Genomic DNA, 72,089 nt, shown 5'->3' on the forward strand with positions numbered 1-72,089 from the left:
AGGAGAAAGCTTGGAAGGAATTCAAACACTTGGAAGCTCAAGACCGTCCTGCTCAAGTATGTCTGGATCAACCAGGAAATCAAAGAACTCAAAAAATTCATGGAAACCAATAAGAATGAGGACACATTAGTCCAATACCTATGAGATGTGGCAAAGATGGTCCTAAGAGGGCCATCCATCCTCACTTTGAAAAATTGAAAAAATCCCCAATATACCAACTCTCTTTATACCTTAAAGAGCTGGAAAATCAACAACAAATTAAGCCAACCCCATGGACAAGAGGGGAAATAAGAGCATACATCAATGAGTTAGAAACTAGACATACAGCAGAACACATCAATGAAACTAGAAGCTGATTCTTTGAAAGAATTAATAAGATCGAAAAACCACTGGTCAAACTAATCCAAAAGAAAAGAAAGAGAGCCCAAATTAATAAAGTTATGAATGAAAAGGGAGAGATCATCACTAACACCAAGGAAAAAGAAATAACCATCAGAAATTTTTATCAGCAGTTATATGCCAATAAGTTAAGCAACCTAGAAGAAATGGATGCATTCCTGGAAACCTATAAATTTCCAAGACTGAAACAGGAAGAAATTGACAAACTGAATAGACCAATATCTAGTAATGAGATTGAAGCAGTGATCAAAAACCTCCCAAAACACAAGAGTCCAGGACCTGATGGATTCCCTGGGGGATTCTACCAAACATTCAAAGAAGAAATAATACCTATTCTCCTGAAGCTGTTTCACTAAATAGAAACAGAATGAAAACTTACAGATTCTTTCTATGAAGCCAGAATTACCTTGATCCCCAAACCAGGCAAAGACCCATCAAAAAGGAGAATTTCAGAACAATATCCCTGATGCACGTGGATGCCAAGAATTTCAACAAGATCATAGCTAATAGGATCCAACAGTACATGAAAAAGATTTTTTCACTACATCTGTATCTCTGGGGTAAATACCCAGTAGTACAATTGCAGGGTCATAGGGTAGCTCTATTTTTTAATTTCTTATGGAATCTCCACACTGATTTCCAAAGTGGCTGCACCAACTTGCATTTTCACCAACAGTGTAAGAGGGTTCCCCTTTCTCCACATCCTCTCCAACACTTGTTTACTGTCTTTTTGGTTTTGGCCATTCTAACTGGTGTGAGGTGGCATCTTAATGTGATTTTGATTTGATTTGAATCTCCCTGATGGCTAATCATGATGAACATTTTCTTCAGGTGTCTATTAGCCACTCATATGTCTTCTTTAGAGAAGTGTCTGTTCATGTCTTCTGCCCATTTTTTGACATGATTATCTGTTTTTTGGGTGTTGAGTTTGAGGAATTCTTTATAGATCTTGGCTATCATTCCTTTGTCTGTAGTGTCATTTGTGAATATCTTCTCCCATTCTGTGGGTTGCCTCTTTGTTTTGTTGACTGTTTCCTTTGTTGTGCAGAAGCTTTTGATCTTGATGAAGTCCCAAAAGTTCACTTTTGCTTTTGTTTCCTTTGCCTTTGGGGATATGCCTTGAAAGAAGTTGCTTTGGCCCATATTGAAGAGGTTACTGCTTATGTTCTCCTCTAGGATTTTGATAGATTCCTGCCGCATGTTGAGGTCTTTTATCCATTTTGAGATTATCTTTGTGTATAATGTAAGAGAATGGTTAAGTTTCATTCTCCTTTACATAGCTGTCCAATTTTCCCAGCACCATTTACTGAAGAGACTATTTTTTTTTCCACAGTATATTTTTTCCTGCTTTGTCAAAGATTATTTGACCATAGAGTTGAGGGTCTGTATCAGGGGACATCTGTAACCCCAATGTTCATAACAACAATGTCCACATTTGCCAAGTTGTGGAAATAACCAAGATGTACTTCAATAGATGAATGGATAAGGGAGATATGGTCCATATATACAATGGAGTATTATGCCTCTTCTGAAAGGATGAATACCCAACTTTTGTATCAACCTGGATGGTACTGGAAGAGATTATGCTTAGTGAAATAAGTCAAGCAAATAGAGTCAATTATCATATGGTTTCACTTACTTATGGAGTATAAGGAATAACATGGAGGACATTGGGAGATGGAGAGAAAAAGTGAGTCAGGGGAAATCAGAGGGGGTGACAAACCATGAGAGACTGTGGACTCTGAGAAACCACCTGAGAGTTTTGAAGGGGAGGGGGGTTTGGGTGAGCCTGGTGGTGGGTATCAGTGAGGACACATATTGCATGGAGCACTCAGTGTGGTACATAAACAATGAATTTTGGAACAATTAAAATAAATTAAATTAAATTTAAAAAAAGGATTATCCACCATGATGAGGTGGGATTTATCCATAGGATGCAAAGGTGGTTCAATATTTGCAAATCAATCAATGTGATAGAACAAATCAACAAGAGAAGAGAGAAGAACCGTATGATTCTCTCAATCGATGTGGAAAATGCAATTAATGCATTTGACAGAATACAGCATCCATTCATGATCAAAATTCTTCAAAGGATAGAGTGAACATTCCCCAATTTCATAAAATCTATCTGTGAAAAAACCCACAGAAAATATCATTCTCAATGCAAAAAACTGATAGCCTTCCTACTGAGATCAGGATCAGGACAAGGATGAGCATTCTCACCACTGCTGTTCAACATAGTACTAGAAATCCTGCAATAGCAATCAGACAACAAAGAAATAAAAGGTATTCAAACTGATAAAGAAGAAGTCAAACTCTCTCTTCACAGATGACATGATACTTTATACGGTAAACCCAAAAGAGTCCATCCCCAAACTACTAGAACTCATACAACAATTCAGTAATGTGGGAGGATACAAAATCAATACACAGAAATCAGTTGCTTTCTGATACACTAACAATGAAAATATAGAAAGGGAAATTAGAGAATTGATTCCATAACCATAAGATACCTTGGAATAGGGCACCTGGGTGGCTCAGTGGGTAAAGCCTCTGCCTTTGGCTCAGGTCAAGATCTTGGGGTCCTGGGATTGAACCCTGCATCAGGCTCTCTGCTTAACAAGGAGCCTGCTCCCCTGCCACCTGCTCTCTCTGCCCTCTTGTAATCTCTGTCAAATAAATAAATAAAATCTTAAAAAAAAAAGTCACCTTAGAATAAACCTAACCAAAGAGGCAAAGGATTTGTACTCAAGGAACTACAGAACACTCATGAAAGAAATTGAGGAAGACACAAAAAGATGGAAAATAATTCCATACTCATGGATCAGAAGAATAAACATTGTCATATGTCTATATTGCCTAGAGCAATCTATACTTTCAATTCCATCTCAATCAAAATTCCACCAGCATTTTTCAAATTGCTGGAACAAACAATCCTAAAATTTGTTTGAAACCAGAAAAGAACCCTAAATACTAAGGAAGTGTTGAAAAAGAAAAACAAAACTAGGGGCATTATGCTGCCTGATTTCAAGCTTTATTACAAAGGTTTGATCACCAAGACAGCATGGTGCTGGCACAAAAACGGACACTTAGACCAGTGGAACAGAGTCCAGATATGGAGCCTCAACTCTATGGTCAAATAATCTTTGACAAGGCAGGAAAAAATATACTGTGAAAAAAAGGTAGTCTCTTCAGTAGATGGTGCTGTAAAATAGGATAGCTATGTATAGAAGAATGAAACTCGATCATTCTCTTACACTATACACAGATAAACTTGGAATGGATAAAAGACTTCAGAGTGAGGCAGAAATCTATCAAAATCCTAGAGGAGAACATAGGCAGTAATCTCTACAACATGGGCCACAGCAACTTCTTTCGAGACATATCCCCAAAGGCAAAGGAAACAAAAGCAAAAGTGAACTTTTGGGACTTCATCAAGATCAAAAGCTTCTGCACAACAGAGGAAAGAGTCAACAAAACAAAGAGGTAACCCACAGAATGGGAGAAGATATTCACAAATGACACTACAGACAAAGGGATGATATCAAATCTATAAAGAACTCCTCAAACTCAACATTCAAAAAAGATCATCACATCAAAAAAGAAGACATGAACAGACATTTCTCTAAAGAATACATACAAGTGGCTGAGAGTCACCTGAAATAATGTTCATCATGATTAGCCATCAGGGAGATTCAATTCAAAATCACATTGAGAAGCTCTTACAACAGTTAGGATGGCCAAAATCAACAAGACAGTAAACAACAAGTGTTGGAGAGGATGTGGAAAAAGAGGGACCCTCTTACACTGTTGGTGGGAATGTAAGTTGGTGCAGCCACTTTGGAAATCAGTGTGGAGATTCCTCAAGAAATTAAAAATAGAGATAACCTATGACCCTGCAATTGCACTACTGGGTATTTATCCCAAAGATACAGAGACAATGAAAAGAAGGGCCATCTATACTACAAAGTTCATAGCAGCAATGGCCACAATTGCCAAACTGTGGGAAGAGCCAAGATGCCCTTCAGCAGATGAATGGATAAAGAAGATATGGTCCATATATACAATGGAGTATTATGCCTCTATCAGAAAGGATGAATAACCAACTTTTGTATCAACATGGACAGGACTGGAGGATATTATGCTAAGTGAAATAAGTCAAGCAGGGAAAGTCAATTATTATATGGTTTCACTTACTTGTGGAGCATAAGGAATAAAATAGAAGACATTAGGGGAAGAAAAGGAAAAGTGAATTGAGGGAAATCGGTGGGGGAGATGAAGCATAAGAGTCTATGGACTCTGAGTAATAAACTGAGGGTTTTGGAAGGGAGAGGGGTGGGGGGATGGAAGAGCCTGGTGGTGGATATGAAGGAGGGCACATATTGCATGGAGCACTGGTTGTTGTACATAAAAAGTTAATCTTAGAACACTGAAAAAAATAAAATTAAATTTAAATAAATAAATCTGGATTCAGGGCCTCTGGGCATTTCAGTTGGTTAAGTATCTGACTTCACCTCAAGTCATGATCTCAGGGTTCTGGAACTAATCCCTATACTGTGTTTCCTGCCCAGCAGATAGTCTGCTTTTTCCACTCCCTATCCTCCTCTCCTCTGCTCCCCGCCACCCCAACTCATGCTCACTCTCTCTCAAATAAATAAATAAATAAATACTAAATAAATCTAGATTTATTTTTTGTTTGTTTGTTTGTTTTGTTTTTCCCCAAGTTTTATTTAAATTTTAGTTAGCTAACATACAGTGTAATATTAGTTTCAGCTATAGAATTTAGTGATTCAGTACTTATATCCAACACCTGTGTTCATCATGAACCGTGCCCTCCTTAATCCCCATCACCTATTTAATCTTTCCCTCCATCCCCACCTCTCTGGTAACCATCAGTTTGTTCTCTATAGTTAAGAGCCTGTTTCTTGGTTTGCCTCTCTTTTCTCCCCACCATGTTCATTTGTTTTGTTTCTTAAATTGTACATATGAGTAAAATCATATGGTATTTGTCTTTTTGTTTGCTTGTTTCAAGTTTTTATTCAAATTCCAATTAATATATAGCATGGTATTAGTTTCAGGAGTAGAATTTAGTGATTCATCATGTAAAAATAACACCTGATACTCCTCACAAGTACTTTCCCTAATAGGTATCATCCAGTTAACCCTTTCCCTCCCCCCACCTCCCCTCCAACAACCTTCAGTTTGTTCTCTCTAGTTAAGAGGCTGTTTTATGGTTTGCCTCTCTCTCCCCAAACATGTCTATCTGTGTTGTTTCTGAAATGCTGCATATGAGTGAAATTATATGGTATTAATCTTTCTCTGACTGACTTATTTTGCTTACTACTTTAGCTTCATCCACATTATTGTAAATGGCAAGATTTCACTCCTTTCTATGGCTGTGTAATATTCCTGTGTGTGTGTGTGTGTGTGTGTACAAATCTCTCTCTCCTCTCTCTCTCTCTCTCTATATATATATATATATGCTACATATATATATATAATCTCATCTCTCTATATATATCATCTCTTCCATAGTGTGTGTGTATGTATGTATATATGTGTGTGTGTGTATATATATGTGTGTGCATGTATGTAGGGGTGTGTGTGTGTATATATATGTGTGTGCATGTATGTAGGGGTGTGTGTGTGTGTGTGTGTGTGTGTGTGTATATATATATATAATCACCTCTTCCTTATCCCTTCATTAGTCAGTAGATATTTGGGCTCCTTCCATTAGTTGGCTATTATTGATAATGCTGCTGTAAACATCAGGGTGCATGTATCCCTTTGAATCAGTATTTTTGTATCCTTTGGGTTGGTACCTAGTAGTGCAATTGCTGGATCATAGAGTAGTTCTATGTTTAACTTTTTGAGGAAACTCCATACTGTTTTTCAGAGTGGTTGCATCAGTTTGCATTCCCACCAATAGTGTGAGAGGGTTTCCCTTTCTTCCATCCATGCCAAAACATATTGTAGTTAGAACTGTATTTTATATAAAGGTCATGATCTGAATCAAGATTCTTTTTTTTTTTTTTTTTGCAGGGGCTGAGGAGAGCTACAGATGTTATGTTGTTCTAGCACTGTTTGTTGAAAAGGGTAACATTTTTCGATCGAATTGCTTTTTCTTCTTTATCAAAAATCAGTTGAGCATATTTATGTGCCTCTATTTCAGGATTCCCTGTTTTTTTGGAACAATCCAAGTGTCTTTCCCTCTACCACAATATCCTTCTACCACACTTACCTTGTTTCAGTGCCGATGTAACAGGCCTCATACGAGGTAGAGGGCTACTCCACCATTTATTCTTCAATATTTTAAATCTATTCTAGAGTCTATGTCTTTCTATATCAGTTTTAGAATAAGTTTGTCTATGTCAACAAAAAAAGCCTTACTAGAATTTTATATGGATTACATAAGGCTTTAAATCATTTTAGGGAGAAGTGACATCTGTACTAGGTTGAGTCTTCTAATATTTCTCTCCATTTATTTTGCTCTTCTTTTATTTCTTTCATCGCCATTTAAAAAGACTCATTGTACAGATTCTATACAAGTTTTGTTAGGTATATAAGTATTTTATGTTTTTCAGCATGATTATAAATAGTATTATGTTTTGAATTTTGGTTTCCACATGTTAATTATTTCTATGCAGGAATGTGATAGATCCATCTGTGTCCTTGCATCCTACAAAATTGCTGAACTAACTTATAAGTCCAGGAGATTTTTTGGGTAGATTTGTTGGGATTTTCTATATAAGCAATCATCTAAAATTATGGACTGTTTCATATCCTTCTTTCCACTCTGTATCCCTTCTATTTTTTTCTTATCATATTGGTTAGAACTTCTGATGCTAGGCTGGATAAGAGTGGTGAGAACAAATATCCTTGACTTATTCCAGATCGTAAAAGGAACACATTCAGTCTTTCACTATTATGAAGTTAGGTATAAGTTTTCTGTAGATGCTCTTTATCAAGCTGACATAGTTCCTCTCATTCTTAACTCAGTAAGAGTTTTTAACCTTAATGATTATTGGATTATGTCAAATATTTATTCTGTACCCACTAATATGATTATATTTTTAATTAGCCTGTTAATTATATTGATTAATTTTTAAATATTGAGCCAGCTTTTTAAACTTGAAATAAATCTCACTTGGTCATGATATATAATTACTTATGTAATAATGAATTTGATTTGCTAATACATTGTTGAGGACTTTTGTATCTATGTTTATTAGAGATGTCACTCTATTCTCTCTTTTTTTGAGATGTCAATCTATTCTTTTTTTTTTTTTTTTGTACTGTTTATATGGTTTTGTATCAAGTACTATTGTCAAAAAATCAGTTAGGAAGTATTCTCTCTCTCTTTTTCTCAGAGATCTTATAAAATTGGTTTTAATTCTTTAAAATATTTGTGTCTATAGGGTGCATGGTTGGCTTAGTCAGCTAAGTGTCTGCCTTCAGCTCAGGTCATGATCTCAGGGCCCTGGGTTCTGATTGTGCTGGGGTCCCTGCTCAGTGGCAGCCTGCTTCTCCCTCTGCACGCCCCCACCTATGCTCTCTTTCTATCTCAAGTAAGTAAATAAAATCTTGAAAAAATAAAATGTTTGTGTATATTAAAACAAATTAATCAATTCCATCTTTGTTTTTTTTTTTTTTTGCTTAGTATGTACTATTTGAGATTTTTTAAAAAAATAAATATTTTCCAATCTCTGATTCAAAAAGATATACTGCAAAACTTTACTTTTCAGTCTTAAGCAATAAGACTGATTCTGAGTTTATATGTTGTATTAGGAAATATTTCATTTTTTATAGTGTGAGCTAGTTTACATAACTCTATTTACTATTCTTTTTTTTCAATATTTTCTTTAAATTCTAGTTAGTTAACATATAGTATAATATTGATTTCAGAAGTAAAGTTTAGTGATTCATCACTTACATATAACACCTAATTCTAAATACAACAAGTATACTTCTTAATACCCATCACCCAATTAGCCCATCCTCCCTTTCATTATTAATTTGCCATTCAATGTTAATGTTGTCAAGTTTCCATATAAATCTGGACATATTCCATTGGTATATCTATGTTTCTATTATAGTGTTTTATGACTTATTATAATAGCATTTACATCTTCATAAATAATAGATCAATTACAGCTTCTCTGATATTTATCTACGTTTTAGAAATCCATCTATTGTTAGCCTTTCCTTTAAATTTTAAGATGCAGAGTTTTTCAAAATGTCCAAGTGAAAATTTTGTTGCCTTTTTATTAATATTGAAATAATTGGTAATATTGTCCCATCCCTCAGTATGTTATGCATTTCTATTTATTAAAATCTACTATGTTCTTTAAGAAAGGTTTAAATTTATCTCTAAAAATTTATCTGTAATGGAGATTTGTCCTTTCTCTCCTATTTATTTATTCAGTAATTAATTTATACACATTTTTTCCCAAAAAATATAAGTGGGCAAATGTTGGTTGTTTTTAAAAAGTTACACATTCAAGCTTTAAGATATTATTGATGATTTTTTTCTCTTTTACTGAAATTGAGTTGGATAAAACTTGCTTATTACTTTTATAAAATTACTTCTAGAACTTTTCTAAAAAGGAAAGTGGGGGGATGGGAAATGACCAAGAGAAGAAAGTATGGAGGTTAATTTAACACAAAGATAATTGTTAACTGGTATTTCTATGATATATTGCTTGATACAATTGGCTCAACTTACATATGTCACAGGGATTTCCACTCCATTTAACCTAAAAAGCCATTTAACCTGAGCTATTATTTCTCTTCATTTCAGGCTAAACTCAGAAATAACTTTGATTTGTCCTCCCTCCCATAATTGTTATATGAAGACCTCAATGCTTATTTTAAAAATCAATTAAGGTAGTTAGTTATGTGGAAGAAATGTGAAATGTGAAGAAATTTGGCTTTAAACTGATGGTGTATAACCAGTGTTAATGCTGCTTTTGCTATGACTCACATGGATTACAGTTGCCAGGCCAGTATCTACAAGTCTCTATATCATCTGACTCTTCTTATTTATATGACCTCTTATTTTGTTTCTCATAACCCTTACATCTTGTTACATCAATCTTGGAGTTACTTGAACACTCCAAGTTTGCACCTGTTTTAGAATTTTTGCACTTACTCTCTCCCCTTTTGTAATGGTTGTTCCTAGATAATGTTATTCACTATCTCTTTCTCCCTTCTGTTTATATTCTAAGGTAATTTCTCAGTGAGTTCTTCCTTTATTACCTTAGATTATAATAACTATCCACTTTATTAACAGTTTCTAAATTCTTCCCTACTTTATATCTCATCATATAATTTATTACCATGTAACAGACTATATGTTTGTCAACTATTTCTGCATGAGGGCATGAATTAGTCTTCGTTTCTTCACCTGTGTTTCTATAACACCTAGAGTAGCTCTGGATACTTAGAAGACACTCAGTAAATGTTAGCCATTTTTTAAAGATTTATAATCAAATATTTAAATGGCTCTTCTAGATTTATATTATTGTGCAACAAAATTTATATATATGTATATATATATTATAGTATCATAAATTTACATATAATTTTGCACACTAATAAGAGGTAAATTGAATTGGATATATACCCTTTATATTTCCTAAGGGTGTGCGTGTGTGTGTGTGTGCGCTCGTAGTTATAATAGATCAAACTAGCAATGGTTACTTATTTTTACACTGGTAAATTCCCATTAGAGATAAAGGTAGTGTAAGCTATGAACCTTTTTGGGGTACCTGAATGGCTTAGTTAAGTGTCCGACTCTTTGTTTTGACTCAGGTCATGATCTCAGGGTAGTGAGATTGATCCCCATGTCCAGCCCCATGTCAGGCTCCGTGCTGGGAGTGGAGACTGCTTGAGATTCTCTCTCTTTCACTGCCCATTCCTCCAATCAGCCTCGCTCTATCATATTCTGTCTTTCTAGAAAAAGAATAAATTAAAATAAGCTATGAACCTTTCAGCATAAAGATGAGCTCTGAAAAAAAAAAAATCTCTGCAGAAATTATCATCCTTTCTCTCTTCCAGTTTTCTTTCACCTGAAACTAATGACCATAATTTTTAGTAAAAAAAAATTCTGTGATAGTTCACCTCCTAAAAAAAGAAAGAAGTGTAGAAGACATGTTCATAGGTTATAACTAAATATGACTGCCTTTCTAGGTTCTAATTTTAATACAAACATCAAATATATTTTGTATAAATCTAGATAAGATTTCAAGGAATTGTGGGGGAATAAATAGTAGGTTTATGTTGTATCTAACAGAAGTTTGCTCTTTATAAACATAAGTAAGCACAAGATACTCTCCCAGGGACCATAAACATACATTGTACACAGCTGCTGAGAAATCGAACTCTTGTGTTCTTCTGATAGTGAGATTACAAAGTTGTCCTTTTCTTTAACTCATTTGGCCATCTTTTATCATAGACATGACCTTTCTACTTTGTATATGTGAATTGGAGGACAGGCAGGTATGAATATTATTTTTTTTTAAGTTTTGCTAATTTTTTTTTTCTTTTCCTTTGGTGAGGTTCAAATTCATTATATCTTTCAAAAGAACTTAGTTGAGAATAACACTCAGCAACTTCTTTGGATATTCTTCAAATTTCAGCATATTATGTCCTCTTTAAGCTTTAGAGCAGTTCAGCAAAACTTGTGGTTTCAATTTGATTTCACAATTTTAAAATTCACTTCCAAAATATTGCCATCATTAGTGTTCAGTTTTGCAAGTTATTAAGCTAGTTTTCTTCACTTGTAACCCATCATTCTACACAATGATTTGTGATATGGGGGCTAGAACTCTGCAAACTACAGCTCTGCTTTGTAAACTTATTTTCTGTTAGGCTCTACCAGCAGAGGGAAGATTGGGAGCCTGGAAGAGAAAGAAATAGTTTCTTTCTCTTTGCTTCTTTAGACTTCCTATTCCCATTAATGGCACACAGCCTTGGTTCTTCATGTCAGCAGTAGCAGGTTCATTACAGTTGCAACCTTTGGGAATTTTTCCAATACTTGCACTTGTGACCTTTTCATTACACTGGCATGAAGTGGCCAGTGTCCCTCCTCATCCTTAAAGCCCCTCTTCTAAGCTCCGAGATATAGCACCAGACAAATAGCACCCCTGGAACATTGAAGTTCAGCTTAGGAAGACCCTTTTTCAAACTTGGAAGGTTTTAGTAATCCCAATCCCTTCCCCTTGTTGTCCTATTTCAAGAGGTGATATCTGTTTCTTATTGTTTCCAAAATAATACCTTAGTTTCTCTTTGTCCTAATTTTTCAATGGGTATTTAACCGTTCTTTATATAAAGTTCTCTCTGTTAAAATAACTGGGAATGGTAATAATTTGGTATGGTGACAGATGATAACTAGAATTATTGTGGGGATCACTTTGTAATGTATAAACATGTTGACTCTATATGCTGTGCAACAGAAAATCATAGTATATTTTAGATCAGTCATCCTTCATTAAAAACAAAAGAACTCTGATTTAAGTCTCTTGACCACTATCACTGATATGAGTGTCCTTTAGGATCTCCCTCTCCATCTCTTTTTGGATATTACTGAATGTCTCTTTAAGATATTACAGTAAACATATCAATGATTTCTTTTTCCCTTCTTGCTTTCTTTTTATTATTTATTTATTTATTTATTTATTTTCAGTGTAACAGTATTCATTGTTTTTGCACCACACCCAGTGCTCCTTGCAATCTGTGCCCTCTCTAATACCCACCACCTGGTTCCCCCAACCTCCCACCCCCCACCCCTTCAAACCCCTCAGATTGTTTTTCAGAGTTCATAGTCTCTCATGGTTCACCTCCCCTTCCAATTTCCCTCAACTCCCTTCTCCTCTCTAACTCCCCTTGTCCTCTATGCTATTTGTTATGCTCCACAAATAAATGAAACCATATTTGACTCTCTCTGCTTGACTTATTTCACTCAGCATAATCTCTTCCAGTTCCGTCCATGTTGCTACAAAAGTTGAGTATTCATCTTTTCTGATGGAGGCATAATACTCCATAGTGTATATGGACCACATCTTCCTTATCCATTCGTCTGTTGAAGGGTATCTTGGTTCTTTCCACAGTTTGGTGACCGTGACCATTGCTGCTATAAACACCGGGGTACAGATGGCCCTTCTTTTCACTACATCTGTATCTTTGGGGTAAATACCCAGTAGTGCAATGGCAGGGTCATAGGGAAGTTCTATTTTTAATTTCTTGAGGAATCTCCACACTGATTTCCAAAGTGGCTGCACCAACTTGCATTCCCAGCAACAGTGTAAGAGGGTTCCCCTTTCTCCACATCCCCTCCAACACATGTTGTTTCCTATCTTGCTAATTTTGGCCATTCTAAGTGGTGTAAGGTGGTATCTCAATGTGGTTTTAATTTGAATCTCCCTGATGGCTAGTGACGATGAACATTTTTTCATGTGTCTGATAGCCATTTGTATATCTTCATTGGAGAAGTGTCTGTTCATATCTTCTGCCCATTTTTTTATATGATTGTTTTGTGTGTGTTGAGTTTGAGGAGTTCTTTATAGATCCTGGATATCCACCTTTTGTCTGTACTGTCATTTGCAAATATCTTCTCCATTTCCGTGGCTTGCCTCTTTCTTTTGTTGACTGTTTCCTTTGCTGTGCAGAAACTTTTGATCTTGATGAAGTCCCAAAAGTTCATCTTCGCTTTTGTTTCCTTTGCCTTTGGAGACATATCTTGAAAGAAGTTGCCGTGGCTGATATCGAAGAGATTACTGCCTATGTTCTCCTCTAGGATTCTGATGGATTCCTGTCTCACGTTGAGGTCTTCTTTTCATTTTGAGTTTATCTTTGTGTACGGTGTAAGAGAATGGTCGAGTTTCATTCTTCTACATATAGCTGTCCAGTTTTCCCAGCACAATTTATTGAAGAGACTGTCTTTTTCCCACTGTATATTTTTTTCCTGTTTTGTCGAAGATTATTTGACCATAGAGTTGAGGGTCCATATCTGGTCTCTCTACTCTGTTCAGCTGGTCTATGTGTCTGTTTTTATGCCAGTACCATGCTGTCTTGGTGACCACAGCTTTGTAGTAAAGCTTGAAATCAGGTAACATGATGCCCCCAGTTTTATTTTTGTTTTTCAACATTTCCTTAGTGATTTGGGGTCTCTTCTGATTCCATACAAATTTTTGGATTATTTGCCCCAACTCTTTGAAAAATAGCAGTGGAATTTTGATCGCAATGGCATTAAAAGTATAGATTGCTCTAGGCAGTATAGACATTTTAACAATGTTTATTCCTCCAATCCAAGAGCATGGAATGGTCTTCCATCTTTTTGTGTCTTCTTCAATTTCTTTCATGATTGTTCTGTAGTTCCTCGAGTACAGATCCTTTACCTCTTTGGTTAGGTTTATTCCCAGGTATCTTATGGTTCTTGGTGCTATAGAAAATGGAATCGATTCTCTAATTTCCCTTTCTGTATTTTCATTGTTAGTGTATAAGAAAGCCACTGATTTCTGTACATTGACTTTGTAACCTGCCACGTTACTCAATTGTTGTATGAGTTCTAGTAGTTTAGGGGTGGAGTCTTTTGGGTTTTCCATATAAAGAATCATGTCATCTGCGAAGAGAGAGAGTTTGACTTCTTCATGCCAATTTGGATACCTTTTATTTCTCTTTGTTGTCTGATTGCTGTTGCTAGGACTTCTAATATGATGTTGAACAAGAGTGGCGAGAGTGGGCATCCTTGTCATGTTCCTGATCTCAATGGGAAGGCTGAAAGCTTTTTCCCATTGAGGATGATATTTGCTGTGGGTCTTTGATAGATAGATTTTATGACATTCAGGAATGTTCCCTCTATCCCTATACTTTGAAACGTTTTAATCAGGAATGGATGCTGGATTTTGTCAAATTTTTTTTCTGCATCAATTGAGAGGACCATGTGGTTCTTCTCTCTTCTCTTATTAATTTGTTCATTCACGTTGATTGATTTGCGAATGTTGAACCATCCTTGTAGCCCAGGAATGAATCCCACCTGGTCATGGTGGATAATCTTTTTAATGTGCTGTTGGATCCTGTTTGCTAGGATCTTGTTGAGAACCTTAGCATCCATATTCATCAGTGATATTGGTCTGAAATTCTCCTGTTTGGTAGGGTCTTTGCCTGGTTTGGGGATCAGGGTAATGCTGGCTTCATAGAAAGAGTCTAGAAGTTTTCCTTCTGCTTTAATTTTTTGAAACAGCTTCAGGAGAATAGGTGTTATTCTTCTTTGAAAGTTTGGTAGAATTCCCCAGGGAATCCGTCAGGTCCTGGGCTCTTGTTTTTTGGGAGGTTTTTGATCACTGCTTCAATCTCATTACTAGATATCGGTCTATTCAGGTTGTCAATTTCTTCCTGGTTCAATTTTGGGAGTTTATAGTTTTCCAGGAATGCATCCATTTCATCTACGTTGCTTAGCTTATTGGCATATAACTGTTGATAATAACTTTTGATGATTGTTTCTACTTCCTTGGTGTTAGTTGTGATCCCTCCCTTTTCATTCATAATTTTATTAATTTGGGCTTTCTCTTTTTTCTTTTGGATTAGTGTGGCCAGTGGTTTATCGATCTTATTGATTCTTTCAAAAAACCAGCTTCTAGTTTCATTGATACATTCTACTGTATCTCTGGTTTCTACCTCATTGATCTCAGCTCTAATCTTGATTATTTCCCTTCTTATGGGTGGATTTGGTTTGATTTGTTGTTGATTCTCCAGTTCTTTAAGGTGTAGAGACAGCTGGTGTGTTCTGGATTGTTCAATTTTTTTTGAGGGAGGCTTGGATGGCTATGTATTTCCCCCTTAGGACTGCCTTTGCTGTATCCCATAGGTTTTGGACTGAAGTGTCTTCATTCTCATTGGTTTCCATGAATTTTTTCATTTCTTCTTTGATCTCCTGGTTGATCCAAGAATTCTTAAGCAAGGTGGTCTTTAGCTTCCAGGTGTTTGAGTTCCTTCTGAACTTTTCCTTGTGATTGAGCTCCAGTTTCATAGCATTGTGATCTGAGAATATGCAGGGAATAATCTCAGTCTTTTGGTATTGGTTGAGTCCTGATTTGTGACCCAGTATGTGGTCTATTCTTGAGAAGGTTTTATGTGCACTTGAGAAGAATGAGTATTCTGTTGTTTTAGGGCGGAATGTCTGTATATATCTATGAGGTCCATCTGGTCCAATGTGTCATTCAATGCTCTTGTTTCTTTATTGATTTTCTGCTTTGATTATCTGTCTATTTCTTAGAGAGATGTGTTAAGATCTCCTACTATTAATGTATTTCATATCAATATGACTCTTTATCTTGATTAACAGTATTCTTATTTAATTGGCTGCTCCCATATTGGGGGCATAGATATTTACAATTGTTAGATCATCTTGGTGGATAGTCCCTTTAAGAATTATGTAGTGTCCTTCTGTATCTCTGACTACAGTCTTTAGTTTAAAATCTAATTTGTCTGATATGAGAATCACTACCCTGGCCTTCTTTTGAGGCCCATTGGCATGAAAGATGCTTCTCCATCCCTTCACTTTCAGTCTGGGTGTATCTTTAGGTTCAAAATGGGTCTCTTGTAGACAACATATGGATGGGTCCTGTCATTTTATCCAATCTGCAACCCTGTGCCATTTTATGGGCACATTTAGGCCATTCACATTGAGAGTGATTATTGATAGATACGTTTTTATTGACATTGTGTTACCTTTGAAGTCTTTCTTTCTGTAGATTGTCTCTATATTACTGTTCAATGCTATTCTTAGGATTTTTCCTCTTTTATAGAAGTCCCCTTAGTATTTCTTGCAGTGTTGGCTTGGTGGTTGCATAGTCTTTTAAGCCTTGCCGATCTTAGAAACTCTATCTCTCCATCCATTTTGAATGTCAGTCTTGCTGACATTCTTGGGTAAAGTATTCTTGGCTGCATGTTCTTCTCATTTAGCACCCTGAATATATCTTGCCAGCCCTTTCTGGCTTGCCAGGTCTCTGTGGACAGGTCTGATGTTATTCTGATGGGCTTTCCTCTGTAACTAAGGAGCCTCTTTGTCCTAGAGGCTTTCAAGAGATTATATCTACAATTATGATCCCTCAATTTGATTATCAGGTGCCTTGATGTTTTTCTGGAATCTATAATTTTGGGTGGAGACTGTTCGGCCTCTAGTACATGAATGCTGGTTCCATTCATGAGATTGGGAAAATTTTCATGAAGAACTTGTTCCACTATATCTTCTAGACTTCTTTCTTTCTCTTCCCTTTTAGGGATTCCAATAATTCTGACGTTGGAACATTTCATGGCATCATTTATTTTCCTGATTCTGTTTTCATGGCTTCTAAGCTGTTTGTTCCAGGCTTCCTCCTGATCCTTTCTCTCTGTTTGTCCTCTAGATCACTAATTCTATCGTCTGTCTCAGTTACCCTAGCTTTGAGAGAATTTAGATTAGATTGGAACTCATCGAGAGCATTGTGAACCTCATCCCTGGTAGCTTTCAGCTCTGCCCTAACATTGTGAACATCATCTCTTGTCGTTTTCAGTTCAGCCCTAATCAATTCCGTTTGGTCATCCATGGCTTCTCCAACCTAGCTATTGCCTGGATAATTGTTAGCCTGAATTCTCTTTCTGACATATTGTCTATGTTGATAGCCGTTAGCTCTGTTGCATAGGTCCATCCTCTGTATTTTTCTTCTGTTGGGCATTCCTTCTCCTAGTCATTTTGGTGAGAGATGACTGAATGGATGTAGCTGGATGTGTTGACCGTGGTGCAGTCAAGGTTCACCCTGGAACGCTTCTGAGCAATCAGGATTCCCCACCCAAATGAGAGAAAAAAATAAAAGAAAAAGAAAAAAAGAGAGAGAGAGAGACAGGAAAGAAAGGTATGATGAAAGAGAAGTTTCAGCCCAAATGGGCCCCAAGGCAAGGTTTATGAAGTATACAAACAAAAACAGACAAACAAAACGACTGATAGAAGTATATGACAAGAGAAAGAAAATATATCTATATCTATATCTATATCTATATCTATATCTATATCTATATAGTCAAATAAAGGAAGAACCTCGTCAAAAAGAACCGCAAGTGTAAGATTTATATACTATCAGGACAAACACAAAAACACAGAAACACTGGTGGAAGAAAAAGATGGGAGAGTGGTTATAAATTCTCAGTGTGGGCAAGGAAGGTTATTTTGATTCTTCCTGGATGTATCTTGATATCTTTGTTAAAGGACTCAACTTTCCTAAGATAAAGGGGGATTAAAAATTGGTTTACCTATAGGGGTAGTATTGATTGGGGAAAGGGGATTACCTTGAAGTTTAACTCTATATGAATATTAGAAAATAAAAATAAAAATAAAAAAGGAATAAACTAGACTAAACCAAACTAAAATTTTAAAAAAAGAAATTTCAGAAATAGAAATGCAAAAGAAAAACACAGGTGTATGTATCAAAAAGTTCAGGTGAGAAGGTTATTATGGAATTTGATGTACTGGACATCTTACTGTGATGGTAAATAGATTAAAAAATTATCTATATATTAAAAAAAATGAGCCAGAATAGTGGGAATGAATTAAAAATAAAAGTTGTCCTATGAAGTAGTGGTGGTTGTTCTCTTGTAGTCTTTTTTTTTTTTTTTTTTTTTTCCTGGTTGGTTTTGTGGAGGAGGGGCCTGCCATATGGGTTTTCAGTTAATGGTGTTCCCTGAGTTCTTTCCTCCTGCCCCCCTCAAGGGGGTGGGTTCTGAGGAAACCGGTTTTTTCAGGCTTTTGTTCTCTGGAGGTTTTTGTGTTTGTTCACTTTTTTTTTTTTTTTTTTTTCTCTCGCCTTGACAGCTTTTGATGGTTTTTGTAGGTTTAGAGGAAAGCAAACTGCACCCTGACCTCCTTCTCAGAGAGAAGCCTCAGTATGCTCTCCTTTGGGTGCTGCAGAGCCCACAAAAATCCCCCCTATGACCTTGGCAGAGCAGGATCCGAGTTGCCATCCCTGGGGATGCAGGATCTTCTGCTTGTACCCAAAACCACCACAGCGGCGGCTGTCTAGGCAGCTCCAGACTGCCAGAGAGGTTCCAAGCAGCGATTGCATACTGAGATTTTCCCGCTGTCCCAGGCTGGGAGTGCCTAGTCTTTCTGGGTCTAAGAGCGCTGGGCTTGCACGCACCTCTCTCAGGGGAGGCTGGGATTGTGCACACGTCTCAGGCTCTGAGAGCAGGGCACGGTTCCGAGAGCACCAGGCTGGGCCTTTGCGCACCCCTCTCAGGGGAGAGTTTGGGGTGCGCGCACTCCTCAGGCTCTGAAACAATGGCGCAGGTCTAAGAGCGCCGGGTGGGCCTTCGCGCACCTCTCTCAGGAGCGGGTGAGGGGCGTGCATGTCCCAGGCTCTGTAGCATGGCTTGGCATTCTGCCGTCTGGCGAGGCTCTGAGCACCTCACCGGAGCCGGACCCGACGTGTTCTTGGGCGGCTCAGGGACCAAGACCTGCACTCTCTCTGGCTCAGCACCAGGGGAGGCTGTCCTGGGTCCAGGGACTTAAGACCCTGTTCCTAGCCACCCTGATTCCCACAATTTCCCCCCCACGATCCTTTGCTCTTTATGACAGTCTCCAAGTTAATGCTGGTCCCCAGATGCAGGGCACTCTCGTATTAGGGGTATTACTTTCCTATTGGTCACCTCTGGTGGCTCCCTCCCCCTTTTGTTTATCTTCCGATATCAGTCCTACGTTCTCACTCTGCTTTACCTGCCCGCTGGTGTCTTCTGCCCCTGTAGAGATCCAGACGTGTATAATTCTGATCTCAGGCTGATTTCATGGGTGATCGGAGTTCTTTGGTAGGTAATCAGCTCACTTTAGGGTACAGGTTGAAAAGGCGCCTCCTCCTTCTTCCCCGCCATCTTTACTTCCCCATATCAATGATTTTTTAAAAGAATACACAAACTAAAGAACAGAAGGGCATTCTTTTCTGGTTTCTTGGTCAATGAGATTTTATGAAACCTTTATTGTATTTTAGTCTACATAGATTTTATCTATTTTAAGATTTTGAGCTATTATAAACATCTCCTTTTCAACTTATTGCATTTGTTCTAAATTGATAATAATTATAATGAAATATTATATCTTCTCTCAGTAGATAATGGAATTAAGTGGTATTTATTATTTTACTCTCATAGTATAAACATACTATATGCCAATACCATTCTACCACTACATACTGAAATATAACCACTAGGTCATTTCTGAATGTCTACTCTCAAGGAAAAATATGTAGTTTAATAGAAGGAAAGTGGCATATTAGTATCTCCAGATGAATTGCCTTTGGAACTAACTGGTTTTAATAAAGAAATAAACTTCAAAATTAGCTTATGCTTTTTCCGAGGTTGAACTACATGAGAACAAATTCTCCAGTGTTGATCTAAAGGACTTAATTGAAGTCAGAAACACACCAACTTTTTTTTTTTTTCACATGAGAGTCAGTAATCAAACAATTAACATATTTAAAAGATTCTGAAAACTCATTCTGGGCCAGCCAAAATAATAAAAAAAAAAAAAAAATATGGCACAAAACAATGAAATTCAAAATGTTCCCAACTTTCTCTATTAGAGAGTCTTCAGCTGTTTCAAGAGCATTTATGTTCAATTACATAGCTCTGGGTTAATGCATCAGTAATTTTTAGTAAGTAAGCATCTATAGTCAGAGGATATCCTCCAATGAGCAATGATAGTTCATCTGCCTATAAAGAATACCTTTAATACACTATAAAATCAAGTAGTTCTAAAAGTGTCTTTATATATGACTTGTTCTTTACCACTTATGTTTGAAAAATACTCATGTTTAGGAAAACTTATATCAACATCAAGTTGTAAATGGAATATGTGAATTAACCTCATTTATTCTTATGACAGTTCATTAAGAAACCATTAAGAAAAATGAAACTACTGTATCATTTTAAAGACTTTCCTTTTTTAATATAATTGCCTGAAAATAAACATATATAGAGTTTATATCAGTTATATATCTCAAATATACAATAAAGAACACAATGAAAAATTATTCTTTAAAGACAATAACTACGAAAAATTATTTTGACAATTCAGTTATTGACTAATGATTAAAAGAAATGAGGTTTCACTGGGTTTGAATCAAGTGTGCACAAAGTACATTCTCTTTAGAGCAAGATCTTTCTCTTTCCATGCTATACTTTTAATTTTATCTCTTGAGAACATCTTTCTTTTTTTTCTTTTTTAAGATTTTATTTATTTATTTATTTGACAGACAGAGATCACAAGTAGGCAGAGAAGCAGGCAGAGAGAGAGGAGGAAGCAGGGTCCCCGCAGAGCAGAGAGCCTGATGCAGGACTCGATCCCAGGACCCTGGGACCACGACCTGACCTGAAGGCAGAGGCTTTAACCCACTGAGCCACCCAGGCATGCCAAGAACATCTTTCAATTAATATAGAGTGGAAATAAGACACAAACAAAATAAGTTGCAAATCAAATTAGAAATTAAGAAGTCTCTTTCAAACCATTTTATAAGATATAATATTTGAACCTCCAGTCAAGTTATACAGCATTTGAAGATTTTAGGGGAGAAGGCTTAGTTAAGATTACAGATTTAACAGCTTGACATATTTGAAATATACTGAAAATATAAGGAGCAGACAAAATGGCTCAGAGAGAAAGCATAGAGACAAGTAGAGGGCAAAACACAAAACTTCAGGAAATACAAATATTTATAAGATTAGAAGAGGAAGGAAATCAACAGACAATGAATGGGAAAGGGCAGTCAAGAAGGTAGAAGAATTGTACATAAAGTGGTAAGAGAGTTGTAAGAAGGAATTACAAAATGTTATGTATTATAAGGAGGCAAGTTTCCAAGAAAACTGAGAATTGCTCATTTAATGATTTAAAAGCTTTATCAGTAGCCTTTACTAAAATTATATTAGGAAATGTTGTGTGGCACATGGTATAATTTAATAATTTAAGTGGAACAAATTAAGATAAAATAAAATAAATATTTCAAGAAAAAGAATGTAGCTCTTAGAGAGGAACACATGTAGATAATCCAGAAGCATTGTGTTCAAAATGATTTAAATTGAGTGCATGTTGAATGCTTTTCTCAAGATTTTTTCCTCAAATAAATATATCCCAAATTTGAACTTTGAGTCATGGGGAAATCTTGAATAGAATGGAATTATCTCTAGTTTCAGTACTTTGGAGACTCTTATTCACCTCTGTTTGTTGTTTTAATGGCTAGAAGCTGGTAGAATTTTAACAAATGATGGAGAGACTTTGAGGGTGATGCTTTTTAGTTTGTACGTGTCATATCTCAGAGCACTGCAATGTTGTTTATTGTAAAGTTTCTGGCATTTTCTTCTTGGGATTGGTTATAGAGATGGATGATATCAATCAATTGATATCAATCTTCTTGGGATTGGATATAGAGATATCAATGGATGAAGGCATACTAAAAGAACTCTGATAATCTTTAATTTTTATCTCCCACAGAAATATTAAAAAGGACTTGGTAGAAAAACATACCAAAGATAATGCTTGCTAATATGGCAATAAGGCCTTGCCTGGCATCCAAACCCATGATGAAATTCAACAAATATGCTTGAGGGCTAACCTCATTTTAAACAATATTTTTTCTTCCCTACAGGAGGAATATATAAAATGTAATCATCTTTTCATTATGACATTGCAAGTTGTATGTCTTACGAATCAATCCTAGTGTAAGTATTCTAGAGCCTTATATATCGAAGAATATTAATTACAATATTTTTCTCCTGATATCTTGCTCTCTCTTCCTTAATATGATTTCAGTAATGGTAGTACGAATTCTCTTTTACCAGTCTTTAAAAGAATGGCTGTTTTAGCATGAGTGGTCACTTTAAAAAGAACATCAAATTATTAAATCTATTTTATTATATCTCAAGTTTTAATTTTGAAAATTTTTTTCAAAGATATTTAGGCTTGTTCTACATTCAAATCTACTCGCTTTTTGGTGGTACTACATGAGGACTGTGAGTATTCCTTTACAGCTTTTATCACACTTCTTAGAGTTTTTCTTTGTTTTTCACTCCACAAGACTAAGCAGTTAGGCAAAAAGGCTGTGATTATTCATAAGTGTATCTTCATGAGCTACCATAATCTCAGTATATGTTGGAGAAAAAGTAAATGTAGAAATAAATTGTGGAATGTGATGGAGCTCTAATATTTGCTTTTTAACAAAACACAGTTTTAATAAAATGAAGTTTTACAATTTCTATGAATGATTAAAAAATAAACATACACAATGTGTTTATAATTTTCCTTAGAGAAGTACAACTACTTCATTTGCATTCTTGTTGGAAAGGCAGTTCTTTTGCTGGAAAGACCAGTCTCATTAATTAAACACTCTAGAAAGCAACTAGAAGGGAATAATATAATCAACTAGTCAGTCTGATCAACTAAATAAACCTTGGTAATAAGCAAGATGATGAATGTAGCAACAAATAAAGACTGTTGACTAGATAATATTTCAAACTACTGTAAAACACCCACAGTATCAAAATACAGATTATGTGGTATTGGTGAATAAATCCAACTCTCTGGCCAGCCCAAATTCTCAAAAAGGGGCAAGGTGAGTAAAAGCTGATTTCTTCTTAATGGTGATGGGGGCAGTAGAAGGAAATGTTAGATAGTTGTCTGGTGATCATTTTGGTCTTCCTTAGTTCAGTGTAGGATGTATACATTGTAACATCAGTCCTTTTTCCTGCTTGGCCTAATAAATAAAACAAATAAATGACAAGATTTTCTCTATTTTTTTTTTAACCATGTAGTAAGTGGAAGGGCAACTAAAAAATGATTGGTTTTTGTTACCTTGCAATACCGTGACCCCACATTTTGTACAGTCGAATTTTGGGACATTACTTATTGAGTTATGGCAGAGTTTCATCGTTTATACAATTTAAAATAAATTCCAATCATGCCGAGATTATTTCATGGGTAAACTGTATTTTAACTTGCAATATATCTTTGTAAATTATAAAAATTTCATACTGTCCTCAGTGTCTTAGAAGTAAACAATACTGTGATTGAAACAACCTTTAACAAATTGAAACTTAAACAAGTATTTCCCCCAGAAACAAACGTTAGTCTGATTGAATGTACCCAAATATAATTTTGGCTTACTTAAATAAATATTTTAATTTGAAAATTTTTTCCAGGGCACATGTGGTCATATACTAATTAACATATAACGCTGTTCCTCATAACAAAGACTTCTTTTCAATAAATATTATGTTACTAAAAGAGAAGAATTAGAAAATTTAATTTTATATGGGGATTTTTAAAAAGTAAATTTTGAGAGTATAAAATCCACATATCAACAGTGAAAGAATAAAATATGTTAACTTTAGTTATATCCTTGAAGATATTCATTAAAGGAAAACAAACCAATGAACAGTAAGCACTATACAGGTAAGGTTTTTTTTCTTAAATGGCCAAAGTAATTTTTCATTATTTTTTTATCATAAGTTAGGTTCACATTTAAAGTTATTGACCCAAATGTAGACTACTATTCAATTGTCAGTATAACTAAGACAATACTAATCGACAATACTAATTTTATATTGTGATAAAACTGCATTACAAAATTTGCCCAAGGGCTGAATGGGCAATTATTTAATATGTTTACCACAAAGCTTAATTTCTTTTAATGTGTCTCAAGTGGGTTTCATGTTAATTATCACTTTTATGTAAGAAAACTTTAAAATAATTCATTATTTAAACTTCATCTAAATATATCTACAAGTTTTGTTTTGATATTTGGTTTTACATAGACAGTTAACACAACAGGAAATCACAAAAGAAAAACCTAAGCTATCATTAGTTTTTTGTTATGCTATTACAAAACAATTCCCTCATAAGCAAGACAGCCTATAAAATTAGCTACTGACCAAGCAGTAACTTATGCAGTGAACACAGCTTTTGTGTATTTAGGAGAATACATTTTGACTGGATTTGGAATGTTTTTCTGGGCAATCATTACAGTTAAGCACATTAAGCTCTTTCTCCTTTATGTCAAAGTTAATTTATAGTTCACTTGCCGAAGGATCTTTATATTTAAATATAACTTTGTGAAAGCTGATGACTATTGCTTAGTCATTTGTTTTTATAGATATCTCATGTTGTATTTCAGCAAAATTGCATTATTCAAAAATCAACTGTATTCCTTTTTAATCAAGGGAGAGGGATTTTTTCATTGTAACAGGAAAAAAATCAGATTGAATGATTTAGAAACATCTTTATCTCTATCTTCCAAACCTGAAACATCTTCATTTGGCTCCCTGTTTTGTTCTCTGTCATTTCCCTGGAAAGTTTTTTAGTCTCCTTTCTGGATCTTCCTCCTCATTCCAGCATCTAAATATCAGATTAACTCTTAAGTGTTGGTTTTATCCTTGGCTTTCTTGTTTTGTCTTAACCCTCACTCCTGTTGATCATATGACAGTGAAGATGTCCAAATTTACATTTCTTTCTCCAATCTCCTCACTAACCTCATACATCTAAGTCTATACTTGACATACACATGAGGCGTTTAATGCATAGCTCAGACTAAACTCACTCCAACAAAACTTTCATTTTTCTACCTTCCAAATCAACCCCTCTTTTATTTTGGAAAAATAGTTGACTTTTCATGAATTAACTCTGGGAAAAAAAAAATCCCTCTCCCTTGATTAAAAAGGAATACAGTTGATTTTTGAATAGTGCAGTGTTGCTGAAATACAACATGAGATCATTATTAAAAAAAAAAAAAGTCTAATCTAGGACTCTTCCTGACAACTACTTTTCTTATTACACACATTTAATCCATTGAGAAAATTTTCCAGCCCGACCTCCATACTGTATCCAAAATCTGACCACTTCTCATACTCCATATTGTTACCTAGCACCCTTGTGATAGAAGTGTCAATTTACTGCCGAAATCTCAATTCTAGGGAGGAGTTTTTAGGGAATGGCAAAGAGAATAATAGCAAAGAGGATAGTCAGCCGACACCCTCTACTCATCAGCAACCTCAGGATCTGTCTCAGCTGCAGTGAGCCAACTCCTAAGGACACTCCCTTCCCAGGGAAGCTGACTTCATCAGATGGCTGAGTGAATGGGAAGTATAAAGCCTAATGGTTAGGCCTTATCATTTAAATGCAGGATGTTCTGCTATATAGAACCCAGAGCATTTTAATGAGACTCTATACTGAATAATGAATAATAAAATGTAAAGTGCTCACTGTTATGTTCTTTGAATTATCCAAATTTTAATGATATTTATGTCTGTATGTATAATGTATAATTCCTGAGAATTATGTCCCTCAGTAAGACTATAACAAGATGCTGCTATTATTTCAGTGATGTTTTAACTTCTATTACTTAGAAAATCATGTTAGTTATCACCAGTAGTAGAAATATCATTGCCGCTACCATCTCTAGAAGCTTTATTTTTGTGCAATTTTGAAAGATGCATTGGTACAAAACAATAAAAAGATATGGTAGGATAGTTTTATAATATCATTAGTTTGAAAAATAATTATTCTAACTAAGTTCACTTGCATTACTTCTTTGGGGTTGTTCCTAAAATTATAAAACATTTGGATCATCTCATTTGTTTATTAAATCTCAGTTCCTTAAAAAATATTGTAACTAAAAGCTTAATAGGGTTAGACTTATAGGAATAAACTGTCAAATTAAATAATTAACTATTTTTATCTTCTTTGAAAATCTAAAACTTTTATTCCCCGAAGCCACCATGTCATGCCAGAGGGGAAACCTAACTACACCTAAAACAGAATATGAAAAAAAAATATATATATATATATTATATATACATATATATACATATGGCTTGAGGTATAAGCATTTCCTAAATCTAAGTTTAAACAACTTAAAGGAACAGATAAAAACAGAATTATAATCACTTGTGAGTTTTTAAAAAAAATGTCTTAAATATCTCCTTATTTAAGTAATAACTTTCTTTTATAACTGTGGGAAAATATAAACTATTTACCAGAAGTTCATTATCAAGTAAATGTTGTGTTTATCATATTGTTTCAGTCAGTTGACCAGATGAGCAATATATAATTGCAATTATAAGTTTTCAGATAATAAAAATATTTTTATAATCAGTGTTCTTATAATTATATGCTCTGTGATGAATTGCTTTATGGAGTATATATACCAGCTTCATTTTTTTCTGTAATTAATGTTTAAGTCTATTTAATAACATTTTTACCTCTTGAGTTCAATACAGATTGTTGGAGGCTGATGAGAAGAAGTAAATGAAGGGGGAGATAACTTCCCTTACTTTTATAGATTTTGTTTTGTATCTCTAAGATTTTGATTAGCTCATTCACAATTACTTAAAAGCATCTATTGGAAACTCTCCTGTATGCTTCAAGGCAAAAAGTATCCCATGTACTTCCCTGGCAAAAACATCCTGCAAGTATACCCAGGAATTTAGATAGATAAATCAATCAATCAATCAATCAATCCAGAAATTTAGAAAACATAGATTGGAGAATATCAGAATTTTTATTTAGGGACAGCCTCTTTCTGTAATAGCTATGAGATCTTCTTGCAACCCCCACCCCTAAATGAGGAAGAACATTTTTTCTGTCTTCTCTCTTCCCCAGTCTGTGTCCCAGACTGATGGATTCCCTCTTCAAGGAGATTCCCCCTCCCAGGGGAAAAATTAAGTGCAAAATATGTACCTCCAGTGGTGCCCCAGTAACATATTTGTCTTATCATAAAATTTTAAATTGCTTATTTCTATTCAGAGCTTAGTTGTTCAGATGTTTGGGTTTCCAGAAAAGCAGTTTTCTTTATTAATGACTCTAGTTTCTTTTGTTAACTAGATACTTTGTCATTTATAAAATGATATCTTGGAAACTTCTACAGTGAAAGAATAGTTTACTCTTTATATATACAAGACATAACTCAGAACTAATGATTGTTTTAAACCACTTAAGGACATGTATCACAAAATGAAGAAAAAAATGCCCAGTTTCAAATATTATACAGTTAAAAAATGTGCTCTTTGCTTCCATTGGAGTAGTAGGAAAAGGGAGTTTTAAAACAATACCATTAAATCCAATCAATTTATGGCACTTTGACTGAGTTGTTTAAATGAAAAATATATAGAAAACATGCAATCTACCTAAGCAATTCTGTGGCTGGTGATATTCATATAGGGATCCTCTCCTTCACTCTGCAGGATTGTATTAACATGGAATTTAAGAAATTTAAAATGCCTTAGCATTTATCTTTATATGTAATACTTCCAGATGATGATACCTCATCCCAGTGATGTATAGGCATGCCTTGTTTTATTGACTTTCACTTTATTGCACTTTGTAGATACCGTGTTTTTATAAATTAAAGTTTTGTGGCAACCCTGCATTAAGCAGGTCTTTTGACACCATTTTTTCCAACATTTGCTTCCTTTACCACAGCATGGTAATATTCATACTATTTATAACTTTCTCATTATTATATTTGTTATGATCTGTGATCAGTGATTTGAGTTGTTATTATTGTAATATTTTGGGAGTACCATGAATGATATCCATATCAGACTGTGGACCTTATGTTTTATGTGTCCTGACTATTCTACCAACTGGTTATTCCCCCATTTTTCTCCTTCTCTTTAGGCCTCCCTATTCCCTGAGACATAACAATTTTGATATTAGGCCAGCTAATAATCCTACAATGGCTTCTAAAGTATTCAAGCAAAAGAAAAATTTTTTACCCCACTCACTTTAAATCAAAAGCTAAAAATGATTAAGCTTACTGAGGAAAACATGTTGAAAGCCAAGACAGGCTGAAAGCTAGGGCTCTTGCACCAAATAGACAAGTTGTGAATGCAAAGAGAAAGTTCCTGAAGGAAATTAAAAGTGCTACTCCAGTGAACACAAGAATAATAAAAAAAGCAAAACAGCCTTATGATGATATGGAGATAGTTTTAGTGGTTTGGATAGAAGATCAAACCAGCCACAACATTTCCTTAAGCCAAACCTAATCCAGAAAACTCTCTTCATTTCTATGAAGGCCAAGAGAAGTGAGGAAGCTACAGAAGTAAAGTATGAAGCTAATAGAAGAAAGGAAATGAAAAAAGCAAAAAAGCTGTCTGTATAGCAAAAAAATACCCTTCTTATCACACTACATTATGTGTTAATTTTAAACATTTCAAATTCTATAAATGTCTAGTCATCTTTCCATTGTGTATTTAATCATAAAGATTTTTTTGCAACAAAAACTTTGGCAGATGATTATGAGACAGATATATGAAACAAGGTAGATAAATGAACATTGTACAGCTGAGCAATGAGGGTGGGGCAGAGAAAGCATTGAAAGTGGGACTTGATTAGTAAAGATGTGCCAGTTGTTTTCCAAATCATGTAAAAATGCTTGAGTTATCCACATAGCAGTTTTTTAAAAAGTGCATCAGTTCTGGGATTGCAGAGTTAATGATCTTAACTAGATCCCCTAGGTAAAAGCTGCAGCAAGTTATCTAGGGGATCTAGTTAAGATCATTAATGAAGATGGCTACACTAAACAATAGATTTTCAATGTCGTGTAACCTTCCATTGGAAGAAGATACCACCTACGGCTGTCCTAGCTTGAGAGGAGAAGCCAATGCCTGGATTCAAAGATTCAAAGGAGGGCTGACTCTTCTCTTAGGGACAAATGCAGCTGATGACAAGAAGTTGAAGCCAGGGCTCACCTACCATGCTGCAAATCCTAAGGCCCTTAAGAATTGTGCTAAATCTTGGGGCGCCTGGGTGGCTCAGTGGGCTAAAACCTCTGCCTTCAGCTCAGGTCATGATCCCAGAATCCTGGGATCAAGCCCCTCTTTGGGCTGTCTGCTCAGCAGGGAGCCTGCTTCCCCCTCTCTCTCTGCCTGCCTCTCTGCCTACTTGTGATTTCTGTCAAATAAATAAATAAAATCTTAAAAAAAAAAAGAATTGTGCTAAATCTACTCTGGCCTGTGCTCTATAAATGGAAAAACAAAACCTGGAGGATAGCACATCTCTTTACAGCATGGTTTACAGAATTGGCTAAACTCACTGTTGAGGCCTACTGCTCAGAAAAGAAAAGAAAACAAACAAACAAAAAAACTTACGAAAATATAATTGTTCATTGAATGCACATAGTCACTCAAGAGCTTTAGAGAAGATGTACAATGAGATTAATGTTTTCATGCCTGTGAAAACAACCTCCATTCTGTAGCCCATGGACCAAAGGGTAATTTAGACTTTCATTCTTAATATTGAAGAGACACATTTTATTAAGACTATAGCTGCCATAGAATGATTCTCTGATGGATCTGGGAAAAAATAAATTGAAAATCTTCTGGAAAGGAGTTGTCATTCCAGATACCATTAAGAACATTTGTGAGTTGGGAAGAGGCCAAAATATCAATAGTCATAGGCGTTTGGAAGAAGTTGATTCCAACCTCATGGATGACTTTGAGGGGTTCAAGACCTAAGTGAAGAAAGTAAGAGCAGACGTGGTAGAAACACCAAGAGAACTAGAATTAGAAATGAAACGTGAAAATGTGACTGACTTGCTGAAATCTCATGATGAAACTTGAATAGATGAGTTCACTTCTGACCGATAAGCAAAGAAAGGAGTTTCTTGAGATGGAGTCTACTCCTGGTGCTTAGGCAGAGAAGACTGTTGAAATGACAACAAAGGATTTAGTCACACTGTAAAAATACTGGGCCTTCCTTAGAGGCCTGGCCTTTAGGTTTGCTCTCAGTTGTGTGTGGTTCAGTGCATCCTTGGACTGACCACCAGGTCTTTTTCTTCTATATCAAGTCTGCCTTTCATCTCAGCTTGTTGTAGTCTTGTGATTTTCCATCTTTTGTACTTAATTAATATCTCAGTTCTTCTGTTTTGCTTTTGATTACCTGTCCATATTTTATATATTCAAGAATATTCTCTATAAACTCTTCAGTAGCAAAACACAGAATCTCTAGCTCCCTGTGAACCTTTCCTCAGGAAAAATTTCTAGATACCACCTTCTTGTCCTGTTACTTAAATGTCTCATCAGCCAGTGCCTTTTCTCACAAAGTGGCCATTTCAATCCATTATTTGGTTCCTAAAATCATGTCACCTAGAATTCCATTTCCATTTTTTCCGTTTCTCTACCTATAATAGGCAAAGACAAATCCCAAAGCTCCTAACTGTGGGAATCCAGAATCTAGGCCACACTTGGAAAGAAGCCAGAGCATTTTGTGTGGTTAGAAGGGAGTTTGATCACCAGAAATCATGTTAACATGTTCACTGTAATCAGAATGCATTAATGAAAGACAAACTGGCTTCATCCTCTTTTTTTTTTTAATCATGAGAATTTGCATTTTTGCTTGGTTATTGTTATTGATTTTTAAAAAATCTAAAATGATTATTTGAGGCCCTGAAGAAGTGGGGCTAGACTAACGAAGACTGTAGGGAAAAAAAAAAAATCACCATCAAGTGAATCTTTGAAACTTTTTAATTTCGCTGGGCCTTATGGTTATCTATAAAAATCTCAAAGCAGAGGGATGAAAGAATCAATAATAATTTACTCTTATAGCAGAATCTGGCCCACTTAAAAATAATATTTTCTCTTATCTTTTATCTTAGTAATCACACGCATTAATAGGAATCGCAGTTTCTAGCTTATTTCAAAACACTTGCAGATAGTTTACAAAGTAAGCCAACAGAAATATCATGCAGAGATGTGCATAAGATACCCCACAAATGAAAAATAAACAGAGGCTGCTAAAAAAGAATGATAGAGTAAATGAAACTTGAAGTTGTAGAACACCAGAGTTCTTTAGATAAAGAGACAAACAGTATATTTTTTTATTATATCTTACCTGTGAAGTTATTTAGAAACTTTATTCATAACAAGTATATAGCCCAAATGGGGATATTTGACCCATCCCTGATGTAATCCAAAGCACGTTTTCTTTCAACCTACACTTACTATTTTAGTTAAAATATATATATTTTTTAATTTAGTTATATTATTATTCAAAGAATAAAGCTAATACCTAATGCATCTGCTAATCAATTTAGAAAACATAGTAAAGCTCTTTTGCAACTGGAATTAAGATTGTGTTTTAAACAAGTAAAACTGTCAACAAGAGTGGTCCTAACTATTTAAATCATTCTAGCTACCCCACTAGCTTTCATTTATCAGATGGTCAGATCTTTGTGTGAGATTCTGAAATTGGAGTATGACATAGGTGTTCTATGTCAGACCACATAATATATAGCCTGTTCTACTTCATGGAGTGCTTGCTTTTTAGAATGCCAAGAAAGGTACTGAATGTATCCTACAGTGTATTACACGTTAATATTATGGCTAAAACTATAAATTAAATCTAGTTCTGATCTATAGTTTCTTGGCTGAAACTTGAAAGTAGCAAACTGTATTGTCTCATAGAGCATTTTAAGAGATTATTTTTTCTGCCCTGTTCATTGTGTTTGGAAAGGGCTTATTCCTTCAGTATATTTAAGATTCATGTGCAATTTCTCTCTTTCTTTAATTATCAATCTTTTATCTAATGAGTTAATTGTTTATAGTTGGTAATTTTAAAAGCTACTGTTGTGTTCTTTATTTACTGGTTTAAAACACACTGTGTGGGTGGGCAAAACAATATTGCAGAGCCGCCACCATGCCAGCTGACCACCTCGGTGTCTCATGGTGGGTGTTCAGCTTTGTTCAATTGCCATATGACATGAAACAGGGCTTTGACCCTTACAGCACTTCTGCTTGTAAAAGTGAGCTAAGCTATAAAAATCATGATGATTTCATCAACAGTAGGTCCTCCAATGATACATTCCATGCTTTTGATTATTTACTGTACACGGTCAGCAGAGTAATGCCTTGTCAAATTTAGCAGTTTGAGAAATGTTTAAAAAGTCTGGAAGTCGATGGTGGTTGCTAAAGATTTTCTTTAGACAATACAACCAGAAAGTTATAATTAGTTGTCACATTTTGTAACATGTATTACACCAATTCAATATCAGCTTCATTGTGTGGGGTTTCATATCTAAGCTCATTTCAGAGTCTATAGTTATTAGAATATACAATGTCAGGATAAAATTTTATAGTCTGGATTTTGGTTTTATTCTTCTTTGACTATTTGAACCTATTTCCATACAATGCTAATTCAAATTATGTATCCCAAATGCAGAGCTCTTTTAAAGACAAATGTATCCATACATGATAATTGGAGTACTGATTGATTCTTCTCTTTGGTTTTTAAGGATTTATATGTGCAAACTTATAAAGAGCAGACAAAAAGCAGTGCAAGAATGTGATAATACTAGCTTATTCGACAAAGACTAGAAGACATTTGGTTTGTTCCACCAGGACAAAGGAGACCCTAATGACCTTCTGATGAACTTAAAATAAATACAGAATGTTCCATTATATTAGTAAGGAGCAAAATCATTATATCACAAAACCTGTTTGAAACTTGAAAACATTATTATGGTTTAGATGTGAGAAGAATGAGGTAAGGAAAGGGCACAAATGCACTGAGAAAATAGTGTAGATAGCTATGTAGCACTGAACCAAATCTCTGCCAGAGGGGTAGAATAAATGGGCCTTCAAAGTCCCTTTGAGTTCTGAGCACCTATGATTCTAGGATTTGACCACCATAGATGAGATTTTCTATGTTTTGATATCAAAGTGAAGAATTATTTAGTCTTCAAGTATTATTATTATTTGATTTTCTATAACAGTAAGGATCTATTTATTTTCAAGGAAACAGCAAAACCTGAGAAGTAGAAATCTCTTTAGTTTTGTCATGATAAGATAGGTACTGGCATATTTCCATTTTTTTTTTCCAAGATGCATTTTTTCTCATTATACCCTGAAAGCCTAAGTCAGTGAAATCTCCACATTTGGTTCACAAGTAGTCAAATTTCAGGAATCTCCTTTACTAGAGTACCTCTGTTACTCATCCTAATCATTTCAGATTTTAATGAACCAGTTAGATGTCGAGAATAAATGGAGTCCATAAATAAAGGATAACAAGATGTTGTGCCAAATAAGAACATTAATAAGCCTACCTTATATTTAACTTGATATATTTTATTTTATATCTGTTTTCTATGACCTAATACAAATAACAAAAACAAGGGGCGCCTGGGTAGCTCAGTGGGTTAAGCCGCTGCCTTCGGCTCAGGTCATGATCTCAGGGTCCTGGGATCGAGCCCCACATCGGGCTCTCTGCTCGGTGGGGAGCCTGCTTCCTCCTCTCTCTCTGCCTGCCTCTCTGCCTGCTTGTGATCTCTCTCTCTGTCGGGTAAATAAATAAAGTCTTTAAAAAAAAATAACAACAACAAGCTTCCTTCAGAGCTCAGCAAGACTGAGAGACCCATCACCCTCACCCCTGCTACCCTACACCAACCCTAGACCAATCAGGAGTATGCTGATCAGAGCAAGTTACCAAATGTTTTTAGAAACTTGTAGATGACCCCTCTAAACAGGCAGTATAGAGATAGGCTTTATAGGGGATGGGAAAAAAAAATAGTATAAAGTAGTGCACATCTCCTTAAAATCATCACTTTTATTTTCAGATTAGTCAATATTTTTAAATAAATGTTTCCATATCTTGGTTTTAAAAGATTATTTATATGTTTTTTTACAGATTTTTTTACAGATTCTGACATATTATTGATAAGAGAAATATTAAGACTCAAAGACATAATAAGGTTAATAGGAACTTGCTACTACTGAATTAGGGAAAATCTGATTTAACGCAGATGAATTTATGCTGTAGAGAATGAGAACTTCAGGTTAATGTCAAAGAATAACTCAGGGAGTTTGTTTAAAGCATTTGCTTATGTATAAATATAGATGAGAGATAGAAGGCCATGTGAAGACAATCTCTGGCCAAAGACAAGGATGGAGCTCAAGGAGGTAAAAACCTTAATGTTTTTTTTTTTTTCTTCCAAACTCTGCTATATTCAGAATTGTTGATTATAGCATTTCTTAGTGTGGCATTGTTGAATAAATGGATGATATCTGATGCCTGACTTGCCTCTTGGACAAAATGAACTGTAGGAGGAAAATAGATGAACAAAGAAAAAAAAAACAAAAACCAAAACCAAAAAAAAATCATGAAGTTTAAATAAAACACAAATGCATTAATCTTTCAGATTACTGAATAGACTCAGGAGGGATCACAAATACAAATTTCATTATCTCTGCTCCTCCTCCTCCCTCCTCCCCATGAAAACGTGCTTGTAATTACTAGAGCTATATATATTCCTGAGAAAGTAGAATGGCAAATTGCTTAAAAACAAAATTCTGAACTGGTTACTTTAAATTGGGAATATTTGCTCTGCTTGATTTTAGGACTAATTCAGAACATTTAAAGCATGTTCTGGCTGAACTAATAAACTGCTAATTAATAAAATCAGCATCATCACTCTTGGTGACCATCAGAGCAACAATTGATTCACATTGATGGATGCTTGATATTAGGAGATGAAACCTTGAGAAGAAACCAGATATTGTCTCAAATATTGATTACAAAAGAAATACAGTAACTTTATAGTAGTCAATTCTTGCCAGATGCCACCATCACCAACTGATCAATTTCATGTTATTACTAATGGAACAAATCACCATCATGTGGTTCCTGATATGATATACTCAGAGGAATACACAATCACTTTTGTGATATTCCAACAAAATACACCATCTGAACAGAACCATAAGGATCTAAACAGAGATACGTTCTGTAAGCCAAGTGTCAAGGTCATGAAAGAAAGAATAAAGACCTATTCCAAATTAAAGGAGATTAAAGAGCATCACAGCTAAAGGCAAGATGTGATTGGATTGGATCCTGACCAGGTAAATGACATTAGTGGAGAAATTATCACAATTTGCATAAGATCTAGGGTTCAGGTAATTTTATTATGTCAGTGGTCTTGATTTTTATAATCATACTGTGGCTATATGATCATGTAGGAAAGTCCTTCTTTTTAGAAAATTATTTAGGGGCAGAAGGAGTCATGTCTTATTTTCAGATGGTTCAGTAAGTTTCAAGGACTATATATATTTTACATGGTAAGCTCTTCACATTTAGGGAATCTGGGTGTGAAGTGTATACAGGAATTCTATTTTGCAATGTTCTATACGTCTGTTTTTATTTCTAAATGAAATAATAGGAAAATACTAAGAAAACCAGTCTCAAAATCCATGATATTCAGAAGTTGCTAGTCATTTCTGAATGATCCATACTTTTAAATCTACCGTAACCATAGTAGCTTTGCCCAGACTTTGCTGACTTTTTTCCAAGAAATCCTGAATAATGTTTTTGTCAGTCACACCTCACATGGTTTTGTCAGTCATGGTTCACATGTTTTGGTTCTATAAAATTTTATTCTAGCTATTGATTTTATTAGAAATTCCTTAGGTGCAAAATAGTTTGACCTTATCTAGAAGAACACATTTACTAAACGTTTTCTGAACTCCTTCATCTGGAAGCCTTGAAATACTGCTTGTGTCTACTGAGGCAAAAGTGAAGAGAAGAGATCAAGTAGGTATGTGGATAATGTATCCTCTCAGGGAAAATAAAAATCTAAAGTAGATTTTTCTCAACTCTAGCAAAATTTCACAATCCTTCATATAACTGTCTCTGAGCAAATTCTTTATAATAAATATGCTGGGACACCCATATATGTATTATTGAATCCATCCTTCTGGCCATATTATGTTAGAGCAGAATACATATTTCAGCTAAACAGAGTAAAAAAATTGGTTATGGAACAGACTGATCATCATTATTGTTATTACTATTATTATTATTTTAATTCAACTCAGAGACACATACTGTAGGCTCTGGAGCTAAAGTTTCATTTAAAGTTGAGGTCTGAAGCAGCACCATAATAAACCTAAATTAAGGCCAAACACAGACTATAACAATAGAAAGATCAAATGCATAGATTAGAAACTTAAGTAGGAAAGACTATTTCTACTAACAGCAAATGAAAAGGAGCTGACACAGAGTCACTACCTGACATCCTGATAACACATTAACTCCTAGGTCTACATCATCAAAGTCACAGACTTCTTTCCTGTGGTCTTCCCTGTGAACTTCCCATTGCCTTTTCAGTAAATTCTACATTTGGGCTGGTCTTAGTTTCTGTTCTTTGAAACAACAGACAACTAAATGTTTCTACTCCTACTGCTCAAAACTAATTGCTAAAGAACTAAAGAGTTAATAGACAGCAGATTTTTTAAAAAATTGAAACAAAAAAAAAAATTCACGAGACTCCTAAATGTGATACATTCGCATGTATTTAGGTAGAGAGAATATAACACTCAAGATTAGAATATTTGGACTACGGTTCTGGTTCTGTCACTTGTTACTTGTACTAAATTGTTTTTAGTAATCAGTTTTTATTTTTTATTTTATTTTTTTTAAATATTTTATTTATTTATTTGACAGGCAGAGATTACAAGTAGGCAGAGAGGCAGGCAGAGAGAGAGAGAGGAGGAAGCAGGCTCCTTGCCAAGCAGAGAGCCTGATGCGGGCTCAATCCCAGGACACTGGGATCATGACCTGAGCCGAAGGCAGAGGCTTTAACCCACTGAGCCACCCAGGCGCCCCGAGTAATCAGTTTTTAAACATATGGATACTAATGTCTTTGTTTTCTATAAATTGAAGAAAACTTCTGTACATATTACTGAGCCTGAAGAATACCATTACATGATAAAGGTGACAATCTTTTTAATACCTGTCACATTCCAAAGTTTTGTATAACTGTTAATGCCAATTTAATTTTATATGGGGAGAGCAGTTAACTTTGGGAACAAATTCCCTGTTACATTTGCATTAAGATTTAAAAAAAAGAAGTCTTAATGGAAAGAAAGGTAAAAAGTCATGCAGAGTACAGTAAGAGCACAATAACAAGTAGAATATAATCCCCATTTCTTTTCTCCATACAATATTTGTAGAATAGCCCTAATGCCAACTTCCTCTTTTTTCTGAACTATTACAGCATTCTGTCTTTATTATTACTGTTTCTCATCTTTGATTTCTCTAAAAATATTTATAGAATTTAAAAAATGAATAAAAATAATTTTTCTTCCAAATTTTAGCAAACTAAGAATAAGTAATATTATAACTTTGATAGTTTAACTTTGGAGTCTCAGGTTGAATCATGATTCCACAACTTAATTCTCTGTATGGATTTCAGAAGTGCCTGAGTCAAAGTAAGCTACATTTGAGTTCTGCAAGAATTAAACGAGATTGTTTATATGATAGTGAATGCTCTCTGCTTTAGATTTGTGATGAAATCAGGTTTCTTTGAAATAATTTTGAGACATCTTAACAGTGTTTACTTCATATATTCTACCACAGTGTCTGGTACATAATTGATTGCATTATTTAAAATTATATTTTACAAGTTCCATAAATTCAGCTTTAACCAGGGCACACAAAAAGAGGACAATATAATGTATATACATATAAACTTGGCTGTAGTTGTGCTCTGTGTATCACCATTGTGCTGACAGGACACTGAGAGCCTTTCCTCAGATCTGTGGTTAAAATCTCTGAGAAGGCCTATGATTGGCCAGGCTTTGGCTGAACCTTTATCCTGGTCCATCATTTTTGGACTCAGAAACATGAATTACGGTTCCGAAAGGTAGCTTGTCTTAGAGAAAAAAGAAATGGTCAGAATTTTCCCAGGAAAACTATAGATGTCTACTCAGGAATGATATCCCAAATATTTAACAGCTGTTAATTCATGGCCTTCAATCAATCAGAGCAGAGGCATGCTGAAACTGTTGGGACAAACATTGGAGACTCACTATTTGAGAGGCACATTAGATGCAGACTGACACTCTCCTCTCCTTAAAATTTTGGTAAAATGTCAACTTCCCACTGAGTCCTTCTTTGGTCACTCTTAACTCCATAGTAGCATACATATAATATACTTAATCTCTTAAAAATTATTAGTAGGTATCTATTTCAACTTAAATGTAACCTCCATGCTATAAAGATTTGATTCTATAATGTTAGATTTCTAGAGTCCAGAAGAGTACCAATTATAAATATTTATTAAATGAATGACCCATGCTCTTTGTCTAGAATGTTGTTGACACTGTTTTGCCTTATGACTCCCGGCATTACACAGATGGCTACATCCATGAAGCTTATTTATGGAAAATGCCTAAAATCCATAGAAAACGGAAAATAAAGATATCATACATTATCATACTTCCAAGTGAAGAAACTTATTGTATTTGTAAGTTTTTTAAAACGCACATTTTCAAATAGGCTTGTATTTTGGAATTTGAATACTTAGAAATGTTTATTTCTCAAATTGCTCTTTTAGTCTGGATGTCACAATTCTGACCTATTAAATGGGAGTCTGTTGTAATGAAAGCAAAACACATTCAGGCTTGTCTTTTTGTTCTGTAATGAAAGTCATCATGGTGGAGACTCCTGGAACAGAGTTGAATATGTTTCAAAGCAGGTATTTTCCCTATAAGAGAATGGCCACTGAGGAAGCCCCAATGAATAAGACACAGAAACTATGCTATAGTTCTATGTGCATATTTTCTTTACCTCTGCTTTCTCTAGTTCCCCAGCATGCGATTCCATGATCAATAGGTGCTAGCCTCTTCCAGTTTCCAAGCCAACATAATGTATTCCTTAAAAGAATTATGGTAATAGAGTCAATTATCATATGGTTTCACTTATTTGTGGAGCATAACAAATAGCATGGAGGACATGGGGAGTTAGGAGAAGGGAATTGGGGGAAATTGGAAGGGGAGGTGAACAATGAGAGACTATGGACTCTGAAAAACAATCTGAAGGGTTTGAAGAGGTGCGTGGGAGGTTGGGGGAACCAGGTGGTGGGTATTAGAGAGGGCACGGATTTCATGGAGCACTGGGTGTGGTACAAAAACAATGAATACTGTTATGCTGAAAATAAATTTAAAAAATGATAAAAAAAAGAATTATGGTAATAATCTTCACTTACTTTTAGCTCCAATTTCTCTCATGGGGGGCATTTAGAATAATATTTGAAGGGTGGTGGGAATTTAAAATAATAATTTTGTTGGTTTGTTTTTAGATCAGTAATTTTTTTGGTGTGTTCTGGGGGGTGGGTGGGTGTATAACAACCACAACTATGAAATTTCTCAGGTTTCTGGCCCCTGCTGGACCATCTAGCTAGACCCATAGCCAATGTCTAGTATACAGTGGTGAGCTCAGTTTCTGTGTAATGTCAAGATATGGGACTCCTTATTATAGCTCTTTTCATGGTAATTTATTAAATCAGCCTGTCTGATAAGTCTTTTTCTTAAGTACTACCATCTTTAACTCATGCCCATCGCTACCTAATATGATATTCTAGAACAAAATTTCTGATCTCAAGCCCACGCCTTTTATCTCAGTCTCTTACATATTCCTAATTAATCCTTAGATGTAGAGTCAGTTGCATTAAAAACAAAATAAAGCAATCTCCTAGAGTGAATCTTTTGTATGCCATGCTATTGAGTCTTTAGTTCAAACCTACATTTTCTAAGCATTTCCATATCATAGTGCTTATCACACTCACCTCATAATTTGAACTTAAACTTTTTTTCGTTTATTTCAAGTTTTTATTTAAGTCCCAGTTAGTTAACATATAGTGTAATATTAGTTTCAGGAGTAGAATTTAGTGTTGAATCTGCACTTTCTTATTCTTAATGTGTCTTATATGGCTATAGAGGGATTTAGGACTTACCCAACGCTATACCAAAGGGACAGCAGTATAAATCGAAGTTTTAAGAAGATAACAAAAGGGCAATTGCTAAGCCTGCTGCTCATTAATAGAGCAGAAAGAAAGACAAAATGCTCAGGTATAAACTTTATAAGATTATTATAAGATGCTACTGATGAGTATAAGAGATACGAATAAATTGAAAGATAAATGCTGTTTTTGGAATGAGGGCTTAGAATTTTACAGATGACAATTTTTCCTAAATTACTTTAAGAGTTAATTAAATAGGGGTGCCTGGATGGCTCAGTTGGTTAAGCATCTGATTTTTTATTTTGGTTCAGGTCATGATCTCACAGCTGAGAGATTGAGCCCCAGGTTGGGTTCTGCATTGGGCATGGAGCCTGCTTAAGACCCTCTCTTCCTCTGCCCCTCTTCCCTCAAAAAATTAATGAAATATTAGAATTATTTATACAATTTATTTTGGAAGAAGAGATGCTTCTAACATTATTTTGAGAAATGTATAAAAATAACCAGAAAAATTCAAAAAAAATAGATGAGGAGAATAAAAGGTAAAGAGGAGTAATATACCCTATCCAATATAAATATTATAAAGCAAATGTAATTAAAATTGCTTGTTCCTGGCACAGAAATAGAGTGACAGAAAAAAAAACTGGAAATAGACCCAAATATACAGGTAAACATAAAATAAAAGAAGTATTTCAAAATAGCACAGAAGTAGTAGAAGTCATAATCCTAGGAAATAAATACACTTGGCTAGCCAATATATTCCTTACACAAAAGAAGTTCTACAAAAATAAAAAGTTTAGCATAAGTAAAGAAAAATAGAATGAAATACTGAAAACTCACATTTCATGTAATGACAGCAAAGATGATTTTGTTAGTGAAAAAAAAATTCATAACCAAAAGATTGATAAATGTAATTGTAAAAATATTTTAAAATTCTCCATGGAAGATACTATGTATACATTTAAAAAACTAAAGGCCAATTTAAAAATATTTATGATATGAGATTGAGGAAGACTAATATCAATAAAATATAGTTAAATATAAATAATTTGAAAATAAGAAAATACGTATTGACAAAGCATATGAAATGGGCAAAAAGCATAAATAAAGAGTCCCTCCAAAAGAAATAGAAATACTAGTTTTTAAATTCATGAGCAGAAAGTCAGCCTTTTGAATTTAAAAAGAATAGCAAATTAAAAATATAATGAGGGGTGCCTGGATGGCTCATTTGGTTGCATGATTGACTCTTGGTTTGGGCTCAGGTTGTGATCTTGAGGTGGTTAGATTGAACCCTGGGTCCGGCTCCATGCTTAACTTAGTCTGCTTGAGATTCTCTCTCTTGCTCTCCATCTCCCCTTACCCCACTCACTCTACATTAATGAATAAATAAAAACTTTAAAAAATACAATGAAAAAATATTTTCCATATCAATTTGTAAAAATAAGCTTGATAATCTTATGTTTTCATGAGTGGGGAAACAAGCATTCTTAAATATTTTTTTAAACATATTAAACAGTACATTGCCTTTAGCAGGCATTTTGACTATTAAATTACAAAGGCATTTTTTTTTGAGCAAGGAATTCTAATTGTAGGATATTTTTTATGGAAGTACTCATACGTGTACACATGTAAAAAATATATATGAAGGCACCTGGGTGACTCTGTTGGTTAAACACCTGCCTTCAGCCCAGGTCATGATCTCAGGGTCCTGGGATCAACTTTCTCATGGGGCTTCCTGCGGGGAGTCTGCTTCTCCTGCTCAGGATCTCTGTCTCTCTCTCAGATAAATAAATAAGATCTTTAAAACATATATACACACATACATATATATGTATATATATATATGTATGTATGTATAAGGATTCTCATGTAGTTGTTTGATTTCAAAGTGTGGAAACAACTGAATGGATATTAACTGGAGACCTAGTATTTTAAAATATGGAATGTAATATATATTGATTAATAGTTACAGAATGTACCACTGAAATATATTTTAAAATATATTGTTAAGTAAGTAAAAAAGGGGAGATCAAGAACTATGATTTACCCTCTATGTAAATAAGTAAGTGATATGTACTTATGTGTTTATATATGGTTGAATATCTTTGGGAATATAAATTAGTAAGAAGTATGGACCAGGAAAAAAAAGAAAAGAAAGAAACCAAAAAAAAAAAAAAAAAAAAGAAATATGTACCAGAGTGTGGATAGATTCTTCATTTTAGATACTTGTATACTTTTTGACTTATATTAAAAAAAAAAGAAAAATATGAGTGTGAATTATATATTCAAATAATAAATGCTTGTAAAATATATTAAAATATATACATCTATCAGTTTAAAAATTCTTTGTCAAAGTATTCTGGATAGAACATGAATTTTGGAGTCAGAAGCACTGGATTCATTTGCTTGCTACAAACCAATTTATAAATTGTGGCTTTGGATAATATATTCAATCTTTATGAATTCATTTTTTTAATCCAAAAGTTGGGTAACAAAATATAACCTAAGGATTCTTATGAGGATTAAATGTGATAATACATACTATCTCTAGCCTTCTTTCTTTTTGTTTCCCCTCAAACCCCCTTTTATTTCCTATTGCAATCTTTCAGAGAAATCTGTTAAGCAAATGGTAAGTTTGGAAATAGGTTTATCTCGTTTCTACAAAAATCTTTAAAGTTCTTCGTATGTGTAATATACTTTACATTTTCTTCTGCACTGTTAAGTTATAAACACAAAAAATTATAGCATATTTTTGGCACATCCAGGTTTTTTTTTTTTTTTTTTTAAGATTTGTTTATTTATTTATTTGACAGACAGAGATCACAAACAGGCAGAGAGGCAGGCAGAGAGAGAGAGAAGCAGGTTCCCCGCTGCGCAGAGAGCTGATGTGGGGCTCGATCCCAGGATCCTGGGATCATTACCTGAGCCGAAGGCAGAGGCTTTAACCCACTGAGACACCCAGGCGCCCCGGCATATCCAGGTTTATGGAAATTTGAAACTACTAAGTAGTATAATTTTTGTTCACAGATTTTCATTTTGCCATACCTACAAACTTACAGAAAAATCATAGTACGGATACAAAGAACTCCTATATATGCCTCATCTGGATTCACCAAATGTTTACCTTTCTCCATTTATCATTCTTTCTTCCTACTTATGTATTTCATCTATTTGCAATGCCTATGTCTGTCCACCTATCATTACTTATTGTTTTCTGAATATTTTGAGAGCAAGTTGAAGACATTCTGCCTATTTACTCTTAAAATCTTCTGTGTGTATTTTCTTAGACCCAAGAAACTCTGTTATACATTTTAACTCTATATTATCAAAATCTGAAAATTTAACATTTCATAATATTACCTAGTTCACAATTCAAATTTATTAGCTGTGCAAATAATAGCTATTTTCAAGTAACTTTTATAGCTTCTTTTTCCCCCAATTTCATGATCCATTTCATAGTCACACATTGCATTTAGTTGTCTAATATAGTTCTTCAGTCTTTATTTTGCTTTTTGTCATTGACTATCCCTCAATTTGAGTTGGTCTGAAGCTATCCCATAAATGTGTATTCAGGTTATACATTTTGACAGAAATATTCAAGAATTGATTATATGTTATTCTTAGTCCATCATTAGCAGGAAGCATATGATGTCAGTTTATCCCAATAAAGCAGATTTTAACTTGTATTATTCTGTTATCATGGTGTCTCACAGCTATAAAATTATTTTTTATTTTAGTTAATAATTTAACTAAAATTACTATTTAACAAAATATAATAATTTAACTAAATCAGAGAGATACCTTAAGATCATGGAAATTTCCTATTCCTAATCAAATTTTCATCAACCATATTTAAAATCCATTGATGATTTTATAACTCCATCATATCCTCACTATCTATTGAGCATACCTGCTGGAAATAGTTTTCCATTTTCTGTCATTCATTTGTTCGTTTCTTTCTTCATTTCTATTAGTATAGACTTATCATTTTATTCAGATATAAATATTATAAAGAAGTCATTAAAATTGTTCCATTTTTTATGTATTTCACTTTTTATTTTTTTAACATTTTCAGTGATTCCATTGAGTTTACAGTTTATCTTTATATCTAATTCAAATAACACTACCATATCATGAGCAGTGTAAGTTCCTTATAACAGTACTCCCAGTTCCTCCCATTCATCTTTTATGAATTTGCTGCCATTCATTTTACTTTTCCATAAGCTATAATCACCAAATACATTGTTGCTATTATGATTTTGAACAGTTTTATCTGTTGTATTGATTAAGAATAGGAAAAATAAAAAATTTTGTCTTCTTGTTTTTCCTTTAGTTCTTCCTTTAATTTATGTAGATCTGTTCCTTTAAAAAAAAAAGATTTTATTTGTTTGTTTGACAGAGAGACAAAGAGAGATCAAGAATAAGCAGAGTCAGGCAGAGGGAGGGGGGGAGCAGGCTCCCCGCTGAGCAGAGAGCCCAAGGTGAGGCTAGATCCCAGGACACTGGGATCATGACCTGAGCCTAAGACAGAGGCTTAACCCACTGAGCCACCCAGGTGCCCCTGTAGATCTGTTTCTGACCCATCATCATTTTTCTTCTTTCAGATGGGTATCTTTTAATATTTCTTGCCCAGGAAATCTGCTGGTGACAAATTTCTTCAATTGCTATTTTTTGTTTTCACTTCTTCTTCACTCCAAAGTGCCTGTCTCAGGTTACACTATTGTCAGCAAGTTACTACAGCATTCTCACCACCATTTGATCTTGTGATTCATTTTAATTTTTTCCATTTTAGTAGACCGGATGTATGCAGTAAATTCTTACAATTAAAAACATATGCATTTCCAAGATGACTAATGATAGCCATTTTCAGATGCTATTGGTCATTTAGAAATATTCCTAGTTAAATAACTGTTTCAGTCTCTCCCATGTTCTTATGGGGATAATTCTCTTTTAATTATCTATTGCGTGTGTGTGTGTGTGTGTGTGTGTGTGTGTGTGTGTGTGTATTTAATCAGCACATACTTTTTTCCTCTCAGTTATTTTCTCCTAGTCTATGGTTTGGTTCATTTTTTTGTTTTTTAACATTGCCTTTGTATGATGTCTATTTTTTTTTAAATTTTTTTAAAGACTTTATTTATTTATTTGACAGAGAGAGAGAGATCACAAGTAGGCAGAGAGGCAGGCGGGGGGTGGGGGGAAGCAGGCTCCCCGCTGAGCAGATAGCCCAATGCAGGGCTCAACCCCAGGACACTGAGATCATGACCTGAGCCAAAGGCAAAGGCTAAACCCACTCACTAAACCACCCAGGAGCTCCACATGGTGTAGAGATTACTTAAAAATAAAAATCTTAAAAAACAAAGCAAAACTTATGCACACACTTACAAACCATACATGGCCCTTGACAGTCAGAATATGGCCCTTACAGTCAGTTTAAACCACTGAGCCACTCAGGTGCTCCTAGATGATGTCTAATTATACATTTTTCTTTAATGGTTATTGATTTGTGTGCTTTGTCATAGATTTTTGTGTATGCATTCATTAGGGTTATAGCTCTATAATTTTTTTCTTTAATGTCTTTATCAGATTTTGATGCTAAAGTTTTGCTCACTCATATGACCATGCTACAAAGAGTTTCCCTCTTTTCTACTTTCCAAAAGGTTTTGCATAAGTTTGAGCTATTTATTATATATATGCTTGATAAAATCCACTATTCCCACCAATAGCACACAAGGGCTCTCTTCTCTGCATTTTCATGAACATTTGCTATTTTTGTTATTTTGTGGGTTTTTTTAATGCTAGCCATCCTGATAGGTGTGAGGTAATATCTCCTTATGTTTTGTTTTGTTTTTACTTATAGTGGTAATTTGTGTTTCTTTCTTATTTATTATCATTCCTGCCAGTGAGTTCTCATTTTTCAAAATAGTCTTCAATAATCAATTTAAAATCTATAATTTCTTTTCAAAATTTAACATATCTCTCTTTTCCAGTATTTCTTATGGTGAAAATTTCTTATCTACTTTATCTTATCTACTTTCTTAAAGGAAATATGAATTAAGGCATTTCTATTACCAATTACCAATGAATGTAGATTTCTTGATATAGCTGACTTTGTCTTTTTTTCTTTCTTTTTTTTAATATCTTATTTATTTATTTATTTATTTATTTGACAGAGACCGAGAGAGCAGAAGCAGGGGGAAGAGGCAGGCAGAGGGAAAGGAGGAACAGGATTCCCGCTGAGGAGGGAGTCTGATGTAGGAATTGATCCCAGGACTCCAGGATCATGACCTGAGCAGAATGCAGATGCTTAACCAACTGAGCCACCCAGGTGCCCTAGCTGACTTTTTCTTGGTATTGATTCCATTGATTACAATGCACATTGCAGCAGAAATCATATCATGAAATTTGGTTTTTATTTTCTCTATACTCAGGGCCAGGTAATTGAATGACAATAATGAAGTTTAAAATGTGTTAATAATAATAATATTAATTTTCAATAATAATACTAATAATACTAATTTTCAATATTATAAATTTATACTGATATTGTGGTTTAAATTAAATGAACAAAGTCATAAATTCATTATAGACTGTTTCCCATCTTTCAGTTATTCTCATCCTAAACATGAAAATTATTTGCGATGAAACTCAATAGCCAATAGTTACACTGTACCAAACATATTCAACAAAAGTAGGCTTTTGTGATATTGTAGCCTCAGAGGCTAAACAACTGTAGTCTACTCTGAAAGTTCCCCATAGTGTATAAATCTACTTGATACTGATGAAAGCCAAACACTATTTGTTCATTTCATACCTCTAGATATACATCTTTGTAACTGAAAAATGGTGTTGGATAAAAGATTAAGTAAGTATATATTCCCTTGGGATTCTGTCACAGAGCTGGCATTGCTTTCTAGACCCCACACTATGTAAAGATATAGATTTAATAAACAAACCATTTCTGATCTCAGCAAGGAACTTAGCAGGGATTTTGAAAGTCAAACACACAGGAGCCATGCTTGACTGTGGTGGTAAAAGTAACATCTGCCTGAGAATTTTAAACAACAGGCTTTTTAAATCACTTTTAAAGCCACAGTAGGCGATGTGACAACCATAAGCAATACCTCAAGCAGACCAGGACTATGAAAGCTGGAAGAAGTCAATTGCACTCACATACTGAAATAATTCCTATCAGGGGGAAATAAGCAGAATAACTTAAAATTCCTGTTTATTTCTGTCTACCATGCTTTCTTGTATCCTTTCTAAGTCTTCATTAATGAATGTAAACTGACTTGAAAGAAAGAAAGTAATTAACACTGAAAAAAGTTAACTTTATATTGTAGTTACAATAGTAACTTATTTCAAAGTCAAATTTAATTCCCAAAGCAGTAATTTTACATAGGATATGCAGGATATCAAGTAATATGTACCAATTAGCACTGGCCTGCATGATAAGGTTATAAAAAGGAATCTTGCGATGGAATAAAACAAAATTCTGGAAAACCAGGGTGAAAATATAACCTTAGGTCTTAAAAACTCATTTAAATGCATTGTGCCTTTCTCTATTGTATCTGCAAAACAAGGAAAAACTTGTGAAGATCTCATATGTATTTTTACTTTATCTGCTATGTTGTACTAAACCTGTTATTGGTTAATTCACTTGATTAAATACAACAATTAAAGCTCAGGGCATGGTGTGACTCCCAAGAATAAAATAGTACTCTTTATTTTCTCTTATGCATGTCAATAAAAAGAAAGAAAATCATTTTTATGTTGATATAAATAAATTATATGTTCAGATCTCAAAATAGTGCATCACATTTCTATTTATTAAAAATCATAGGGGTGCCTGGATGGCTTAGTTGGTTGAGTGTGGACTCTTGATTTCTGCTCAGGTCATGTTCCCAGGATCATGAGATTGAGGCCTGCTTCAGGCTCCACCTTCAGTGCGGAGTCCACTTGAGATTCTCTCCCTCTGCCTCTCCCCCTGCTCTCTCCCTTTCTCTCTAAAATAAATAAATAAATCTTCTTTAAAAAATCACTGATCAGTGAATGATAACTGAAGAAAATTTAAGAGGCTGAAGAGAGAGGATTAAGGGGGAGACTCTTCCTCAGTAAATAAAAAAAATGTGGTTAACATATTCATTTTATTCTCTTTATCCTGTTCTGTCATAAGATATTTAATAATAACTCTGACATTCACAATGGTAGCCCATTAATTCTTGCCAGAAATGACCCATGCAAAGGCATAAAAATAAATGTTAAAATATTTTTATAGGAAAGAAATCACTAAGAGCCAAAAAGAAGAATATTGTTAAAAGATAATAGATGTATCATATATGATAGTTTAATAGATGGTAATTAATACGTAATTTCTTTAAAAGCTCTCTTTATGATCATCCACCAATCTGAGGAAAGTGAAACTTAGGAATAAAGTTTCATCAAAAGTGGTCAAAAAGTCTTCCAAGAAATAATTTGAAGAGTTTATCTGTACAAGTGTGCAGATACACAATTCCCCAACTATCTAAATGTAACACCGTTAAATCATTTGCATCTTACTGAGAGTTGGCTCAATGCAAAACAGTGTCATAAATATGCTAGTAGCTTACTAAAAATTATTATTTCAGACTGAGGGACTACCTAAGACCAAGGAATATAACCAGCGATCATTAATAGGACTGGAACAAATTTAGGTAGTTATGACACCAAATTCAGTAACATTCCTGATAAATCACAAATGGCAATTTAGCCACTAAAATTAAAATTTCTTAAATTACTTTAATGTACTATGTATCTATGAGAAAATTTCCAAAAGAACAACCTGATTGCAAAAATCAATGGAAATAGATTTTGCAATTTATTTTCTTCTTCTCCATGGTATTTAGAGAGATCAGTTTATTGATACATTGATAAATCACTAAAGAAAAATGTAGTTAATTTATTCCTAGAGAAAATTCAACTGAAATTAAAACAAAACCTCTTGAGGAAATATTGGGAAATTTCTACTCCTATGAATTTTTAGAAGAATTCTTAAATTTTAAATTTCCAGCTATATACAAAATCAGAATAATTTTGTGTCTATTCAGTAATCAATAGCCATGTATTTCGTATTCAACAGACAACTCTTACTAAATTCTGATAAAATAAAATCCAGATACAATGAAACAAAGTACTCATTTACTTCATACCTTAACTTACTGGAGATCCCTTTAGATGAGGTTAATATCTTTTCAGAGAAATTAGCTTTGTTGTTGTACGTATGTTATCCTCTAAAGATTGCAGCATTTTATAAAAGATGATTGATTTAAAAGTTTTTGATTAGGTAGAAAAAGGTGAAGAAAAACTACAACTTGTGAATCATTTCATGGTTGTAAATAAACCCTGCTGACTTTATAAAGTATTAAAAAGTTGTAAAGAATATTTATTTGAAAATATTTTCTTCTAGAATATAAAACATAAACATGAAACAATAGTTGTCCTTGCTTCTACTAGTCTGAAAATTTCAAAGATATTTAAAGCATATCTAACTGTCTGAGAATGCAGGAATCATAACATGATTCTGGGTACCTTATAACCACAACTAGTGATGTAAGATTTGGCAACAAATAACACCTGCATTTTTATAGAATACAAATATATTCATACATTTTTCTTGCTCTCTCTCTCTCTCTACTTCTCTTCTCTATATCTGGAGTATGTGTACATCTAAAAGGACTGATGTTTTCTAGTAGAAACAGACATATTCTAATCATCATTTCCATTACATGCTGATTCTCTCAAAAATGAAATATGCTATCAAAACTCTAAGAACTGCAGCAATGATAATTTGGATGAAAATGAAGGAATGTAAGATATGTTGTCAGATAACTTCTCCAAAATAACCATCTGCATAATCACCTACTTAGCAAATATTCACAAAAACCTATGAAAAGAAAACTGTTTGTTACCAATTCAGGTTGATGAATAACTTTCTTTTTTAGACTGGGCATGAGAAATGATGCAACAATGTATTTAGGAAAAAGAAATAATCTTTGTTGTCTCCATCTTTGTGTAAGATTACTTAATTAAATAAATACATGTTTTGAAACATTGTGTAGGCCCTTATATAGATATTTGACTATTTGACAATCAAAAACAGTAGTTGGGTCAAAATTAGTATTTTTTAAGAAATTATTTGAGTTTTCCTTTGTTCAAAAGAATTTCCTGGGGTGCCTAGTTGGCTCAGCGGGTTAAAGCCTCTGCCTTCAGCACAGGTCATGAACTCAGGGTCTTGGGATCGTGCCCCGCATCAGCATCAAGCCTGCTTCCCCCTCTCTCTCTGACTGTCTTTCTGCCTACTTGTGATCTCTCTCTGTTAAACAAATAAATAAAATCTTAAAAAAAAAAAAAAAAGAATTTCCATACAAAAGCTGACTATATAAAAGAGTAAATGGTTGCTAATTTATCATAGAAAGCACAGTGATACCACTGTATTCACACTATGTATTTAGCATCTTGTCCTGCTCCTTAAATTTAAATTGTATTAGAAATGTTAATTTTAAAAATACAGAGTCCCATCTACCATGAAGAAGTGAGAAGAGCGTGTAGTTCACACAGAAAATGGACCATTTGTTTTAATCTGATGGCTTACAGAAGTTCTAAGAAGGAGCGGAATTATTCTATATTTTGAAATGGACTGAATTTGGACAGTGAAATAATATTATGTAGAAGACATGACACATGCCTAATAGCTCATGAATATTTGTTAACATGTTTCAAAATGACTTTGAAAGTAATATTACTATCTTATCAATATACTGCCTGTGAGCGTCAAGACAGTGTAATCTTTGTTCTTACATCACAATAGTGTCAAAATTATTTTTGGTTTATATTATACTTGTAGACTCTTGCATATGATAGAGAGATGTGGAAGAGAGATGGCCCTTAGAAAAAATCACTTTTAGTATAACAAAAAAAATTTGAAGGAAAATGTTGCCAGAGAGAAAACCCACAATAATAGATAAAACTGAATGCCATAGACCATTTTTATTCAAATCACTGTAAAACATATATTTGTTGAGAATGATGAAAGAAAACACAGGGTTTGGGGTATTAAAAGCTATAAGAACTTTGAGTATGAGCCAGAATCAGTTGTTTAAGTAAACCCCAACTTCACCCTTTTGCACTTGATGTGTTTCCATATTAAGAAACACTAGAAACACTGTAGTAAACAGTTTAAGTTCATTACATACAACTTTCTCAAATCTGAAATATATATTTTAATTTGCTACTGGGCAAAGTATTTTTTTTAATTTTACATCACATTTTGATTTTAATTTCAAACTTTTTTGAAAGCATTATTTTTTATGCTGCTACTTGGGTGGTGTAGTCTTCAGAAGATCATTTCCATGTGCAAATATTATATAACATCAAAGGATATGAATTTATGAGCTTTTACTCTCTGCCAAAGTTTGGTGAAAAATTCCAATTAGATACTAAGTAGGCAACCCCCAAAATCCTTTTGTTATTATTATTATATAAGTTTCAGGTGCACAGCTTTATAATTTACCATCTATATACATTACATAAGTGATGATTACCACTGTTCTAGTTACCATCAATCACCGTACAGTTGGCTTCCTCCATCCATTGTGCCCACCCCTCAAACTGCCTTCCCTCTGCTAACCATTAGTCTGTTCTCTGTATCCATGACTTTTTGTTTTATTTGGTTTTAGATTTCTATATATGACTGAACTGAATGGTATTTGTTTTTATCTGCCGGACATACTGTCCTTTAGATAATATCCTCAAAGTCCATTAATGTTGCATATAGCAAGATTTTACTTTTTATGATGGAGTAATATTCCATTGTATAAATATACCACATTTTTCATCGAATTATCTATTGATGGATATTTAGGTTGTTTCCCTATCTTAGCTATTGTAAATAATGCTGCAGTAAACTTAGGGGTGCCTATGTCTTTTTGAATAATGTTTTGCATTTTTTTGACAGATAACTAGAAGTGAAATAGCTGGGTTTTATGGTAGTTCTAGTTCTAATATTTTGAAGAATCATCATATTATGTACGACAGGGCTGTGACAATTTACAAACCTACCAACAGTCTATGAAAGTTTCCTTTTCTCCACATTATCTGAAACACTTGTTGTTTCTTGTCTTTCTGATGATAACCTTTTTAACAGGTGTTAGGTGATATTTCATTGTGCCTTTGATTTGCATTTTCCTAATAGTGATATTGAGCATCTTTTCATTTAACTATTGGCCATTTGGAGAAATATCTTTTCAGATTCTCTGCCCACTTTTCAATTGAGTTGTTTGCCTTTTTGCTCTTGAGTTGCATGAGTTCTTTATATATTTTGGATATTAATCCCTCATCAGGTATGCAGTCTGAAAATATCTTCCCCCATTTAGTAGGTTGTCTTTTCATTTTGATGACAGTTTCCTTAGCTGTGCAGAAATTTTAGTTTGATGTAGATCTTTTGCTTATTTTTACTTTTGCTCCCCTTGCCTTTGGCATCAAATTTACACGTATATCACTAAGACCAATGTCAAGGAGCTTACTGCTTATGCTTTCTTCCAGGATTTTATGGTTTTAGATCTTACATTCAAGTCTTTATTTCGAGTTTATTTTTGTGTATGGTGTAAGATAGTAGTCTAGTTTTATTCTTTGGCATGTGGCTGTCCACCATTTATTGAAAAGACTATCTTTCTTCATTGTATGCTTTTGGCTCGTTGTCATGGATTAATTATTTATATATGTGTGGATTTATTTCTGGATTTTTAGTTTTGTTTTTTTTTATCTATGGGACTGGGTGTTTTTTGTTTGTTTGTTTTTTGTTACCAACATCATTCTGTTTTGATTGCTATAGTTTGCGATATACTTTGAAATCAAGGATCATGATACCTCTAGCTTTATTATTCTTTGTGAAGATTGTTTTGGCTATTTTGGATCTTTTTTTGTTCCATACAAATATTAAAATTACTTGTTCTAGTTCAGTGAAGTATACCATTGGAATTTTGACAGGTATTTTATTGAATCTGTAGATTGCTTGGCTACTATGGTCATTCTCACAATATTAATTCTTCCAATCAAAGAGCATGGAATATCTGCCCATTTTTTTGTGTTGTCCTCAATTTCTTTCATCAGTATCTTATAGTGTCAGTGCACAGGTCTTTCACCTCCTTGGTTAAGTTTAAGCCAAGGTATTTTATTATTTTTAATACAATATATTGATTATACTACACCTTAATCCATTGTATCCATGTTCACTTATTAACATTTATAATTATCCTGTTTCCATTTGACATTGTCAAAAAGAGATAAGGATAAGAACGAACCCAAATAGATTTATGGAGAGCCAGTTTTGAAGGGAAGCCAGGAATGTGCCAAAAGGTGAAATTGCTGGCCGGGAATCAAAGGCTTAGGGGGTTTGAAAATCAGTACTGAGGTTTGGGAGCTAGGCTATCAACATGACCCATTTATTTAAAGCATAATTAATGAGACTGTTTGAAAACTTGAGAATACAAAAAGATAAATGTGAGTGACCTTTGCCTTTGAATAATTTCCTATCTAAATGTGAGCTGAACTTCGAAGAATGACAGAGTGTGGCAGGTGGACACAAGGATGAAAAACACGCAACTGCTGCCAAAATCTACCACCTTCATGTCTCACCGCCTTTGTTCAAATTATCTTAATTTAGAAAAGAGTAGTTAAAAAAAATAGTGTTCTTGAAGCATTAAAATGAAGAAGAGAAAAAAAAAAAGAGAGAGAGAAGCATAACAAAACAACCCAAGACAAATAAAGTATTTTAGTCAGAAGAATATGAATTATTTTAAAGAGCTCAAAAATTGAGACATGATTAATGAAAGAAGAGATAATTTCTCCTTCAAAAGGGATTAAAAAATGAATGAACAGAACTTGAGGAAAATTTATGGTAAAATCAAATCATTTCAAAAAATAATGCCACTTTAGAGGGAAAAAAAGATACTCTTGAAAATGAGTTGGGCATAGATAAGAAAAGTCAGATTAAGTGCAGTAGAAAAGAATTTAAGAAATAAGAGCACAATTATGATAGATATAAAAGTTAAAGGAATTTTAATCTATATAATCAGAATTCTAAATAAGGGAACAGAGATTTGAAAAAAATCTAAGCTATAGAAATAATTGCTTTCTTCAATAAGGAATGAATTGTATAAATCAGAATGTATACTTTGCATTGTGAAACATCACTAACAAATAATCCTCATACATTTGTATCTTGGTAAATATAAATTTAAGGCAAAATCAACAAGCAAATCTTCATTCAAGATGTAAAAATATCTAAGGGAGAGGGAAATAAGACTAACTTCAGACTTCACAGAGCTTTCTTCACTGATAGAAGAATGTGCAACCATGTCTTTAACTTTTGGGGGAAAAGAACTATAAATGTTTTATGTCCTCAAACATGTAAGAACTTATAGATTATAGCTAAACAAGTTAGTTTTTGGGAAAACTATTAAAACAATGAAAAATTATTTAACTAATGAAAAGTGAATAAAAATAAATAACTCAGGAATGGAAATGTAAATTTTTTAAGGTGATGAACACAGATACCACTAATTAAGGATTCAATAATGGAGGTTGTTACTAAATTACTAAAATAATTTGAAAATGTTAAAAATCTTTTGAAAAAGGTAAATTCAGAATAAAGATGATAAGTAAAGCTAGATTAAAATATAGGTGTTCAAATTTTCTCTGTTCCTAGTGAAGAGATTGTTTATTAGCTAAAATGGTTAAATTAGAACATATAAGTTTTAAGTACACAATTGATAGTTGTGAAGAATAGAGATTATAATATGTGTATCTTCTGAAACCAGATATTAACAAAGGAAAGAGAACTTCCAGGAAAAAGTAGAAAACAAGAAACAGTAATAAAATATCAAATGTGACTTAAAATAAGTTGACAAAACTATAAACAATAATATCTAAATTACATTTTTATAAGGTAAAGTTAAATGTATGTATTAAAAATGATGTGTGATAAACCTAAAATAGTAAAAATGCAATTGTGAAGCTTGGTGATGGGTATGTGAATGTTCACCACAAAATTCTTAAGACTTTTCTGTATGTTTGATAATTTTCATAGTAAAATGTTTAGAAAATCTACTTCATCTATTAAACAACAAAAAAAGTAAACTAGTTACATGAAATATGTAAACATTTGGGAAAAAATTAGAAGACTAGGAGAAACCATGATGAATTACAAAAAAAAAGATAAGATCTTTTCATGCGTGGTACAGAACACAGAAGCCATACAAGAGATTTGAAGAATTGCTACTTTAATTAAAACAAAAATATTCATAGCAAAATAAATGATAGATCCAATTTTTGAAAAAAGTAAAATTGAGAAAACATGACAAATCACTAATGTGGTTGTGCAATATTATTTTACAAATCAATAAGAAGAAAGACCACAACTTGAGAATCAATCATCAGAAGAGCAGACATTTCACAACAAAGTACATAAAAATTCCCAAAAACAGAAATTCTCAATCTCACTCAAACATGAAGAATTACAAATAAAAGTCCAATTAGAGACATTAACTTCCATATCAGCTTAGTAAAGTTTAAAAAGTATAATGATGCCTGTTTTTGGCCAAGGCAAAGAGCAACAGGCAGTGACATACATTGTTGACAGAGTGTTAAACATTGTATAGACTTTGGCAGGAAATTTGGCAGGATCTGCTCAACGTAAACTTGTGTAAGCTCTTAGACCCAGAAATTCCACTTCTAGGAGTTTACACTGGGAAAATATTAACACAATTTGTAATGATGGGCAAAGGTTTTTGTTGTAGCAGTGTTTATAATAGCCAATTAGAACAATTTAGTTTTCTACCAAAAGATGATAGGTTAAATATCTTAAACCTAAATAATGTGCATTTAGGAAAATAATGAATCAGATCTCATGTGGTAATATCCACAGAAGATATTATAAAGGGAAAAATAAAGCACTGAACAGAACAAACCTAATGAAAAAAATGTGACCCCAGTTTTGGGGGACATAAAGCAAATATATCCTAGAATATTCATAAAATAATCCAGGAAGAATATACAAAAATGACATTAAGACTGGACTTTGGACATATAAAAGAGATGAAATTTCAGTTTTTACGATATGTCCTTGATTTGGGTCCAGACCTATGTTTGTTGTTGTTGTTGTTTTTGATGAAGTTTCCCAGATAATTTGGTTATACTACTGATTAAGATCAGTAGCATCTGTCAGTAGCATTGAACAGTTTGTACACAGAAGATTTAAAAATCATTCAACATGATGATAAGTTAGGGTTACAAGAAAAATTGTGCACCACATAGTAATAGTTGTCTGTAATAAACTATTCTGGGAATGGGAGTGTGATAAATTAGATTTCAAAGAACAAGAAAGGCAAATGTGAGTATGTCAGGACATTAGGTGGCTGGCCCAGATACAGAGCCAAAAATAGCTGCTCAGAAGTAAGTCTAGTGAAAAAACATTGTTCTACTTTGTGCTGGTTATAAGTGGAGCCAGATTGCTTTCTGATTAGTACAATACCTTTGTTAGTATAGGAAAAAGATAATTACATCTAAGGGAACTGTGTCAGTGGGTATGTTCTCATATTATCAATTCTAATCATATCTGAGGCAGAAATAGAAAGATATTATAGTTATGAGTGTGTGTTTACAGAGATGAATAATTGTTTTTAAAGATTTTATTTATTTATTTGGCAGACAGTTCACAAGCAGGCAGAGAGGCAGGCGGTGGAGGGAGAGAAGCAGGCTCCCTGCTGAGCAGAGAGCTCAATGTGGGGCTCGATTCCAGGACCCTGAGATCATGACCTGAGCCGAAGACAGAGGCTTAACCCACTGAGCCACCCAGGAGCCCCGAGATGAATAATTTTTAGGCCACAGTCCTTCAATCTGAGATACTGGTTAATGTAAAATCTTTGATTGCATATTTTTCAGTCCAGTCCTCAAATGGATCAGACATTTACCTAACAGCTGCAGTTAGGATCCTACTGTGCTTTACCAAGTGACTTACTGCCTTACTGAGTGTACGTGCTGGTGAAGAAAGCACATTGCCTTACTGTGACTTATCCACACTCACCCCTATAGATCTAACCAACAGGTAAGTTTAATTGTTGTTGAGAATAGGCATGAGAAGTGTATTAACTATAATATCTCTTTATTAAGCCAGAATGGTACTTTCTCACACATAAAATAGCTGAACATTTTAAATTATGATAAAGATATACAGACGTGTTTTGATAAATACTTTTCTAAGGTGTGTCATCAAAATGGACGTTTGTGTCTACATTCTGTTTCCACAAATTTAAGTTAAAAAATGTGTTAACTGAGTCAGGTCTTCTGTCCTTTTTGAGTAATTCTGTATGGACCCAGCAGGTAAATGTCACATCTAAACCTAGCAGAATATTTAAAACATGTCCAGCCACATATAAACCATCATGAGCAAGAATTACAACTTTGTCCACAATTTGGATTTCATATTGGAAAAAAAAAAAAAGGAATCATATAAAACACTGTAAAAATGTAAAAGAAAAAAAAATTTAGACTGTGAAACAGACCTTGAGGCCAAAGCCCAGGAGTTTAAAAAGAAAATGATTTCAAATTCAGTATAAGATGGAAATATCTCCTACCTTGACCCTGGTTCACACCGTATTTGTTTTCCATCAGTGAGGGTTCTTATGCAAATCTAGCAAAAACAGGTACATGATAAGCTGATGAAACTTTATCTCCAGAGACTCCAGGTCCTTTTATGTGGATTCTCCTTTGGAAAAGCTGGACAGTAGAAAAGGAGAGAGAGCTCTCTCTCTTTGGGGAAAGAGCAATAAAATGACTAGGGCTGTAGTTCTATATAGCTATATTTGAGAGTACGCAAATGCCTCTCAGATGTGGGAGATAAACTTTAATCATCACTCCCTTCCCCAGCACATGGCTTGAGTAAACATTTTTTCACTTTGAAAAGTAAAAGGAAAAAAAGAAAGAGAAAAAGAACAAAAGAAAGAGAGGAGACTAAGGAGTACACAACCACCAACCAGATCTGTAAACAGTATCTCTAATTAAGTTAGAGACCTACTGCCATTCAATCAGAGCTCCTAAAAAGATAAAAAGAAGGAGTATAGTCAATAGGTAGAAGCTATTAATTATCAGTTCTAAGAGAATGGACTTGATATTCAGGTTTTATTCTTATGGTAGAGAAAAATCGTGTCAGCTTGATAGTGTAATATTATCTACATTTTCATCAAACAAATGATTGAATTTCCTCCGATTAAAGGATGTTATTCCTGATACTTGATTTGATTCAATTTTATTTTGTGTTACATGAATAGGACCACTTTCAGGAACTTAACTTTTATCATTAGATGGCATAGATGATATCAAAGTACTTATCTTTGTTTGCATAAATAGCTGATCACATTTATTTATTTGGAGAGAGAGAGAGGGAGAGAGAGAGAAAGCATGTGCATGCTGATGGTGGAGGAGGAGTGGGGGAGAGAGAGAGTGTGTCTTAACCAGGCTCTATGCCTAGCACAGAGCCTGGCACAGGCTGAATCTCAGGACCCTGAGATCATGACCTGAGCCAATATCAAGAGTTAGATGCTCAACTAATCGAGCCACCCAGGCACCCCTGGTCACATTTAAATCATGAAGATAAAAGCTATCCATTTCACATCAGTGAAAAGCAAATAGACCAAAAAAAAAAAAAAAAAAAAAGAATTTACTCTATATAAATATATCCTTAGAATTTAGTAAATAATCTTAATTATATGTTCTGCTCTTTTGTCTTTGTCTTTTCTGAAATTACACAGCTTCTAGAACAATTTAGTATTACTTTTGCATTCAGGTCTTGATATTGGTGTTTATCTCTCCATTAAGTTTTATAAGTTCAGGTGGTCTGGGCTCATGTTTATAATAATATTATATCATACTGGATTTGGCCTAGATTTTTACATACTTACATATCCACTGACTTGCGTTTTCATTAATAATTTACCATGTCCCTGATGTAGGCAAGATGTTAGGTAGGGTTAAAAGTTGACGACCAAGAAAGAATTATTGAGATGTCTTGTGCAAACAGGTGGTTTTATTAAAGCACGGGGACATGACTGGTGGGCAGAAAGAGCTGCACTGGGGTCTTGAGGAGTGGCCCATTATATACTTTCAAGTTGGGAGGGGATTAGGGATAGTATAAGACTCCCAGGTATTTCGGAAACAAAGTTTCCAGGATCCTGAAAGGGGCTAGCTCCTGTCAGAAAAAAGTCATTTATTACTGCTTAGTAAAACTCAGTCATGAGACTCTTCAAATGTATACCAATGGGTCATATTCTCGGAGGATGATTGCCAACATGTATCTTGGGATCAAGATAAAGGAAGTTTCCAAAGAAATATTTATATGTCAAAGTGGACTTACAGAATCCTGAGGGTTGGGCTAAGATTGCCTTTAGCAAAGTAAAAATGAGGCAGCTGAATTCCCAGAGGAATGTCACTCTGACTATTTCAAGGACTTGTCAATGGGCTGTAAGTAGTAAGGAAATTTATTTATTTTTTTGCCTTTGTTTCCCATACAGTCCCCAAAGTGTAATCTATGAAACCCTTTGGGCCCCCAGATCTGGTGATCCTATTAAGTGGAAGTCCTCTCTATGTAGGAAAGGCATTTTCTAAAAACCTAGATCCTCACCCAGGCTGCCTGTTTGGGGAAGGCCTGTGAAAAGTATCCACAGGTTTCCTTCTAAGATCTCTGAAAGGTTTCTTCCAGTGAGTGGGAAATAGACACAGTTTGCATTATTCTGTAATGACACCTTATTTGGATTGCTTTTCCAAACCATTAGTCTAAATTACTTTTAGTGAACTCCATAGTTTACTGATAGTGGGAAGCAATGGACTATGAAGCAAGAATTGCTAGGGGGGTCCTTTTCCTAATAGAACTTTTCTGCTGTTATTGTTTTTGTTTTAACAGCATCTTGGAAATGAGTTCATTTATACAAGCAGTAAATAAGGCAAGATGAATGACATTTCAGCATGTAAAATGCAGGCTCTTCCCCAGAAGAATGTAGATAATGGCATGTGTTTTAATTTAAACAGACTGAATTGTGTTGAGGATCAGTGACATAAAGCAAAGTACTTGGAGACAGGGAGCAGAGGGCTGGTGAAGGGGCACCCTTTCCCTTTCATGGTAATGTTAAATCAGGAAAGCAGTGAAACCATGTCCTGGGTATGCTTTGGACCAGTGACAGGAGAGACTTAAACATTTGTCTCAAACTTTTAGAACAAACTGTAATGGTCAAAGAGACAACTCTTTGTATGGAACAACTCCATAACCATTTTAAGGATAGATCATGGCAAGGAAAGACTGTTAAAAGAATATTCCAGAATATTTTCCATAAGATAAGAGAAAATAGTTTCCAAAAGATTAATAATTCAAAATTATAATTAATTATTAATTCAAAATTAATAATTCAAATAAGGAAAATAATGATAAAATATAATTTCAGAAAATATTTATAGAATATTTACAATGATAATCCCTGTATTCTGGGTTATAAGGTACAATAATGAGTGTGATGAGCTGATGAGTGTGTAATATCTTATTGGACATCATTTGGAAGTTCAGGTGGACCCATAGGGAGAGTTAGTAGGTAAGAAAATCTGGTTGTTATCTTTACAGATCAAGAATTTTCATATTAACTCTGACCCACGGTGCATTAAACTCAAAGAGACTAACAGCAACTAAATGTGAAAGGCTCTGACTGGTACATAGTTTAAAATTTATAATGAGAAACACAGGTTTTAAAAAGACTAGACCTGCCCCATTCAATATAGAAGCCACTAGCCACACAATCCTATTGAACACTTGAAATGTGTCTAGTCGAAACTGAGGTGTTCTGTAAGTGAAAAATACTCAGTGGATTTCAAGATTTAGTAAAAAAACAAACTGCAAATATAATCGTTCTTTGGTTATATGGTAAAATTATTTTTACATATTGGGATAAAATATATATATATATACAACAAATATATACAACTAATTGTACCTTTTTCCTTTTCTTTTCTTTCCTTTTTTTTCAAAGTGGCACCTAGAAAATTTAAAATTACACAATATATTTCTATTGGACAGTTGTAGACCTGACAATTTTATGAATTGACAAATACAGACCTTCCATTTAGAAACTAAATTGCTTGGTTATTTCATACAGGGCAAAGATAGTAATATATTTGAGATATTTACTGGTTTTTCGCTAAGTTTACCTAATGCACATATCTCTCTATTAGGGATATACTTGCGAAGTATTTGAATTTGCTACTAGCATGACTCTCTTTTCTAGGATGTGCTGAATAAATGTTGCGAGATTTTGTTATAACAACCATTTTATCTTTTCCCTTTTACATGGACTCTCTCCTTTGCTGACTTGTTCTTTGCTTTAATATCAGTGGCACAATAATTTGATGTCTATGGATGCTGATACAGTCACCTACAGGGAAGTAACTCAGTAAATGAGGAGACCCATGTGCAAACAGGGAAACTGCTGTGAACTAGAGAATTTATTTTCTGTCCCTGCAAATGTGGATGCAGTCATATAGATGCTATATTTCTTGAATGGATACATGGGGGATAAATGCTAGAATGTTGTCAAAGTATTGTCAGTTTTCCGGTTTTCAATAGATGTGTGTTGGGTAATTCTCCATGATCTCTCCCTTCATACCTCCTTCTGATGCAGCAATTTATTCTCCACCCTTCTCCAGCCATGTTCTTGAAAGCTGATATATGCAGACTTCAACACTAGAGTTGGAATGGAAGACAGTACAAAGAGAAGGAGGACTAACTGAGAGAGAAACCGAGGTATTAGAGTATTTATTTCCTACATTCATAGTCTTCCTTTCAAGGAAGGAGGTATCTAACCATGATCCCAGAGCTTCTTCCATAACTATAGGCCTTCTTCCACATGACATGTCTTTTTCTAATTTCAAGCAGAATGACCATTATTTAATATTTGCCTAGAAAAATCCTGGTTGTGCTCCTAGTAGATCAATTAAGCACTGTTAATCATTTTTAGTATCAGCTTTCAGTATTAAATGTGCCCCTATTTGATGACAAATTACATGGTCACCTTACTTACTTCTTATAGTTGGACTTTCTGTTTTATAAACCAGTAACTATGTGGTCTTTTTTAAATTATTTCCATTTCTGAATGGATATTGTATTGCTCCATAACCTGCCTTTATTAGGTGGGCATATATGCATTGGGGGAGGGAAGAATTAGATAACATGGACTTTATGTTGCAAGTCACTAAGAAACTTCATTTGTAACTGATGGGAAATATAGTCCTTTATGCCCATAACCCAAATTTCAGTCAGAGGTGGTATCTGTATAATTTATTGAGTTGTCTCTCCTGTAGGAGTGTTTGTGTCTACATGTGGAAGGACAATGAACATGGATGCTTAAGTGACCAAAGATGGCGGTCATACCATACCGCTAGTTGCACATTCCAAACCAATTTCCCTTGTTCCATGGCAATAGAGTATATCTGGCAGCCACAAACCCTCCCTTGCCACTAGGTATAGCCATATGGCTAAGTCTTACCCACAGAATGTGAGCAGATGTATTATCTACTGTTTTCTGGATCTAGGTTTAAACATTAGACACATGCTCAGTCATGTTCTTTTCCTTCCCTGCCCTTTGAAATACAGAACCTGGCAGAGAGTGATATGAATTTGACAATTCAAAAAAAATGATGCTAACATATGTTGGAGCAAAACAGAAGGAGCTGATGTCCCTAAATGATCCATTAGAGTAGACTTACTGCACTACTGTATGCTGGAAGGACTAAATATAAAAGAGAATCAACTTCCATTCTTCTTTAAATTACTGAATTATGGAGGAGTCTTGCTATATAACAAATAAAAGAGGCAAAAATCAAGATTTTCTACTATGGTCAGTATAAACCATAGGCTAGTGATGAGTGGACTATGCAGTAAGTGGTAGTTTCATTATGGACAGACCTCAATTTTTGTGGTTGTGAGTCATAACAATGTTATCTCAAGTAAATATCAATATGAATGTTTTTCCTACATACATACAAACGTTAATGAACGTTTTCCATATAAGCATTGAATTAGTAACATTATCTATAATTGCTACTATAGAAATTTCTTAATATTATTGTGTATACACAGAATTAAATTGAATTACTGTTGTATGAAAAATATGTAAGTCAAATATTTGTCTAGATAAAATCATAAAGTTTGGTTATTATCTTTATACCTACTGAAATGCTGAAATTTCTTATGAAATTAGGCAATTTGACATTAAGTTATACAAATGTTTTATTCAAAACTGTATTATAATTAAATGTATAATTAATTTTTGTGGGTAAGCATATTTTTAAATAAAAATGGTGAAAATAATGTACATCTGAATTTATTTATTTAGTAAGACTTTATTTATTTGTCAGAGAGAGAGCAGAAGCACAGAGAGCTGCAGGCAGAACAGGTAGAGCAGGCAGAGGGAGAAGCAGGCTCCCCACTGAGCAAGGATCCTGATGTGGGACTTGATCCCAGAACTCTGGGATCATGACCTGAACTGAAGGCAGACGCTTAACCAACTGAGCCACCCAGGCGTCCCTATACATGTGAATGTATTGTTAAGCTCTGCACATTATATTGGATCTGGAAAGGTACAACAGGAGAGTCAGCTGTGATGAGAGGGTATGGAATTGAAAGGCTGTTTGCTTCTGACTCCTGCTGTTTGGTCTTTGTGTACTATCGGTCAAATTAAATGACCTTCCCGAAATAGCTTTAAAATGAGAAAAATAACGAGCTATTCATGGAGTTAAAATGAGAATTCAAAGATAAATGGGACAGGAAGAAGAGGTATATTCTATGTAACATAGAATAATTATTACACAAATATAAGCTAATCAGATACATACCTACCTGTGTACAGGTGACAATCACCATAAATCTAATCAATTCATGAATTTCAATCTTGGATTATTGTCTTCCAGTTGTTTCTATGTCATTTCACTTTGTAAATGACTATCTGGAAGAAACATTGTGGTTGATGTAAAGAGCTACGACAGTTTTGTTTTTAATCAGTTTTAAGGGTCATTCTGCGATTAGCAGATCATAGATGAATTCTATGAATAAGTTATTTATTATTTATTTATTAATTATATTCAGTGGAAATTAGTAGTTTCAAGATGTTTTCTGGATTACTTTTTAAGAGTTCAGAATATAGAATTGTGAATTGTTTAAGAGCACAAGATTAAAAGCCAGAGAGACCCAACTTTGTAGTTATTTTTACCATATTTTGATTTTGTAAATTAGAAAAAGTTTCTTAATATCTTCAGGACTCAGTTTTTCAAAATGTTGATTTACATGTTGAATTAAACCAATGAAATCTATGAACCAAGTTTAGCAAAGTCTTAACAAGAATGCATGGATCTTTGCAAATTCTCAGTTAATAATAGCTGCTTCTACTTTAAGAAGCATGAGTATGAAAACAGATGTAATCTAAGTTCAGTACATACTAGTTACTATTTTTCCTTTTAAAAATTAAAAATATAACTTTTATAAAGATGTAACTTTTTTATTTCATTTCTTTCTAGCATACTTTCTGATGTAGTTTTTCTAAGATGTACTCTGGGAATAAATGAGTAACATCTTTGTCAAAAACAAAGTTGTTTTATTATTAGATGGAATATGCCAAATTGTGAAGATTAAGTTTTCCCATTCTAATTACATTAACTTATTTTAGTTCATGATAATAATTTGAATTATTTTCACCAGTTTTCAATTTAAACCATGTCATATTATTAAATATCTGTACTTAGAGTGCTTTTACCTTAAAGATGGAAAATATGAGTAGAATTTTGTTCCTCATAGTTTTTTTTGTTTGTTTTTTTTGTTTTTTTAACTCTTTCCTTATGTGAAATGAACACAATTATTTTTGAGAAAAAAAATCAAAACTATTTTTGATTTGTTTGGACTGATTATTCCTTAAGTATTTTTACTAAATTGTCTTGAACACAACAGAATGAATACATTTATAAGATGTTAATTTTTTTAAAAAGACAGATTTGACACTTTGGCCTTGGCCTTAAAAATTATAAAATAATTACCAGATTGAAGACTTGATGTTGAGTATTTTAACCATTTAGTCTGAAGATAAAATATATGAATAACTGAATTAAATTTTGCATTTACTTTGTTGTTCTTATTGAAACTCACCACTGTGGAGTTTGCCTGGTGTATCTTATAAAAGATGATTTTCTGTTACTGAGCTGAATCTCTATCAGTGGTTTTCATTCTCTACTCCATCTGTAGTCCTGTTAAACTTCTCAGGAGCTTTCTGAGGGATGACATTACATGAGAGAACCATGCCTCTCCACATATGCTTCAACCACAGGAGTTTTTTTTTGTTGTTGTTGTTTTGTTTTATTTTTTAATATTTATTTATTTATTTTAGAGCAAGAGTGAGACAGGGAGAGAGAGAGAGAGAGAACACAGCAGGAGGGGAGGGAGAGAGAGAGAGAGAATTTCAAGTAGACTAAGCAGGCTCAATCTCATGACCATGATATCTTAACCTGAACAGAAACCAAGAGTTGCTCGCTTAACCAACTATACCCCCCAGTAGCCCCGGGAGCTATGTTTTATATGTTTGACAACTTTAGTTTCTACGTAAGAATTTACTTGAAGAAAGAGTTGGAGGCAAAAGATAAATAAATACCTTCAAATTTATGGTTATCACAAAATTGACTTTTTTGTGTAATAATTATTCAATAGGTTTATTTTTGGCTCCCAAACAAATTATAAATTCTGTTAATGAGAAGATCCTATTTTCTACTTTTTCACCATATTTGCATGTGTGTATACAAATGCGCACCATATATATGATGTGAGTGTTTGTATGTGAATGTGTGTGTTTGTGTGTGTGTTAAGAGCCGGCTATTTCAAACTTAATTTTTACCCAAGGATTCTACTTGCTACAGAGTAAAGTTGTAGAAATTTCCATTGAATTGAATTTTCTAAAGTACTTAGGAGACAGATTAAAAAAAAAAAAAATCCAGGGAAGTTGCCTAAGAACCTATTTTGAGAGATTATTATGTTTCCATGGTTGAGAAAACTATAACAAAATCAGGTATTGAAGAATGTATTTTAGTTATCTCAAGCTCAGAAAGGTCTTAAAATTTCCATTTTTTAGTTGTGAGTTATTTGAAGTGATTGTGAAGACCAGCCCTCCTTTCTGTACTGTATCTCCCATATTGAGATGCTATGATAATGCAGAAACCCATTTTTATTTTCTGCTCCTAGTGTAATCACACTTTTCATAAATTTCTAAAATATACCCTATAGTTAGTCACTGCATTGAAGAATTTGGTGGTAACTCATGTTAGAAATTCCCTGGACTTTCTCAGTGTCTCTCTAAAAATAGAGTAGATTTTAACCTCAGTCTTGAGATTTTAACCTCAGTCTTCAGTCTAACAATGAATAAAGAATAGAGCAGCTCTGCAACTTTTTAGCTCACTAAACTGCATCGTTACCTAACTATTCTTACTTCAGTTTCTTCATTATAAAGTAGAAATAGTAGTGATTCCTACCTCAGAATTGTTAAGAAATCCAAGGAAGTTAATTTTTTTTAAAGATTTTATTTATTTATTTGACAGACAGAGATCACAAGTAGGCAGAGAGGCAGGCAGAGAGAGAGAGGAGGAAGCAGGCTCCCTGCTGAAGCGGAGAGCCCAATGCAGAACTCGATCCCAGGACCCCAGGATCATGACCTGAGCCGAAAGCAGAGGCTTTAACCCACTGAGCCACCCAGGCACCCCAAGGATGTTAATATTTTCAAAGCAAGGAGAATAGTGCTTGACCCATAATAAATGGTATGTATGTGCCAATTCAATAGCTAATCTTTGGGAATTTCCCTCCAAATATTTTTTGTTATAACTTTTATTCAATAAAATTCCTTATATAAATCTTAGGCAGCTGACTATTCAAAACTACCCTCCCTACCAGCTTATCCCGCCACAAATGTAAAACATCAGATTGAAAACAGACTTTTCCACTCTTTCCCACACTTTGGTATATGCTATCCCAATACAGGCAACAGGTGGACATACTTAAATTTAAATCCCCCCACCCAGGAAAGAAGTCTTCAATTTTTGTACATTTACCCCAAATGAATTAGTACTTTATATAAGAGAGAAAAAACAATATTACCCCATAGCAAAGTAACAAAATGAAATAACCCTCCATAGGTAAGACTCTGTGGTAGCCCTCAGATAAAAATCTTAAAAAGTGAAGCAACTTTAAGTAGACTGACTTTATCTAATATCCATAAAATCAAACTTTAGATTTCCTTTTCTCTTTTGGAAAGTGAAAAGCTACAACTGAATTTCATATGCTTTTGGGTAAAATCTTTCCACTATTTCTACATTCTGAAGCAATTTTGTAAAACCTAGTTTACCTACACACATACAAATTCATAACCAAATTTGCATATAATTCCTTACGGTTTATAATCTAGTGTAAAATAATTATAAATTAATTTCACTAATTTTCATATGGCAATTATTACACTATTAATTTTATTCCATATAAATTACTAAGAATTTGGGATGTTGAGATCACTAAGTTAAGACTTCAGTAAAAATCCTAAGGTCATTAGGGGCAAGGCCAAGTTTAATTTTTCTCCCATGTGATATTGTATTAACAGGCTATTATTACTCTGGATGCTGATTTTTCAATTATTGAATTGATGTCATTTATTTTTGCCTGTCAAAAATCTTGGATAAAAATCAACTGTTACTTTGATTTCAGATCAGCAAATCAAATAACTGCTCATCAGACAGTATATAATCCAGGTATTCAAATTAATTCTATGATTCTTTTTTTCAAAGAACCTCAAAAAATAATGATTCCTGTCTTTCTTTAGCCTGAGTTATCCATTTTATGCATTCAAATTATTAAAATTAATAAGAAGTGCTTTTTACATATCTGAACATCTAGACCCCACCATTCTGGAATGTCCTCTGGACATCATTAAAACCAGATGTTTCTAAATGTCATCATGCATATATTGAAATGACTATAAAATGAGAATTTTTTTTTCCGGCTGTTTCTGTTCAGACAAGAATGCCAGTTTCCATTGGTTTGGAGTGCACTTTTATTTCTAATAACATGAAGTTGGTTCATAATTCAAAATATAGATTTTTTCATGTCAGGAATAGTACAACATTGTCTTAAAAGATGTATTTTTAATAGCACAGATTTTATTAGAATTCATTTGTGCATATATTTTAGTGTTTGATTTTTATTTATAGAAATTACAATTTTAACTTGATTTATACGTTCAAGGATTTAACTAAGAAAAATGGCAAATTGTAACTACTATGGCCTGTTCTTTTCCCTGTCTGTTATGTTATGGAGAGTAATATAGCTTGACCATGGCAATATGTCTAAAAGAAATTTGGTGTGATTACTTTCTACTAATGTGATCAATCTTATCATACTCAATGGAATATACTACTTAGGTGTTTATAAATTCTTACCGTCGGCCAAGCTAAGGAAGTAACCAGTTTGATTTCTTTTCTGTCTGTTATGCCAGTACTGTTGGCTAATGATTGGTTTCCCTACATCCCACATGTAGCTATGGATCATTAAAATATAATTAGGTACAAAATAGAGAAATATAATCTTATAAAATATTTTGAAATGATTAATAGGCATACCTGTGAGTCATCCTTTTTATACCAGATTGAAGGTAAGTTAGTCTAAAGATTATCTTTCTATTTATTTTTGGGAAAATAAAACAGATTTTCCTCCTTGGGAAAGAAAATAAGATCCAAGACTAGGCTAGCAATATGAAAAATGAAAGTATAACTTTTGAATAATTGTTCTGAATGTATTATTTTAATGTATTTAATGATCAACATACTAATTATCTAACTTTTCCATTTTATTTTAGTCTATGGGTAAGTCCATTGTGAATAAACTTCTAACTTACCATTAAGGATTTTCCAAAATTTTTCATCAATGACATCAGTAAAAGAGGAAAAATAGGACAACTTGAAAATTTAGATCAAAATTCTTATTTGAGGATGGCTGGGTGGCTCAGTTGGTTAAGTGTCTGCCTTTGGCTCAGGTCATGATCTCAGGGTCCTGGGATGAAGCCCCGCATTGGGCTCTCTGCTCAGCAGGGAGGCTGCTTCTTCCTCTCTCTCTGCCTGCCTCTCTGCCTACTTGTGATCTCTGTCAGATAAATAAATAAAATCTTAAAAAAAAAAAAGGAAAAGAAAAGTATATATATACAAAAGAAATGAAAAAAAATACTATTTTACAACATAGAAATTATCATTATTGTCATTTTGCAACTGGTTAGTTGTACACATACCTATTATTTGTCTAAGAATGTTTATATAAAAATCCACATAGGGACACCCTGGATGGCTCAGTGGGTTAAAGCCTCTGCCTTCAGCTCAGGTCATGATCCCAGGGTTCTGGGATCATGCTCCCCCATCGGGCTCTCTGCTCAGTGGGGAGCTGCTTCCCCCTCTCTCTGTGCCTGCCTCTCTGCCTACTTGCGATATGTCTGTCAAATAAATAAATAAAATCTATAAAAATAAAATCCACATAAAAATATATCTTTAAGTTTATTTAATTCCTTTTTGGTTGCTATATCTTGAGTAGAAATGCAAAAAAAAGCCCAATTATTCATATATTAAATTATGCATATTTCCAGTAAGATTTTGCAATGTTAGACAAAAATGATTTTTTAAAAGATTTATTTATTTATACGAGAGAGAGAAAGATAGTGGGGGGAAGGGTAAAGGGAGGGGAATAAATCTCAAGCAGACTTCCTACTGAGCAGAGTCTGATGTAGGGCTCAATCTCACAACCCTAAGATCATAACTAAGCCAAAATCAAAAGTGCAATGCTTTACTCACCTAGCCACCTGAACACCCCTAGACAAAAATGATTCTGAGTACTACCAACATGATATTTTTGGGAGGGGGCTCTAAATACTCTTTATTTTCATTTTTTAAAGTTTTTATTTAAATTCCAGTCATTTAATATACAGTGTAATATTGGTTTCAGGTGATTCAGCACTTCCACACAGTACCCAGTGTTCATCACAACTTGTGCCTTTCTTAATCCCATCACCTATTTAATCCATCCCTCCACCTACCTTCCCTCTGGCAACCATCAGTTTGCTCTCTAGTTTAGGGCCTGTTTCTTGGTTGCTTCTCTCTCTTTCTTTTTTCCCTTTGCTTCCTTGTTTTGTTTCTTGTATTCCACATTGAGTGAAATCATGTTATTTGTCTTTCTCTGACTGACTTATTGCATCAGTTTGCATTCTCACCAGCAATGCAAGAGGGTTCCCCTTTCTCTACATCCTCATCAACTCCTGCTGTTTTTTGTTTTGTTGATTTTAGCTATACTGAGAGGTGTGAGGTGATATCTCATGGTAGTTTTGATTGTATTTCCTTGGTGATATGCCATGGGGAGCATCTTTTCTTAACATCTATTGGCCATTTTTATGTCTTCTTTGGAAAAAAATGTCTCTTATGTCTTCTGCCTATTTTTATTTATTTATTTTTATTATGTTCAGTCAAGTCAGCCAGCATATAGCACATCATTAGTTTTTGATGTAGGGTTTAACAATTCATTAGTTGCATTTAAAACCCAGGGCTCATCACAACACATGTTCTCCATAATACCCAGCACCAGGTTACCCCATCCCCCCACCTACCTCCTCTCTGTAACCCTCAGTTTTGTTTTTTTTTTTCCCCAGGGTCCAGAGTCTCTCATGGTTTGGCTTCCTCTCTGATTTCTTCCCATTCAGTTTTCCCTCCCTTCCCCTGTAGTCCTCTAAGCTGTTCCTTATGTTTCTCACATGAGTGAAACTATATGATAATTGTCTTCCTCTGTTTGATTTATTTCACTTAGAATAATCCCCTCCAGTTCCATCCAGTCAATACAAATCCTGGGTATTCATCCTTTCTGATGGCTGAGTAATATTCCATTGTATATGTGTGCCACCTCTTCCTTATCTACTCGTCTGTTGAAGGGCATCTCTGCTCCTTCTACAGTTTGGCTATTGTGGACATTGCTGCTATGAACATGAGGGTGCCTGTACCCCTTCTATTCACTACATCTGTATCTTTGGGATAAATACCTAGTAGTGCAGTTGCTGAGTCATAGGGTAGCTCTATTTTTAATATCTTGAGGAACCATCATACTGTTTTCTAGAGTGGCTGTATTGGAATATTCATTTTTTTAGGTGTTAAGTTTTATAAGTTCTTTATATATTTTGGATACTAACCCTTTACCAGAAATGTCATATGTTATCCCATTCTGTAACCAACATGATCCTTTTTTATCAAATTCCCAGATATTTATTTGGATTTCCTTCTGTAATTATCTTCATATTCTTGGGGCGAAAAGGTCTTATGTAAGTGGTTAGTATGTATTTAAAAAATGGCATGGGTAAAACTGTTCTTGTTTAACTTTTATTAAATATTTAATGAATTTTATACACTTCTGCCAAAGTATTTCATAAATTTTATACACTTAGTATAGATCTCATTTCTTCTTACTACCTTCTTTGCCAGTTTCTGTTTATATGTCTTTCCATGAAAATAGTCAACAGCTATTATATTATTATATTATTATAAACAGCTATTGTTTAGGAAAGCCTACATTTAAAAATAATAATTAGTCTATGTTCTTCAACAGCTGGAATATAGACAAAAAATCATACTTATTATATACAGGGTGATTAAAAAAAAGGTGAGATCAAAAATAACTACTACTACAGATTCACATTAAAAAATTACAAGATATATTGCAAATTCAGAGATATTTAA

Source organism: Lontra canadensis, unplaced genomic scaffold (genome assembly GCF_010015895.1).
Source record: "Lontra canadensis isolate GAN:19392208 unplaced genomic scaffold, GSC_riverotter_1.0 scaffold1, whole genome shotgun sequence".
Taxonomy (NCBI): domain Eukaryota; kingdom Metazoa; phylum Chordata; class Mammalia; order Carnivora; family Mustelidae; genus Lontra; species Lontra canadensis.